This window comes from Thermobia domestica, chromosome 5 (assembly GCF_964235325.1).
Source record: "Thermobia domestica chromosome 5, izTheDome1.hap1.1, whole genome shotgun sequence".
Taxonomy (NCBI): domain Eukaryota; kingdom Metazoa; phylum Arthropoda; class Insecta; order Zygentoma; family Lepismatidae; genus Thermobia; species Thermobia domestica.
Window position 1 is genome coordinate 156,272,381 of NC_137458.1, and position 72,089 is coordinate 156,344,469.

Here is a 72,089-nt window from a genome sequence, read left to right on the forward strand (position 1 = left end):
TCTTCTTTTAATTAAGCAACAATTGAAACCAGCTGAGCGCAAACACGCTAAATATTGTCGGGATAACATTACTCATACTATGGGCAAGTATATTCGCCATACGCAATACAAAATAGCCAAAGCAAAATGAAAGCGTATATATACGCCATCCGCACAGTAGGTGCGTTTTGAAGATACGAGTTAACTCGCCACCCACACTGAAGGAGTTAAATAGATGGAAAGATTTCTTTGACGATTTCTTAAACACATAGCCAAAAACTAATGCGCGTGGAGAAAGTGAAATGCATGCATCATAACCGTAGAACCTAACCAGATAGAAATAGAAATCGCTATTTAAAAAAATAAAATAAAATAAACACACATCTCCGGGTGTAGACGAAATTCTAGTTGACTTAATTTTAGCTGGAGGGGAAAAATTGTAGAGCAAGATACAGTACACAAACTCATTCTCATTATCTGGAACAAAGAGGAATTACCACAAGATTGAAGAGAATAAATCATTGTTCCAGTTCAGAAGAAAAGCAACAAAACAGATTTAATAGTTATCGAGACATTTCTCTTCTGTCAACATCCAATAAATCCTCTTAAACATTATATTAGCAAGATTGACTCCATACGCAGATGAAATTATTGGAGATTATCAGAACGGATTATCAGAACGGATCAACTATCGACCAGATATTTACCATTCGACTAATACTTGAAAAGAAATGAGAGAATACAACATCCTGGCACATCAATTATTGACTTTAGACTCTGGTAGGAGGGAAACATTGTACATCATGCTTACAGAATTTGCAATACCGAAAAAGGTAGATTAATTAAGATATGTTTAAATGAATCCCAAAGTAAGGTTCGAGTAGAGAAATTCTTGTTCACGAGCTTTCACGTTGAGAATGACCTGAAACAAGGAGGCGCGTTGTCGTCATTATTATTTAACTTTGTTCTGGAGAACACGATAAGGAAAATCAAAGACAACAATAAGGTCCTAGAGCTGAATTGTATTTGCCAGATTATGGCCTATGCTGATGATGTAAATTTAATAAGTAATGATAGAATAATAGAAAGGAATGCAGAAATCTTAATTAACGCTTGCAGGGATATAGGCTTAAAAGTAAATGCAGAGAAAACTGAATAAATGGAAGTTTGTCGGGATCATAATACTGCATTTTATTGATTAAAATACCAAATAATATTTTCTTTCGACAAAGTGGATACTTTCAAATATCTAGGATTATTATTAATAGACCAAAATCATAATCACTAAAAAATTTGATGTCAACTGAAAGCAGGGATTTCGTGCTATTATTCAGTTCAAAATCTTTTGTTGTCACTAATTCTGTTGAGTAATTTGTAGCTCAAAATATAAAACGATAATTATACCTGTTGTGCTGTGTGGTTGCGAAACATGGTAACTGACTGAGGGAAAATAGCAGATGAAAGTATTTGAAAACAAAATTCTTAATAAAGTATTCGAACTAAAAAGGGAACGGGAATGGGGAAAGGCGGAAACTTCATAAGCCGGAACTGCATAATTTTATACCGTTTACCAAACATTGTTAGGGTCATCAAGTCTAGGAGGATTAAATGGTCATTATATGTAGCCAGACAGGAAGAAATTAGAAACGCTTTCGAAGTTGTAACTGGAAATCCAAATAGGAAAATGACCGCTAGGAAGACCGAGGCGCAGATGGGAGGACAATATTAAAATGGTTCTAACACAGATTGAAATATAAAATAGAAACTGGGTTCAGTTTTCTAAGGGCAGAAATCAATGGAGAGCTTTTGTAAACGTGACAATGAGCCTCCTGCGTCCATAGGCGTGGTATATTAGGTTGTTGATACATTTAGCTTATTTTTATTTGACAGAAATGTTATTACAGGAACTAAAAAGTTTTTCTGTAGTAAAGAGAATTCCGATTCGAGGTTAGCTATTTACGTTAATATTAAAACAAATTTGGTGGTGATTTTCATATAAAATGGCACCCATACTTTCTTTCAAAGTCTCTCTCTCTTTCTCTCTCTCTCTCTCTCTCTCTCTCTCTCTCTCTATATATATATATATATATATATATATATATATATATATATATATATATATATATATATATATATATATATATATATTCCCGTTTGTATAGGGGCCCTTTTAGTAGACTTGTCCACCGCCCTCATTAGTATCCCAGCACGGCCCTGCCTACTGGAATATTGATTTTAGAGTTAACGCTTTCTAAATACACGCAGAGCAATATTGTACACTTTTTGACGCATTTTATTCATAAAATCTGTCGAGAAGCTGTTTAACATTGTTGTATTTTTTACATTGTGAAGGACGAATCATTCTCATGGTTGTAAAGTGCCATATACGTGCCTCCATAAGCATAAAAACCGGAGCAGTCTTTGTAAAATTAATTCAATAAGATATACCTTAAAGTCGTCCTGGGACTTTATGTTACAGTATGAAGCCAATGTGGCTGACTACATAAAAGTTGCTGAAAATAGCAGGGGCTGAACCAGGGGCGGAAAAAGGAAACTTTCTTATTTTATATATAAATAGAACCCATTACAGATTTTGGAGCTCCTTAAAGAAGCTCTAAGTAACAGTATTACAACCCACCGCCCCCGGAACTCCGTCCTGGATCCACCCCTGGAAAATAGAGTGAATACACAATAATATATAGTCTTTCTTCCAAAAAATTTTGTTGAGGTGGAATAAAAATATGAAGGGACTGCACTCAACCACTTAAAGGATATGTCCTGCAGAAAAATGAAATAAATCATAATTTAAAGTATGTTAGTGCCGGGGAATTCAATGGAAATATACGTACCTGAAAGAAACACTGCATACGCTGTTCTGCAAACAGCTGCCTTTAACACACAACGCAATTGAGCACAATTTCCTACTCAATTAAGACAAAGAAGTGCTTGTTGTCTTGCTGTAATGACTTTACTCCTTTTTGTTCTACTTTGCAAAACCATTCAAATCTGTTCTGACAAATATTCCACATATCAAGGGTTCAAATTGATCTCAATTTACAACGTAGAAGTTACTTCTATTTTTGTAAACTTCTTGTGAAATGTCATCATCATTTGATTCATCATTTGATGAATATATTAACCACCCAAACATTTCCTAAACGATAAAGGCTCTTATTCACTTATTAAAGGAAAGCAAAACTTCTCCTTTTGCAAAATAGGATTCAAGTTTCCAAACTCTTGCTCTGTACTTTCCAATTTTACTGCTGATAGAACATAAAAACGAAATTTCTTCTAAACCTCTGCAAATCTTCGCTTGGTACTTTGCACTTGTCACTTTGCATTTTTTTCTGGATAAGTACGTTACTGCAAATTGCAAACTACACAGTGAAAAGAGTCAAAGAGTAGCGGTGGAATATGCCTAAGATCTAATAATATTGTAGATTTAAAGAGCTATTTGTCCCCATTTCGAAAAGGCGAAATCATTACAGTGGATAATAACATTGATAAAGAAAGATCACGAGATATCTGATATTATTTATTTGTTTTGTGTTCTTTACTTATGTGCTAATGGTTAAAGAAAACAATGCATCTTATAAACTAGGAACTTAAAGTTCCCCTCCCTGCTTTCTTCTGATACCTTGATTAATTTGATTAAAAGTTATTCGAATGTGTTACACAGGAAATTATACGTTATTTGACTGTGTTCAGTAATATTTTTTTCATTCGCAACTAGGATGCTAGTAGAATTTTTCCAAAGAGGGCTAAAGGCTGATTCCAAAGGGTGCCAAAAAACGGATTCCAACTGAGGCAAAATATCGATTACAAAGGGAACAAAAACCGACACGCAAGGACAGTTGCAAATACACACACAAATTTTGATGAATGCTGCACATTATACATTATATAAGACAACAATTATATTCGCACAAGTTCTCATTAACAACATAAAATAAATTAACTTACTACTAACTCTGTGGCTTATGGAACCCGGAGATCCAATGCCGCATACACAAAAGCTTTCTACTAACTTCTATCCTTAGCCAACTGGATCCAGTTTCTACTTTGTATTACTGTTTCTAAGAGATCCATCTTAAAATTGCCCTTCCATCTGCACCCAGGTCTTCATAATGGTCGTTTCCCGATTTGATGTCCAGTTAAAACTGAAAGCGTTTCTACTTTCTTCTGGCTAAATGATCTGCCGACATAAGCCTGCTAGATTTGATGACTCTAACTATATTTGGTAAATGATATAAATTCTGTAGTTAGTCTTTATAAAGTTTCTGCCATCTCCGTTCCTCTTGAGTTCGAATATTTGTTTTAGAATCTTGTTCTCAATTATTTTCAGTTTGCGTTTTTTCCTGAGAATAAGCGACACGTTTTGCAACCATACAGCACAACACGCATGATTATCGTTTATATATATTTAAGCTTTAATTTTTCGACAGAATTCGCGACGACAAAAGATTTTGAACTGAGTAATAACACGTACTCCCTGCTTTTAGTCGGCATTAAATAAACTATAGTACTGTTTAATACAAATATACTAAGTATTACAGTGTCTGAGAGCAAATTAGTATGTTTTAATAAGTATCTTCTCAGAATAGAACAACTATCGACAATTTAGAGGACAACTGCTCTCTTGTACCTCACTGCGTGTGACCAATCGAAATAAATACCATTCCATACCAAAGTTTTAATCTTATAAAACACAACTTTTAGTATTTGGTATCTTGCGACAGCATTTGGTCATTTTTACTGTGGTTGAAAGAAAGCAAAAACACAAAAAGTTCTTTGAAAAGAGAAAGAGAGAAAGATTTGTAAATAAGAAAAAATGAAAACTATCATAAGAAAATGGGTATAGTTTCTTCTCGTGGAAGTTCTTTTCTTTCGACTTTTATCTTCCACGTGTGTCTCAGTTGATTAGAAACTTTTCCATTCGGAAAAAAAGCTACCATATAGAACGGCAGGAGAAAGGGGCAACCAAACATTTACCTTTAACTTGTGACTTTCCTTTACACATTGACATGAGCACTGCTTCAAGATATGGCAGCATACATCGGAAGCTGTATATAGAAGAAAGGATAGAAAAAAATGTTATCGTTTGCTTTTTTTGGAAACAAGAAGTTAGTTTTTAGTTGTTTGACACATTGTCTCACAACTTTATGGACAAACTTGATATAACAAAGACCATGGTTTCCGATTAAAAAGAAAGAAAGATCAGAAACGGAAAGAACACATAACTGCGATATACTTTATTTTGTCTTTTGTTAAAGTGTGTTTGTCATCGGTAAAATGAATATCAACCATTTTTTAAAAATGTTATTTAAGAAAATTCATATAACACAAAGAATATTGTATAATGTTATTAGTGTAAAGCGAAAAGAAATGTGTCTAAAAGTGATACACATACCAATCGATAATTTACATTGATCTGATCAAAGTAGTATTGATGAATGTAAAATCTCATGTGTAGGGGAAAATGGGGTAATGGTACGCTGTGTACAATTGCACGCACCCCTGTTTACAAAAGAACAGAAGAAAAGAAGGCCTGCATGGTGCTCCACCCCACCAAAAATGTGTCCAATTAACCTCCCTTGAGTGAAAGAACGCTGCAGAAAATGTACTGGGGAGTATGACCATATATTGAAAAGTTTTGTTTCTCTTCAAAAAATTTCACCACTTTTCTTTAAAGATAAGTTCAGATTTACTAGCTGGGTACGGTATTTTTGTAGTCGATGTGTATGAATAGCCAATTTAGAATAAATACAGAGTTAGTATTTAGTTATGATATTTACACATGGCAGTCAAGAACAAAAAATCAAGATGGCCTGATTTGGGGTAATAGTTTTTAGCCGGGGCACAAAGACTTTAAGTTTGATAGATTTTGTAAATAAGTGAAAAGAGGTCAATTTTAAAAAAAAAATCTAAATTCGAATTCGGATATGGGGCAAAAGTTACATCATATCGTAGCACTTTACCATGGGAAATTCTAATTCTCTAAAATATTATTTTATCCGGGGCGCAATGGGCTTAAGTTTCATAGATTTTGTAAACAAATACATGTTAATTGGGTATTTATGTAATTATTAGGCAGCTCTCCGCTTGAAGTAGACTTTAATTTAAGGGTGTTAAGATTCATTGTACTGTACAGATGGATTTCTAAAGCTATCGAAGTTCATATTCAATGTTACAGGCTACATCAACCCAGAATTCACCACTAAGAGGTGGCTGCCGTCAAGTTCAATCCCACCCGGCCGCCAACATTAGATTGAATGTTTCATTCACGTCTTCGTGCAAAATACTGCCAGTTTCTCTCGAAAGGAATAATGTATTTTCTCGAGTCAATTTTGGAACGAATAAGGAAATCTCTCTTTCGAACCCCACATACTTAAAGAAGCTTCACTAATTATTTTCATTAATCTTACCACTGCTTGCGTATGGCATGGTAACTCTGGGATATCAACACATGTATTTTCTGAAGAGCAAATTTCTTGCAATTTGTCATATGTCACATGAGTCAGTATTGGTGGTTCTATTGTTACACTGATTTCAGTTTGTCACTTCTGTGTAATTACTACGTAGCCATGAAACTTAATACTGACACTTGGAAGAAACGAATTTCAGAAGGTTTACACTGTTTTCTGGATTGGAGGATTTTATCGGCAGCAAGGATTCGTGTAGCTGATCTGTTATCACCAATCATGGCAATGAGAATATTCTAAGGATTCGCAAAGAATGCATTTCTGAAAATTACTTTATTGACAGAAGTCTTGTATGGTTCTTGCTAACATTCGCGAAAGTCTTGTGTTCAAGAACAAATGTTTAGCTCCGTATTTGACAATAGGTTTCAGTTTGATGTTGAACCACACTGGTGCATATACTTTTACCACGAACTTTGCAAGAGTTTTGAGCTCCTCTGAAGGATTTGGCATTTATATATATACACACAAAAGTCTGTAAGCCATTGTTAACCAGCGGACATGCGCAAGTTTTCCTGGTTTCTTATCTGCTAGGCTTTTATCACAGTTTCATCTTATGACAGATTGTTATACTTCATACAAGTACCTTTGATCATAACTGAAATCACGCAAGAAATTTAGGAATGTAGGAAGTTCTGAAGAAATCTTTCCGAAGCCGCACACTGGATTTGTTTCACAATTCACAAGAGATTTACTAATACGGCCAGAGAAAGTGTAAACACCAGTAGTTGCACCATCGATTTCTTTTAGTAAATGACAAAGTGGTAGTTCAATGAAAGCAATAAGCATATCACCAACTGCAAGGGCCTCCCTAAATGCTTTTCGAGCGTTCTTTATCACTGCTCCTTTTGACTCAACATTAGTATTAGTGCCATCGCAGACGATAGGTACCACATCTGATAGGTTCACATTATTTTCTTGTATTTCGCGGCAGATGGAACTAGCAATATTCTTTGCTGATGCTGATCCGGTCAAAGAGGCATGGCTAGGAAATTTGTTATGTGGTTCTTCAAGAATACAATAATGTTCTTTCATTTTCATATCTATGTGACTTTCGGACATCACGAGTGTTTGATCTTTCTTCCCATCAAAATAGATGGTACGAGGTTTCACGTTACTAACAGCCTTTTTAGTTTTTACACTTTTCGATTTTTCGCAACATCTCTTTGTATTTTACTTCTGTAAATTATGTTTTGCGACTGTTCTGGACTCACAATATTAAACTCTTTCTAAACGGCCGTAGCAATTGCTGCGATTATTCTTCTAGTCACGCAGGTTTTCTCCTTCAATTTTGCTAATTTTGAGAGGAATTTTCTCACTTGCGTACATCCAATCAGTGATTGCTTTCTTGTCTTCTTCAAAGAATACTTTCAACGAAAATCAGGATCTTCTCCAGCTTCAACGTGTTCTTTATTGCCTTCCCTTCTTGTTTCAGAAGATGACGAGGAATCTGAATATTCGATAATGTAACTGGTAGAGTATAAAACTCTTTGGTTGAAAGCTTCACCGTAAGATCGCTTGTTGGCTTTCATTCTCTTTTCTTTAATTTCTTAGTCCAAGTAACATCAATATAATCGAGTATCATTTTTTACTCACCACCCAGCGACGCAACTAGCCTAGTTGTCGCCTAAGGCAAGGCCTCGGTTAGCCCCCCTTCCTCCTGACCAACCGAACTAAACGTTCCCCAACCATAACTGATATCGGCATCGTACAATAGTTTCGCCTTCGAAAGTGTGTGCTGCCGGTGATTTTCCAATTGTTATTACGAGAGCCTGCCAATCAATGATTAGCTGTGATTCGCTTTCAAAGTATTTGGCGTCAAGTTTGTTGGGATCAGCCAATATTTCAGCAAGAATTGTTTTTAAGCCTGAGCGAAGTTGTCCGTTTACTACTGCCAGAGATCAACAACGAACAATTCATGCGCCATAGTGTTGTTAAGGTTGACAGGACGTCCTGTAGCAATGAGTCGCTGCAGAATATTCCTATCAGCTTTCAGTGTTTTTATCTTCCGAGTTTTAGGATTTGAGTGTTTACTTCATACAGAAATGCAAAGGTCAGATACTTGTTTTGAGGCAGCTTGTCCCTAAAACTTATCGTTATTGCTTCAGTTGCCAGAAGCCTCTTATTCACAACAGCATCTGACCGATCTTGTTCTTTCTCCTCTTCTCCCTCTTAAATGACATCTGAAATGTTCACATGTCCAAATTTCCTAAGAACAAGAAGCACATCTCGGTTTGGCACTGCAACAAAGGTATAACAATCTTGTACATAGATTTGAAGCTTTCCCCCGAATGTGGCTCTTCTGCTCTTATATGATGAAAGTACATTAGCATCTGCTTTTACTGCTAAGTCACAGTACCTATTCCACAGTTCATTTAGTTGAATAACGTGGCCCTTCCTTAAAGATTATCTGATCTCACAGATTAACAATTCCTTAGCAATACCTGTTTGACCTGAATTTTGTTTACTCTTTTATGTATATCGCTGAAACTTTTTTGAAATAGTTTAAATGATATTTCCATTCCGCTGTGATAAGATCAGTAACTCCTGTTAGTCGTATACGGACGTAGCGATGATATTGTGACAATGTCAATGTATGGTTACTTATTTTGAATGTGGTCACAAAGCACAACGTTCCTTTAATATTAGAGTTCTGGGAGAAGATACAAAGCTAACAGTTGATTGAGTTGTTGAGCTTTTAGCAGCTTTCGGATCCTGAGCTAGTGGCTTTTTTTTCTAGTCAGTGAATCTTAGTCTTGCTTGTAGAAGATGGAATACATGGCTTATGCCACCACAGTACGTTGACTCCTGGTGATATGATACCGCTGCTTTAATCCAATTGATTGCAGATCTGTTGTCCGTATCAAGCAGTTTATTTCTTGTTTCGGAAGCTTGACTTGTCTTTCGACTTGTCATATATTAATCCCCAACTTCTTCTTTATTGACAGATAAGTCACTCTTCATCATCGGGTTTCTGATTCCTTTTGAGGCTGCAAACAGTTTCAAAGATCTAATCTGAATAATGTCGTCAATTCAGGAACACCAAAATGACGCCAGCACTTATGAATGAAAGAATTGGCAATTAATAGGAAAATGACTGATGCCTTTCGTCATTACAATGTATTTTTGAGGTGATTTAGTTTAAGGAAAATAAAGTCAACGCTGACATTGATAAACAATGACAAAAAGTAAACAAGTATTATAAGTATGGAAGTTCAATACACTACTCTGCAAGGGTTGACAGCAAGGACGTTATAAATAGAGGACCTGCCTATATGTATCTTCATCCTATTAAATCGGTGAAGCCAAAAATCAACTGAGCATCGGCACGTCTGATTGGCTACTCTCGTTTCTACCATCCTCTGATTGGCTACTTTCGTTTCCGCCATGATTGTTGGCTCAAAACATTGCGATCCTATTGGGCTGAGTGGGCAGAGTATTGGTGGCGAAACTGTGACGTATGGCTTCAAGATTTTGTTGCAGGGGCAGAGCCTCTATTTTATGAGATCCTTGGTTGATAGTTATCTTAATTATGAAACAACTTTAACTGAATGAGGATTTCAAAGTTAATTTTATTAAAATTTCTAATTTTTATATCATATTCCGACCCTATTATTATTAAAAAAATTCTTCTGAGTAATGTCAGTTCCAATGAACTTAAGTTCTAATTCTTATACCATTCTATTCTAATTCTTATAGCGATTTTCATATAACTGTATTATGTATCTGTCAATCTCGAAACAAAAAGATTACGTAGTGCCTACATTTGTTCTGGTAAATACTACAAAACAACGAAAATCTAACCTCATTGGCATAAGGTGGATATGTATTATGTATACATTGAACTTTGCGAAAAAGTTGTATGCTAGGTTTTCCTCGAAGATGTTTACTAGGTTAAAGGTTCTTTACTTTTGTGCCCAGAATATACATGCAAACACTTAGAAAGAAATACTTAAACAAAGCCAGGTATTCACAAAATTTCAACATGAAAAATGCGTTATGTGTTCTCAGTTGTTTTACATAATGTTTTAGAAGAAATATGTCAACAGCGAGAGACAACACCACATTATTTTATCACTTCTACACTGCACTGGAGCTTATCAGTCAACACCGGAGACTGTGTTTCAAAAATGGCAGAAAACAAGAAGAAATACGATTAAGGAGCAATCATATTATAAGGATATAGGTAAGAGTTTCCTATCGTTCTTGAACAAGATGGAGAACATTGCGTTTCGCACCATCAAGAAATACATCACAATAAATGACGGGGAGGACGACAAAAACTTTTATGAAGATTTTCTAAATGACGGAGTTTTGTAGTTTAGTATTCTTATTTTGGGGATTATTTAGTTTCTTCCCCAAATCTCTTGGTAGTGACTCTGACACACTTAGTACTGACTACCACGATAGTGCATTACGTACAACAGTCATGTAAAACCGATTAATCTGATGCTCTGACCTTGACTTTTAACACAGGGGTGTTGAATTAACACCAAAACGGTGTTATTTATGTGGTCTTGACCTTGAATTATGACACAGATGGTGTGTTGAAATAATAAGAAAATCATGGTGAAATAACACAGGCACTGTGTTATATTGACACTTGACGTGTTATAATATTAACACAAAATAATTAACACGCTACACTCTGTGTTACTATTTTCATGTTGGTGCAACACCACCACAAAGTAACACTCAGCACTTTTCTCCACACTACCGACCCTGACGTGGGTCGAATCAACACCGAAAATATAACACAGATTCGAATTTAACACCGCTCAACACGGGACGTGTGTTAAAAGCATAACACATACTCTGTGTTAAATGCTAACACCGCGGAGTCTGTGTTGCATAGTGGTAGTCACGCTAAAACCACTGTCCTATGTTAAAATTAAGTTGAATTAACACAACTATTTTTACTGTGTACAGTGCATGGCAACATAATTATATGAAAGCTAAAATAAATTAATAAATTTAATGTATTGACAGAACGAACAAAATAACATAAATTAGGCTATATTTCAGAAAAAAACTGTGAATATATGTGAAGAACCGCAAGCAGAGCGTAATAAGGTAACTGTTACTACGTTCAGATGTTGTATACTTCTTCCCGTTTGAGATTAAATTAAACTTGAATAATTAATCCAAAGACATAAAATGTATAAGTAAAATTAAATGTATAATCATTGAGTAATATTGTTGGAAGATCTTGAACGACATCGTGTCTAATCAATAAAAGTATCAAATACATGTAATTCTTGCAAGATAGTAAAGCTAAACAACTAATGTAAACCGTTTCTTCAATTGTGTAAATTAGGAGTAAGTTTCTTATACTGGCACAGTGTGTATTTTGAGTTAGTTCAATTTCTTTAGAGGGAATGGAGAGAAATTTTGTGCGACAGAGAATACTTCATATGAAGTAGTACATTTAATGTCTTGAAACTTATAGTGCAGTCCTCCTTTTAACTTTTCAATGGATCTAGATCCATCCAACATAATTTTTATTCATTTTTTGAATGAAATTATTATACCATAAAATAATTACTAATGTCAATTCTTCAAGATAAAGGTAACTAGAACCCAAGTCTGCACCTGAAGATATTATAATTGACGTTATGAAAGGAAGCGAAATAAGTTCTTGGTTCTTGATTGAACAAACGTATTTTTAACAGAAACGAATTTTCTTGAACCAAATCCTTGAATTCAATTGATCTTACGTCAGTTTTGAGGAAATCCATCTTGGTAAAAAGTTCAATTTTATAGCTAAAAGCTAACGGAAATAAACTTTCCGTATGTACTAGTGTGAACAATGTACGAGTACTCGTGTATCTAATATACTAATTCCCTAAACGCTAAGTAGTTAGTTATGTACTACGTCCCTCAAGAACCACCACATATTCATCTAATTATTGTGTACAAGATCTCTTTCAATGTAGATGTACGACATAAACGAATAATAGTTAGAACTTTAAAATAGAGATGATCTAAGGAAACAGAAAACTCATTTAAGCGCAAGTGTCCAACATAAGGTCAAATGAAGCTAGTACGAACCAAAGACCCCTTTAACTAAAATGACTCCATAAAAATATTGCAAGAATAAGAAAAAAGGAATTGACATACTTTATATTTGATTTTACATTCAAAATTAATACACTGCATTCTATGAATAAGGTTAAGAAGTCTAAAAGAATGATGTTATGAATTTTTCTTGCGCAGCGAAGCTGAAGTGTTCGTACATTGATATGAATGTCTTCAATTTTGTATGAAAGCAGTAAATCCTATCTACTACTTCCTTTCTTCCAAAAGAAGACATTAATCTTGAAGATGAATTGACGTCAGCTATTGTTTTTAATATCTTCTCGGCGGGTGGTGAATAAGCCCTCCAACTCTGCCACCTTTCATCAGAAAATTACGCCTTCACTCACTCACTAACGCTGGATGCTCATATTATTAAAACGACTAGGAAGGAGAAAGATGAACAGCAGGGACAAATCTGAATTTGCTCAGCCTTTTCTCTGTCTCTGTCTATCCAAAGGCTACGAACTCTGATATATTTTTTAGCTTTACAACGGAAGGGATTAGTACGACTCAAATTCATAATGAAAAATACCAACAAAAGGATGTGTCTTAAGACAGATTTAGCTCTAAATTTTGATTTTCTGGAATGAAGATAACATCATATATGTAGGAATAATATACCGGGTGTTGTCCTATATAGTTAACACGATACTATCAACTAGTTAGTGTGTGATTTACAAGAATAAGTCATAACAGGTTAACAATCAAAGTAAATTCCCTTGTGTTTGACTGCCTACAGAAACGTTCCTGCCAGTTTATGATATTACATCTTGTCCTTAGAGGCACGGAAATCAGTCACTGCCGTTGGTTGGTAAAACATCGTGATTTCACTAAATGTGCCATGGATTGAAACAGATAGTAATATGAAAAGGCAAAGTCATTGTGCTGTATTCTGTGTGCTGACTATAGTATTAATTCGAAATTCAATAATTTAGTGTCACGTTTTTCGAGCTAAGTGTGGTTTTGCGTTATCTTTATACTGCCCCTGCTCTTCTCCAAATCAGGATCATTCAAATTTGACAGGTATTCCGGTAATTCGCTAATATTCTTATTCTCGCATTAGACGACAGACGAAATACTAATTGATGCCGACCGGTCATCAAAAGCAGGTCCCCATTGCTGATCACAATGCCGTTACAATAGTTCAATTTACCGATAGTGTTACCATACTTTCCGCACCTAAGGCAAATGTAATTACAAATTTATCGAGATTACAATAACTTCTCTGTCGTCACCACCGAAGTGTAGCCTCGGAAAGTTACTGATTACTCATCTAACTGCAGTATATTTCTTAAGTTCGCAGAAGAAATGCCATGTTCCACGAGCTTGTAACTGATAACTAAAAACTGAATCTAACTTTATACAGTCTAGGATTTCATAACTTTCAAATATGCACATGAACTTACGAACATCTGAGCAAAGCTGCAATGGAAAGTTATTATTGACAAGGTAAGTGTTAAACATGTCTCCAGTATGACTTTCGTGAGAATAGCACCCAATCATCTTCATCGCTGGAGTTTCCATGTAAGTATGAATGTAAAGTGTAATTGCTTATTACAAGTTGAGTTTTATTCATAATTTCATATTTCATTTCTGTTATAGCTTGCACTCCCTTTCCCCTCTATTCATGCCTCTCCAGGAGGTGCACTCCAGATTGAGAAACACTGCTTTAAAATGATTGCAATAGAAAGAAAGCTGATATATGCACAATTTAATTAATGTGCGCAGTGAAGTTATAAACAAAGTTACTCTCTATTTATTGAAGTAGCGAAACGTCGTAAGAATGTAAATCATGTCATTCAAAATTAAAATAACTTCTACTTGTGTTTATAACTGTTTGGTTGCATTAGAGTTTAGCTTTTATTTTAGCATTGAGACTATATGAGACTCGTATAACACTTCTTTTGAATTAAACGACGAAAGACATCAACTATTAGCCCAAATTTGTTGAAAGCTCCAAATGTCTCCATTTCTCTCCAAAACATAAATTATATCTTCCGTGTTATATTTAAGAAATTTATCTTTTATTAGTCATTGATATTCAATTGATAGGAATAATCCACCCTGTCATACATTTTTGGTGAATGTTGACCTATTATTTCGGTGAGACGCCAGTACATAAAGATGAGTATTGTAAGGATTCATATATACACACCCACTGCAAGCCACATGTTCTCATTATAAACATACACGTGTTTTTACAATCATATACAAAAATTGGAGATGACGGAAGAAGACTACGCCTATAGAAAGAAACGAAGAGGATTCAATACGACGAAGAATGTCTACACGTATTTCATAGGTCCTTCCTCCAAGAAGATGGCTATAAAAGAAAACAACGAGACGAGGAAATTATCAGTTCAATGCGAACGCTTATCTACCAAAACTTTCTCCCGAGGACGCCATGGGTATGAAGATTTCCTCTAACATACTATTTAGGCTGCTACGAGCTCATAATGCTGTTGTAAGCGAAGGAGGTATCCTCTAATACCAACTCCGAGTATTACCAATCCCCGTCTGAGGCTGGGTTGTGAGATAGGACAATCATCCAATTCCGAGGTCACGTTGTGTGCTGAGGAACATCAAACTTATTATACACTAAAAAGGGATATGTGAATGTGTTTGCGGTGCTGTGATTCATTTTTATTTCTAAATAACTATTATTTCTATTTCGCCTTTGAGTTTTGAACCAATGCTCCTTTTTTAGAAATAATTATGAAGTTTAAAAACTTAGTGACGTGCTCTAAAATTACTTGATCCAAGGGATATTACCTACGTGCATCATTTTGGTCCGATTTCTGCATTTGAAGACCTTGGGTAAGTACTAGATCGTTCATTAATTTCTAATTTGTATCTTTACGGTATAAATTGCATTTAATTTATCGTAGCTGGTGTTTGATCACGAGGAAACTGGTATAATGTCGTGTTTCATTTGATTCAGAAAACTACAAGAGATAGCTATTTAAAATGTGCTTAAAACTATTTTCGAAATCATGACTATAATTGAATATGTAAGTTGCATATATTTGCTTTATAATTATCGGTGGATGCGAATGCAGGTGTAGATAGAGATGTTGCGGAAGCGGGTGCGATATTTTGTATCCGCACAGTCCCCTAGATATAATTTATTAAAGTTTATCGTAGAATCTCAGAAAGGTCCAAAATCTTGTTTCAAGAACTCCACCCCATCAAATGACAATCGTTATATATATTAATACTAATCTATATATTTACATTTATCCAAATCCTAGTTTCATTATTTATTAATCAAATATAATCTTCTATTGGATCGAAAGGTCCAAAATATTTCAATCAAACATTTTATTGTACGTCTTATATCTGGAGAACTACATACAGTGTAGGCAAAACCAAACTATCACTTAATTCAGCATGATGTACTTATTCCGTAGAAGATACGAAATCTTGATTTAGGGGCCATTCAAAAATGTTATGGCTTCTGATCCCAAAAACTAATTATTGGTCAAGATCGCAATCTTTTGATGCATTTTTGGACCATTTCTAAAATTGTTGGTCAAGATCGCAAACTTCTGATCCATTTTTTGGATCATTCCTAAAATTCTTCTTTTCTTTATTTATTTCTGCTAATTCTATTTCGTTAAGCAAAATTACATTTGTAATCCATAGATTTCCAAAGTACATCTGAAGAATGAAACATTCTAACACCATTACCTCAAGCATTATTATATTTAAAGTTTCCAATAATTAAAATTTGTATTACTGAAATGTATTTGATGACATAAGCCTTAATAAAGCATGATTGTTAAATATTTTGGTAGTTTAATTCTTTCAGCAACACTAGTTGAAAGTCCCACAACGGTAAAATTAAATTGAACATATGAGTAAAGAAATTTAACCTATTAGATAATTGGACAACTGGACAAGGTATTATTCTTGATTACGATTCTCATATTCAAAGCATTCAAATTTGAAATGAACGATCATATGCCTACGCTGCAGCTAAACAACTTGTTTTTATTAACTGCGCCAATGATTCATAAAATAATTAAACATTTACATAATTAAATGTTTTATCAATTACCGTTATTATTATAGTAATGCTTTATTCATCTACACAAAGATACTATTTTAACAGAGCATTCTCGATTTGATACATAATTAAACTGGAACAGACCACGTCAACCTACACAAACAGCTTTATATTAATACATTACTACACTTTCTAATTGCAATATGGATTGATTTCTATAGAAATATTTGAGATGAGTAACGAAATCCGTTAATAGTGATGAGCCTAAATAAAATGGACGTGTGATAACGTGAACTACTTTTGCCACAATTTAAAACACAAGGTAATACATGCATAGTTACTTGCAATCTTCATTCTACCAGTATCTTGAGGACCGTTCTGATATGCTAAATGATATTTCAAGTAATCTACATGTAACTGCCAACGAAACAATATTACTCTAACGGTAAGTATTAAAATTAATATTTCCAGCAATCAATACAATCATATTTTCCTCTGGTATTTATAACAAAATGCAATTGAATGTTTTTTGATTAAATGCATTATATTTAATTAAACATGAAGAACTTCAAATAGTAAATCAAACATTTTATAAGTTACTATAAACGAAATTCAATGCTTCGTTTCTCCATATCAATATTAGGTCAGGTTATCCTCGCTTATTTGTTAATTGCTCCAAAATGAAGTTGATACTCCAGTATCAAAATCAAAATAGGTTTAGTTAATTTTTAGGTAATGCTGCACTGAGCTAGATTCGACAGCGTCGGCACTAACTTAATTACGCATCTTAGGTTCCATCTTAATTAAATACTTAAGCACATCGACTTACAGCTGAACTCTATGGATTTATCTTCAGATTATGCCGTTGTTTGAATTCGAGACAAATGAAATTCTATTTCATAGTTTCACTGAAGCATACTGGTTCAAAAATCTAACGAAAGAACTAAGTGAAGAATCTCTCATATTTAATAACACAGGCACAAAATCCCACAGAATCCTATTAGCTTTCACTTTATGGGAACACATTTCTACTCTATATTACCTAGAAACGTTACAATTTGGAATAGTATTCGGGCATCATCCCACTTCTTAGTATTAATATGGATTAACTCCTTACTCTAATTATTCTTCCATTTTACCCAAGAAAGAAAACCTTCCTGAGGGAGTGCAAGAGAAGATTTTTATTTATGGAAACGATTTACTAAATGTAATCTTTCATTCCCTACACCACATTTACAAAAATTCGAGATTATCAACATTTCGCTTTTAATACCAGATTAACTCCCAATGCAACTTTAAAGTCCAAAAAAATTAATTAATATTTTTCTGCTTGTGGTTTCTTCCTGTCTCTTTCCAAAGATTTTTATAAACGGAGTACAACCACCTTTCCGTTGCAACAGACTACGTACTTCACTAAAATAGTCCCTTTCCCTCGAAAAATAATTAAATTTATTGTAAATAAAATAACTAATACTTTGTTTCGCATGTTTATAACTATCTAATTATAATCTACAATTTTTAATATTTTAAATATTTATGAAGAAATTCACTTTTTATTTGTAATCTTCCGGACACTTCGCAACCGACACATAACACAAGAAATTTTCTCACTATCTCCATCTCTTACTTACTACCATCAGCGTACAACATTTAACTTTGGAACAAATGAAAATTATAATCCGATGTCTCCAAGGAGCAACTTTTACGCAAACATCACTTCAATACAATATCAAATATTGAACGCAGCCATGAAATAGAATTACTAACATGATTTATTTCTTTTAAAGTAATCTAAAATATGAAATTCCGGCTCAAAATATTAATGCTGTACTTCAGAAATTTCTCAGAATAATGGGATATATGCGTATTAAAAGGTGCATAGGATATTTGACATAGTTGTAAAGCTTGTATAGAAAATATATATGTCATCCTGGGACTTACGTATTGAATTAAGACGTCAGCAATTAAGGAACTGAAGTAAAGTCGATAACAATTTAATTATAGCAATACTAATGACCGTTAAGGAAAATGACGTTGATATCATTACCCTTCCATTTCAAAAAAAAAAAAAGCAAGGCTGAGTAATCTGCCTTGTACCTAGCTGTATTTATTTACTCAATGTAACGGGAAAACCAGACTGTTGCACAGATATTTGCGTTCTATAAGACTTCTCATACTTATGCACAGAATAGTTTTAAAGTACAGGGTAATACTTAATTATGTATATCATGTTTGACACTGTAGTATTTGTAATTCTGGACAAAAGTTTCGGCAACGCTATGTGGCCGGAGAGTTTGGATAACGGTAAAGATTGAGCACCGACACACTATGCCATATCAGTGCGAGAGTGGCTGAACGAAAGATTCCGGAACAGCAGGATGGGTCGACGTTTGTTTGTGGAATGGACAGGTCGATCTGCCAATTTGCATTTCACCAGACTTTTTTCTTATGGAGTGCTTTAAAGGATAAAGATGTATGTCCCTCGGCGAGCATACAATCCGGGGAAAGGGAAGGAAGGAAGCGGCCTGGGACCTATAAGTTAGGTACCACCCCGATCAACATGACATACGCAGTTTGGTTGAACAACGGGAAGCTATCACAGAAAAATTATACAGAATATCAGTAGGGCTCTGTCAAGCTGCTTGCGACAACATAGTTCTTTGTCTCCAGGCATGTATCCATTAGGATTGTGCATTGGTGGACCATGCCATGGAGAACAGGGATAAAAATTCTTGCAAGGAATGGTATGAGGGTAAGAGGCCTTATCATTGCGAAATTAAAATACCGCCAATTTTACAGTAATTCTGTGATATCTTCAAATAGATAAAAGATAATCAAAATATGCAACAAGAGCGCCCTAGACAATATTATTTTGCATGAGGTACCGTTATCACGAGTCACCTAGTCGCTTTCCGTTTGCAGCCATTTAGAAACGCGAAAATAAATGCCGGGTTTCTAAATGGCTTGAAATCGAAACTAGATAAGTGAGTAGTGATAACGGTATCTCATGCAAAATAATATTGTATAGGGAGGCCTTGTTCCACTCTTTGATTATCTTTTAATCTATTTGAAGATATCACAGAATTTTCGCCGTGATGGGGTCCCGTAATGTGTTTATGTTGAAGTTATGTTGCTAGTTTCTTTACCGCAGTCTTTGAAACATCATATAAATAGTTATAATGCCATTTTTAAATGTTTTCTACAGTCATTTATACAATTCCTAATTACAATTTCCACATTTGTATTATATGAATATATTTATTGTGTAGTCTCCCAATCTATATTAGTCCATATGCAGGTTGAATAATTACATTATATTTTGATAAATGCTTTCTTACATCTCCTTTTCTGAGAAGGTCCAAGGTAATGAGTGAGGATAAAATGCCACATAAGAGCCTAAATGATGCCTGAAGGAATGACAATTGAATTTTATGAATACATGGATCAAAGTAAGCTGACAGAGAAATCGTTTATGCTATTTGAGAATCCTAATAACATGGGAGAATATTATTTGTTAGCAAATGTGAAATTTATTATCAACATAAAAATTGAGATAAAAAAGACTTCTTTTTTCTTCTCTACAGAGAGCTTCTGTTTTCATTTCCTTTTCATCAACATTGGAGAAGCTAGGGAAAAATTCATTTCCTGTTGGGATTGTTGAAAACGTCATCATAAATCAGCTTCCTATTTACTTCCCCAACAACAATGGCAGATGTGTGGCCTCCTTTTGAAATTTCAAAGGAAAAAAAGCACAAAAAGAAAAATTGGTGCGTAAAGCAATAAAGCTTATTTTTTTTCCAGAGACATCTGGATTTAGACTCGTGAAAAGAACAAAGATAAAACTTTAAAGGAATTCAATTCTTTCCTGTTCTGCTGTCGTAGTTTGTAATTTCACATCACATGTATTTGCGTTATTTGCTTCATTTTTATTTATTTTCTTCCCTGAATTCCTTTCGAATGTAGTTGATTTAGTGTATTATATAGCTATTTAAAATTTAATTAATATGGAACTTTAATGAATGACAAATTTTTGCCAATCAGTTTAATGCTTTTGCTATCTATCTATCTATCTATCTATCTATCTATCTATATACAGGGGTGGACAAAAAACAAAAAACACTTCATACGGGACACGTAAGTTTGGCCCTCCACTGTACAACACTTGTTGCGGCTGCCGATTGTTTTTTGTTTTCAAAGTGTCATGTGGACCTTCCTCTTCCGTCAGCAGTAACCAGTTCATCTTTGAGTGTCGTGGTGTGAAAGTGATGCGGTAAAATGGGCGACCTGACATACTTCCAAAGAGGCATGATCGTTGGTGCCCGTCTGGTTGGAGCTTCAGTGGCAACAGTGGCGAACGTTGTGGGGTTATCGAAAGACACTGTGTCCAATGTAACTTGGGCAAACACAATTCATGATTAAACATCTGCAAAGCACAACAGTGGTCGAAAGACAATCCTGTCAGATAGGTACCGGGGGGCATTAAAACGGATTGTGGCAGTTAAAAAGAAGACCACTGCAATGAAAATTACGTCTGAACTCAATTCCCGTCTACAGAATCCGGTTTAATGATGAAACTTTCATCGACACCAGTGCGACGAGAACTTCATAAAATGAAAATTCATGGCAGCGCCGCTATTGCCAAACCCCTGGTCACAGCAGTAAATGCTAAGAGGCGTATCCAGTGGTGCAAGGACAACAAGGTGTGGCCTCATGATCAGTGGAAACACGTAATGTGCCAGGGGCGGATCCAGGACCGACTTCTGGGGGGGCGGTACGTTGTCATACTGCTACTTTTAAGGGTTCCAAACTTTAGGATGGGTTTTATTTATATATATATATAAAATAAGAAAGTCTCCCCTTCTGGGGGGGCGATCGCCCCGATCGCCCCCCCTGGATCCGCCCTGATGTGGTCCGATGAATCGACCTTCACCTTGTTTCCAACAATCAGTCGTGTTTACGTATAGAGAATACCGTCGCAGGCCTATGATACAGACTGTCTGCTCCCAACTGTAAAGCATGGGGGTGGTTCTGTTAAAGGATGGGCAGTGATATTGTGTTTTTCTGCAGGTCCCATCATTGCCCTGCATGGAATGATGAATGCTAAGGCGTATGAGGCCATTTTTGGGGACCAGGTTCTAAGCATGACCCAAATATTGTTCCCTGATGGCGAAGGCATACATGATTTGGCACCCTGCCACGCTGTAAAAACGGTGAAATCATGGCTTGAGGAGCATGACCAGGAGCTATCACACCTCCTCTGAGTCCCGCAGTCACCAGATCTGGACATCATTGAGCCATTGTGGTCTGAGTTAGAAAGGTGTGTTCGGTCTCATTACCCTCTACCAGCATCCCTTAAGAAACTGGAGCATGTTTTGGAGGAACAACGGTACAAAATTCCACACACCACGATTCAGGAGCTGTATACGTCCATTCCACGTCGGATCCAAGGTGTTTTGAACGCAAAAGAGACCCCACACCATACCAGTTATGATTTTCATACTTTTGCAAACGTTTTAGATTTTTTTGTCTTTCCCTGTATATATATACAGGGTGGGCCATTTTAATTAATCCACGGAAATATCTGAAAAATGATAAAACATAGAAGAAATGTTTGAAGTACACGTTATATATTGCTAAGGGGGAAAACCAATTCCGCCAAAAGTACCCCTCCTCGCCCCCCGTAAATAGGGGTAACGGGGGGTAACTTTGAAGTGTCAAATGGGAACATGGGTCGAGTAATACCTCGTTCGAAAGGTCTTGGAAAACTAAGTAACGCTGTACCAAAAGATTTTTCATATTGTGCACCAGTTTCAAAATGGCCGCCATGATATGGTTCGAAAACTCCAGTACCCGTAGTATGAAAACCATGGAAGGTAAATGAATGGAACAAAATTGAAATACGTAAATATCATAGGATGATCCCAGTGGCCTCCCTAAAGGGGTCTTGGGGGCTAACTTTAAAATTTCAATGTCCGACCGGACAACGGTTCGGGCGTACGCTTGACCTACCCAATGCTGTTTGGAAGACAGACTTCATGGATAGAGAATTGGTGCACTGAGTTAATGCGGATTGCCACAGTTACATTTTGAGTAACTATTAGCGGCCTTTTGAGAACACTGCCATTTCACCTCAATAGTTTTCTCCTGCAAGATGCTTGATTTTGCAAGATATATCGAACGAGGTACCACTCGACTCATGTTACTATTTGACATTTTGAAGTTAGCTCCCAAGACCCCTTCAGGGAGGCCACTGGGATCACAGGGATCATCCTATGATATTTACGTATTTCAATTTTGTTCCATTCATTTACCTTACATGGTTTTCATACTACGGGTACTGGAGTTTCCGAACCATATCATGGCGGCCATTTTGAAACTGGTGCACAATATGAAACATCTTTTTGTACAGCGTTACTTAGTTTTCCAAGACCTTTCGAACGAGGTATTACTCGACCCATGTTCCCATTTGACATTTCAAATTTACCCCCCGTTACCCCCATTTACGGGGGGCAAGGAGGGGTACTTTTGGCGGAATTGGTTTTCCCCCTTAGCAATATATAACGTGTACTTCAAACATTTCTTCTATGTTTTATCATTTTTCAGATATTTCCGTGGATCAATTAAAATGGCCCACCCTGTATATATATATATATATATATATATATATATATATATATATATATATATATATATATATATCGTAGGGTCTCGGTGAAATGAATGCTTCTTAATTATATATATACTATTTTAGAAGTTCTAATTACCAACATTATGACAATATATCATAAAATTGATACTGAAATGATGTCTGTTACAGATAGGTTACCATACGATGAACTGATAAATGAAAAGAAAAATGTGGATTATAAAGAAAGACTTAGGCCCATATTACTCGATAACTGTCTTAGTAGTGTAGCGAGAAAATATAAGAAATGAAATGAAATGAAATCTTCGAGCTTTAGGTCGCACGCATATACCGGGAAGGCAAAAGAGGACAGTGATGGTGAGAAATGAATGAAATGGTGGAACACAGCAAGTGGGAGGAGACGAGATAACCCTGAAGAAATCCTCGCACAAAATGTTTGTCTACCACAAAGTTCACTTGGCCCGAGCTGAGATCGAACCAGGGACCTATGCACCAGTATCAAACGCTCTACCACTGAGCCATCGCAGCCTGCGAGAAAAATACAATTTATACGCCCAGTGATGTTTATATCTCCCATTTTTCTACAATATACTATGAAGAAAAATGTTCTATGACCATGTACGTTTTAATTTACACTTTATTAAATTTTGTGTAAGCCACTCTATACAGCTAAACAATCACACAATACAAGTTATGGAAATGCGGAAATTAAATTTCTTTCCTTCACATTTATGGCTGGATGAGTAAAATTATCCTTTAGATACAATTTTACATATTAGAAATGAGAACAGAAACTCGCTGGAACATTGGCTGAGAAGAATTATATCATATATCACTTAAAAGAAAAGATGCTGGGAGGAAGGTAGTGAGGGGAAAAGGGCTGTACTTAATGGTTGGGTTTCCAACTATCTCAGTTTGGGAAGGTTTAGCAAAGGATTCCTTGTTTTGTCCCGTAGAATTCTTTTTGTTCTGTAGGACAGTTAAAATCCTGGAATGCAATCTTCCATGTCTTGAATAATTAATATATAATACGCTGGTTAAAAGATAAATAAAATGTGAGTTTGCAACAATGTAGCTATGTGGATAGCATATTGTCTCTAGGATGAGAGACTCAAGTTTAATTCCGAGTAGGATCATTCCGAGCTTAATTCCGAGTAGGACTCGAGTAAGATCTCATATTAAGCTGGTTCATCACTTGGTTCGGATCTCATATTAAGCTGTAGATCACGTATAGCCTTGGTGCTGGAACGGGACACTAAAATCAAATCCAATCAGTACATATCTCATTCGCAAGTCTCAGGAAAATAAAGATTTCAAAATTCAGCTGAGTCGATTACGTCTAATCTTTCCTGCGTAGAGTTTGCAAATAGTAATAATAAAATTAAGTTCCGTGTATGCTTCTTTGCATTGAATATCCTTTAAAAACCGAGACATTCTAAAAAGTTGACTTTAATTCATATTTTTAGCTATACTACTTTTTCTTTGCATTTCATTAATTACTACCCTGAACATTTACAGTGGGATATAACATAACTTAAAGTACTTCTTGTGTGTTTTTAAGATAAAAATGGAAGTAACAAACGTAGGAATTATATATATATATATATATATATATATATATATATATATATATATATATATATATATATATATATATATATATATATATATATATATATATATATATATAGGAATAAAACTAACTATAGTGTTTAGAAATTTAGCTTTGTAATTTAAGTCGTAATATAAGGCTTTTATTTATTTATTGAGCATACTGCTGTACATACTTGTTGTACATACATATTATACTGTCTGCTAAGGGGCATGTTCCTTGACTTTTATGTCATCCTCAGATATGCATGGATACACAGACGGCATAGTAAGCTATTTGCCCCGAAATGAGTCAACTCATATTTTTGGACCCTATTGATCGTCGGAGAATTCTTACGTAAAGACGAAGAGGTTAGCCAAAGACAGTAGTGTACGGAAGTTTTTAGCTTGCGATAAGTGATATGCTAACAGTGGTAGAATACGTATGGTAATAGCTGCCCAAACGTAATATTTATTAACTCTAATGTGCAAGTAATAAAACATCCAACGAAATGATAAAGAAAGCAATTTTCTGTGTTCAAATAAATTAATAACAAATGGTATCATTATAACAACAAATAGTTCGATTGTTTCACAAATTTATTATAATTTGCCAAAGTTGGCAACATATTAAGAGAAGATTAATACTGACCCACATTCCAAATTTAAATACCTTGTTAATCCAGATAAATAGAGGAATATGTTGACTGAATTAACAAAAGTCCGAATTAACTGAAATCGCCCAAAAGAATACTGTGAACTGCATTTAAACTCTTTTTACAACTACATAACATGTTGATTGTGGTGTATTGATCTAAATATGTACATATTACTGTAAATATATACATATTATACTACTGTACTGTATTAGAGTACCAACTACAATATATCCATGTACAGTATTATAGTGTAATTATATTTCCAACAATCGGCAATTACAATACAGGATTCCTAACCGCCACGAAACTATGAGACGAATGCGATTATTAATTCTTAACTCCTACCCACATTGGAAAGCTTGCATTCTTGCATTTATTTAAATTTATTAATTTATTTAACCAATTTATCTGTCTGGATTAAGCGAAATTTGGCTGATTTGGGGTCTTGATCAGGGTGGTTTAACTGTATAGGATAACGCATGTATCAATTACTTTCTTTTCGAAGAAATCTAGACACGTTAACGAATAATGTGTATATGCAAAATTAGAATTTTAGGAATATATGCAAAATTAGTTAATATACGGTAGAAGAAAGCTATCATTTGTAAAGCGGTCCGTTTCATTTTGAGCCAATTTTATCTTTCCAATTATTAATAAATGCTCGCATTATTATCGCTAACTTAACATTGCTTTTAGGAACTATATAAGATCTTTTTTTTTCATTATCTACGTTGTCTCTGTAACGTTAGCAAGGAAAAGGTGAATTAATTATTTTAGTAGCGTGCACGCAATGCTATCCTTTATCCGTTTCATACTCTAAGTTTTAGAGAACAATGGCATGGGGCGTGGCGGGTAATTGAAACAAGTCACCAGGCAAAATAGATTAGACCTGTCACCTGTAAATATATATATACTTTTTTAAAAATCTAAAAAGTCTTTCCATGAAACACACGCGACATCAACAGTCTTCACACTCACATCAACAAGTTGTTTTGTATGCTGGTTACGTTCAGAAGGTTGAAAATTTAATTAAGTTAAATGTGTTCACTACTGAATGTAAGTAAGTCAACTTTAAATGACTGCATGTTGTTGATCGACATGAACGTTGCTGAACGACAAACTGGAATATCATTGTTCTTGTTAGGGGCAGCGGTTCCTGATTGGTTGGAGTTTTACTTCTGATGTATGAGGCCCTGGTTCGATACTAGCCCAAATTTAATAGACTTCATTGTGAAAAAACACTTTATGCCGGAATTTCTCGAGGTTTCTTCACATTCTTCCTTCCACCATTTCACTCACTCGCTCCCTTAGCCTCTGTGCATAATCTTGGGACGTTAAAGTAGATATACGTTTAAAAAAATCTTGTTATTGGTTGGTTTTAGAAAGTAAAAGGAATTGATGGAAATTCATACTTCAAAAGAGGCCATGTCATAATGTCATTTTCAGATATATTATTGAAATATAAGACTATTATGAAATCCGTATAATCTAAAAATGGTGTAATTGGAACTACCAGGAATATGACTGATTCGAACAATATTAGATTTATAATATTGTGCTATCAATACTTATAGCTTGCATGAGAATATTATATTGTTTAAAAAATGTAACTGGCTCATCAAATTGTATTACCATATAAAAGACAATCACAAAATTTAGAGTAGCTGTCCCAACGATTCAAGATTTGATGTTGTAACTAATCGTAACCAGTATCCGGTCAAAACAGCGCATGGGCAAAAACCGCGCAAAGATAAAAAACAGCGCATGCAAATACCGCGTGAACAAAAACAGCGCAAGGACAAAAAAGCGCATGCAAATACCGCATGGACAAAAACAACGTATGAAAAAAACACGCAAGGACGAAAACATCGCATGCAAATTCCGCGTGGACAAAAACAGCGCATGAACAAAAACCGCGCAAGGACAAAAGCAGCGCATGCAAATACCGCGTGAGCGGGAACAGCCCATGGACAAAAATCATAGATGAACATTTTGCACTAGGCTCGCTCGCGCTCGAGCTCATTTTTTTCAACTGGGCTCTCGCTCACAAGAACTCGCGATCACTTCCTCAATTGGGCTCGCGTTTCCGACCACTTCCCTCAACTGTTCTCGCAATCACTCGCGCTCGCGGTCACTTGGGCTCGCACTCACATCTCTCGACTGGGCTCGTAGTTACTCGGTCTGGCACTGACACGAACGGGTCAAGATATGAATTAGGTTGAGAACCACTGCCACAGACTATTTGCAATTTTATAGACACCCTAACGAAAGATGAGTCAGGGAGAATTACGGCAGAAGTCCCTTAAGTTTGACAACCCAAAAGTCTCCCCTGTCTTTCTGGTTGCATAACTGACAGACACTCTTCCCAGTTAAACAGATATAGGGACAAAGACGGCGTATGAACTAAACCGCGCATGGACAAAAATAGAGTATCCAAATACCGCTTGAACGAACACAGCTAATGAATAAAAACCGCGCAAGGACAAAAGCAGCGCATTCAAATACCGTGTCAGCGAAAACAGCCAATCGACAAAAACCATAGATGAACATTTTGCACTAGGCTTGCTCGCGCTTATTTACCTCAATTGGGCTAGTGCTTCCGACCACTTCATTCGACTCTTCTTGCAATCACTGGCGCTAGCGGTAACTTGGGCTCGCACTCGCCTCTCTCGACTGGGCTCGCACTCACACATGCGGGTCAAGATAGGAATTAGGTTTAGAACCACTTTTATTTTATTTATTTAAAGAAAGAAGAAAATGTATGTATTTGATGTATCCAATATATTAAAGAATATACACAAAAATACCTAAACATATTATATTATAAAAAATAACTATATAAAATTATTAATGGAATAAAATTAAAGTATAAAGGAATGATAACTGGTACAGAAATTAACAAGTCAAATTTCCTACTTGTAAGTGCTATTCCTTCTCCAAACGAAATCGCTCTTCCTAGATTTCCTTTATTAATAGAAAAATGAAATTAAATCTTTAACGTCCCACGTTTATGCCGGTTAGGCTAAAGGAGACTGTGATAATGAGAAATGAGTGAAATGGTGGAATGAAGAAAGTGGGAGGAAACGGGAGAACCCCGAGAAAACCCACGAGCACGGTGTTTGTCCACCACAAAATCCACACGGCGCGAGCTGGGATCGAACCAGGGACCCCAAGTACCGGAGGTGAACGCTCTACCACTGAGCCACCGTGCCTTCCTCCTTTATTAATAGAGTTTAACGTACCCGGTATTTATAGATGACAGGACTTCGGACTTTCAGAAGTCATGTCCATCGTCCGGTGTCGGACAGATTAATTCAATGCACTTATTTCTATATTGCGAAATTTTTGTATTTCTTATGCAAAGAATAAAGAAAAATAAGAAATGACTCACAAAAGCAAATCCTTGTGTGTGAGCCTGATTCTCGCGTTTCATTTATTTATTTTCTTACCGTAACATACGAGGTTTATAATTCTAACTTTTAGCTAACAATAGCTTATTAAATACTTTTTGATTCTTTCAACCACTGTAAAATTAAACTTTTACATATTTTGAAATTACTTTCTTCTTTGATTCGGAGTGGGACTTCGTTATAGAACTTCGGAGCTCTGTAATATGTTTGATATTGAGTTATAGATTTGCTCGTTGCTTTAATTTCTAAATTTTTGTTTATCACATTTCTGGTTATACACATATGTTTTATTATGTCCTATTTTTAATATCCTTTGTAACATATATTAATACCTGTGCAAATATAATTTTAAAAGTGGCAACATTAAAAATTGGTCATAGAGTCTATCTAGTCTACTTTCAAGTCCCCTTTTAAACATAGTTTTACAATATTATTTTGCTGAATAATCAAAGGTTTTAAATGAGTAGAGTAAGCAGCACCCCAAATTAATATGTCATATGTAAGTATACTGTTTGCAAGACCATAATATACAGTACGTAGTTTTGTATGCTTCCAATCTTTAGTATCTTAACAAATTTATATAATAATTTTCTTAATATTGTGGCAATACGTGTAATGTGAGAAGACCATTTTAGATACTTATCAATAAATATACCTAAGCATTTTACTTTAGTTTCACTAATAAGAGGACTACACTAACATTTTTCAATATATTGACAATAATGGAATTTTAGTGACATGTTTTCAGGTCGTCCTCTTAAAGTTGGCGAAAACCAGTTATATACCTGTTTTTCAGCATTTAATACTAACTGATGATTATCAAGCCATTGTTTCACTTTCTTCATTTCTGCTTCAGTTTTCTTGAATACATCTGTCCATGTTTTACCATTAAATATAAGGAAGGTGTGATCAGTAAATGATTGTATATGCACGTTCATTTTTAAGTTGGATCTAATACAGTTCCTTGTGGGACTCCTTGTTTTACATATGAATAATTGCGTTAAAAATCACCTAGTTGGACGGCCTGTTTTCTCTTTCAAATAGCTACTAAACACAGATAGCGATATACCCCTTGTTCCACATCTTTCTAGTTTATTTAGGAAAATTTTGTGTAATATTCTTTCGAATGCTTTAGCTAGGTCTAGGAAAACTGCAATTACTTTTTCACCTTTATCAACATTTTTACAAACAATCTCTGTTAAATTGTACGCCGCATCTGATATACTTTTACCTTTTTGAAATCCATGTTGATTTGAAGAAAAGAATTTATTTTGTTCAAGAAAATTAACTAATCTTCTCTTTATACATTTTTCTAACATTTTAGCCCCGTTACTGAGGATTGATTTAGATTTATAGTTATTAGGTTCAGCTTTTGAGCCTTTTTATATATCGGTTTTATTACAGCAGTCTTAAAATCATCAGGGAATACACGTGTTTCTAAACTTAGGTTAAAAATATACTGCAAGGATTTTAATATATTTGATTTCGTATGTTTCAATACACTTGCTGATAATCCATGTATATCAGATATTGTTTTTGGTGAGAATTCATTTATGAAGCGTTCAATTTTCTATCCAGTGATTGGAGTGAAAATTATAGAGTTTACTACTTTAGTTTTGGAATTAAAATTAAAATTTATTTTATCATCAATCTCTTTGTAAACTATTTTTTGCCAACACTGGAAAAATGTTCGTTGAAACTTGCAACTATTAACCTTGAATCACGTTCATACGTTACTAGACAATTTTTAGTGTTTAGTTCATTTATTTCTACACATTTTGTGTCATTTTTATTTTTAATATATGTTATTACCTTCCATAATATAATATCATTTGTATTGTATAATGTAATTTGTTTTCAATAGTAGTCGTTTTAAATTCTTTTATTGATTGTGTATTTCTATACCTTGTGTAATATTCCTTAAATTTTAAATCGTTTTCGTTTTTTTATTACTAAACGACTTAATCTCTTTCTCTTATAGAGTTGACTAATCCTTTTGTTATCCATGGTTTTATTTTGCGATATTTAATACTTACTTTTTTATTTTTATTGTTAATACATGAATTACTTATACAATTTTGCATCATTTGGATGAAACTCGAAATTTGAGTATTAACAAAAATACTCTGTATTACCTGATTCCAGTTACATTTTTTCAATTCTTCATTTAATAAAGTATAATCTATAATTATTGTTTCTTATGCCATCTTTTCCCTCTTTTGGATTGTAATGGGAACATTTATACTAGTGAGAAAGTGGTCAGTCATACTTGTTTATAGCACAGCTGATGTGACTGCTTTAAAAAATATGGTCTATACAAGTCTTACTCTTACTCTGTCTCACAAGTCAACTCCCACAGGCTGTTTACAATTTTTATAGACATCCTTAGGAAAGATGAGTCAGGAACAATTACAGCAGAAGTACCTTAAGTTTGACAACCCAAATGTCTTTACTGTGTTTTAGGTTGCATAATTGGCAGGCACTCTTTCTAGTTAGAGATATTAGGACAAAATAGCGCATGGAAGAAACCGCGCAAGGATAAAAACAGCGCATTTACAAAAAAACCCACAAGGACAAAAATAGCGCATGCAAATGCAGCTTGGACAAAAACCATAGATAAAGATTTTGTCATAGGCTCGCTTGCGCTCCAGCATACTTCTTTCAACTGGGCTCGCGCTTACTGGGGCTCGCGATCAGTAACCTCAATTGGGCTCGCACTTACTCGAACTTGCACACACTTCCCTCAACCGGGATCGAGCTCGCGATCACTTCTCTCAACTGGGCTCGCGATCACTTCCTCAAACTGGACTCGCTCTCATACGGGCTCGCACTCAATTCTCTAGAGTGGGCTGACTAATCCTAAGTGAGCTCGCGCTCACTTGGGCTTGTGCTCACTAATCCTAAGTGGGCTCGAGTTCACTTGGACTCGCGCTCACTTCTCTCAACTGAGCTCGCACTCACTTGGGCTCCCGTTTATTCCGTCAACAGGGCTCGAGGTCGTGATCCCTTCTCTCAACTAGACTCTTGATCATTTGCCAATTGGGCATTTGATCACTCAATTCCCTCGAATGGGCTCGCGCTCACTAATTGTAAGTGGGTTAGCATTCACTCAAAGTCACTTTCACTTCTCTCGACTGAGCTCGTGCTGGTCATCACTTCTCTGAACTGGACTCACGCTCATACGAGCTCGCGATCACTTCTCCAAACTGGGTTCGTGCTCGCACTTAATTCTCTTGATTGGAATCACTCTCACTCGGACTCGCGCTCACTTATATAATTGTGGCTCGGACTGCGCTCAATTGTTGATCACGAGCCCAGCTGAACACGATTGGGTTCGCGAGCCAGAGCTAATGAGTTTGAACACCTGTGACAAAAACAGCCCATGCATGGCCCACAGTGCACATCCTTCCCAAAGCAAACGTTGTACACTTCTCGATATCTCAATAAATGGTGTTGCGTTTATACTTTTTATATTGTGTTCTCTTTATAGGTCAAGTCATCGGTTCGGCTTTGTATATGCATAGCGTATTGGTGTACAACATTTACCTTCATATCTATTCCGTCTATCAAAACGAAACTTGGTACACTCATTTTAAACCCCTGTAGTATTCTTCAATATACTGTACATTTGGATTCTGTGCCTTTATTCAGAGGGGGCCAAATTTGATGGAAGGTATTTTTGAGGGTATTTTTTTTCAATTTCCCGTTTTCAAATACGTTACGGGCGCCAATACATAGGATCTCTAGAGGACTTTTTTCATGCCGAAGAGAATGAACTTTGAAGCAAGACTTTCCAATGAACAGTGTTGTTGCAATATCTTTTTCACTGCGAGACTACATTTTTTTATGCTGACAGGATTAATGTGCTCCAGTGACTTATTCCACTGTCCATGGCACCTAACTTTTAGTCCAAGAAAATATTTCTATGTTTATCGAATGGACTAGGTTTGATTCTCATGTCCGGACGACACGTTCATGTATGTTCCTTGTAAGATTCGCGTATCATTTGAATACGGCAATGCATATACTGGATTTCGCTTCCGTTTAGAGACAATTTTTCATTAAAGGTGTTTATAAATTTACTATTTACACAAAACACGATTTCCAACACCGTTCTCCCCACACACATTCTCTCGATATATCCGGAGTTCATATTCGGTTTACCCGGGAATATAAGTGCAGGCATACAGTTTCTTTCTCGGACACGCGGCATGCCGACGTTCCTGGAGGAGTCCTCCGGCGCAGAAAGATTCACAGCCATTCTTCCATTTATTCAGCTACACTATTGTAAACATCATTCCTATTTCGGTGTTTCCCCGCTTCGTTTACAATTTAAACAATTGTAGTAGTATATTGTCCTCTTATTACTTCTGATTAGTTATTTGTTATGTTCCTTAATATCCTATAGTCCTCCTCATTAGCTATAATTTCGTTTATTTTTGTCCTTTTTATTTGATCTCTTCCCTCTAGCAGTTCTTCCAGTAATGGACACCGTATTACATGATGTTCTGGTGTGCTTATTTCTTTGCATTGACATCTTGGATGTTCTATTACGTAACGCGTGACTAACAAATAACACTTCCCAAGTGTAACACTCCGATTTTGACAAACCTTTGGCAGGTACATACTACAAATGAATAGGTATAAACGAAAACGAATATAAACGAATAGATATTTTTTTTTTAATTTCTGCGGAAAAACTGTTTTAGGAGGAAAAGCTCCCACCAAATGTTTTGGAAGTTAACCCTGAAAGGCGGAAACAAGTTGGCGAAGGGAACGAAATTGTGCATAGATATTCTAGACGTAAATTGAGGGAATAGGTGTTTCGTATTTTCCTGGAAGAAACGGTTTTGTGGGGCATCGACCCCTCGAAACCTTTGATCACGAAATATCAAAAAAGCTAATAACAGAATGTCAGAAATGACTAAAGGACATGAAGAATTGGGACAAAGCTTTGTGTAGGGACAATAAGCAAAAGATAAACGAATAGAAGTTTTTTATTGTCTGCGGAAAAAAGGTTTTAGGGGCAAAAGCCGCACCCAAAATATTGAAATTTCACATCCAAAAGGCAAGAAGAAGTGAACCGAAGTGAATGAAATTGTGCACAAATATTATAGAAGGAAGATAATGGAATGCATGTTTGTATTTTCAGAAAAGAGAAATCACCGTTCGGTGGACCGAGGGGTTGGTTGGAAGAAGGATTGCACCGAAGCAAACAAAATTGTGTTTAAAAATTGTATATGTAAAATAAGGTCTTTCGTGTTTCACAAGTGTCTCCATCCGATTTCTTCAAATTTGGCAGATGAACACTAAGCACAAACAGTATGGCGTACTTTGTAGTATTTCAGAAGGCGCCTTTAACCCTTACAATGTTGTTCCGCATAAAGATAAACACGTGTAGATTTATTTCCTCCTTGCTGTTGATGTGTCAAATTTGAATCAGATCGGATAGGTACATTTGAAAAAAACGAAAGGCCTTATATTACATATATAATAGCGGGACCCCAAGTTATGCCCGCTAGTCGTTTCAGTATGTTCAGGCGGTTGCAAGCTTTAGTTTTATCATTATGTATAAGCTTATTCGGTTTATAAAACATGAATCTTTCGATACTTTCGATTCCAATGGATAAAAAACAGTTTGTAGGAAGAAATTGTAAGTTGCTAAAAGGAGAAATAGGAGTAATTGTGGAGCTTCTTGGATATTTCGGTAAAAAAAAAGTTATTAATTTCAGATGCTGTATTCTTTTTTTCTTTACTGTAGTTTGAAGTTCAGCACAAGTGATATATACAGTAAGAGGAGGCTCCGGATCAATGACATGCTCTGTGAAAGGTTGCAAAGTTGGGGGGCAAGAGAGATTTATCATTTTTGAACGTGTGAAAGCGGCAGGGGGAGTAAATACTCTTTGTAACAAGTAGCAAAGGTGTTCACTTTGTCTTGATCTGGGAAGAGAGGAATGCCGTTGTCAATGAGATCATATGTAGTTTTGATGTTCTTGTCAGCAACTTGATTAATTCATTTCCAATATTGAGAAGGGTGTGCGTCCTCGGAAAAAAATGCTACAGGTATTTATCAAATTCCTGCTTATATACACAACAAGATAGTTCTTAACTGTGTGCTGGCATGGGTGATAGTGCCTAAGCGATTCACAGTTCCGAGTTCGATAATAGTCGCGAAGATATTATCGCGTTTTCTGTAGAATAGGTTGGAAGTAATTTCGGTTTGTGAGAATATACTTGATCGGTCGTAATGTGATGCTGAGAGCTGTGTTGTATTACATTAGTGATAATAATAAAACAAGAAGCGAGGTCGGCGTCAGTATTAGATATTACACTATAAAGACTATATTCAAGCTCTTGCCTGAACTCAGGTCAATGAGTCCTATTACAACGATTAAACTTTTCCTTCCTTCCCGGGTTCCGGTACCATATACAACGATTAAATTACTAGTTCCTTTTAAGCTTAAATTTGAGCCATTAAATAATACACACTCTGTCCTCTTTCTGATTCCATTTATTTATAAATGGTTGTCCTGAAAACGACGTTCCAAAGACTTAGTAATTTTTTGAAATATTTTGAATATCTTTATACATTGGCAATCATATTATTTTAAAACATTTCTTTCTCTTCTTTTGATAGTAAAAATCAGCCAGTCTAGTACACATTTGCAATATCTTATGGCCCAAAATCACAAATATACAATGTACTGTTGTATATTATGGCGCCCGACGGACTTTTCTTTTTATTCATTAACTTCATAAAAAGAAAAAGAATTCTGGACCGTCTACATATACATGTTAATCATTCCAATTTTCGAATGCACCTCGTATACTTAGAAATTACAATTCATATAATTATACATATATATCATATTTAATTTTATCACAATATTATTATCATATTAATTATCATATTTATTTTGAACTTTATCATCATCTTCATTTATTTATACATTTCAACGACGATAAGGCACATTCGAGATTTGATTTACAAGTTATTTGATTCCCTTTCGGGACCATTACATACTTGTTACAATTTAATAATTATTTACTTAAGCATCATGAAGAAGGTTTTGAAAAAGATAAATATGATATTCATATAGTTGTTCTTTGAACGTAAAATGATCGAATATAAGATGTAGTTAAACAAAATATAGATTAAGATTGAAATATCGATAATAATCAGGACGTAGCATAAGAACTAATGTCTTAATAACATCATAGAACTCAAATAAGATACGAATAACAAACGAAATCATAATGAAAGCAAAATCAATTGAATATGATCTTCTCGGACATCGAAAGTCCATCCTAAGTTACATGGCAAACAAATTCCTCATAGAAAACAAAACTTATTAACTTCAATATATACCCGAACATTACAAAGATGTTTTTAAATATACTCCAATAACATGGAACACAAATAATGTGATTGATAATACAAATATCAAAGAAAACACATAACATTAAGGCATTTGGCCTTATTAAGAATCAATTTAATATGTCCCTTCAGACGCCCCTACATTACGTTAAGTTACATGACCAATGAATTTGTTTGGGTTGCATCGAAAGTCACGAACCGGAATAGAGTGTTGCGCGTTATTTACATCTACAGTTGTTAGTTTCTTACGTTGAGAATTTTCGTCATCTATGGGATTTCTATGAAATCTCCATCGAACGTGATTAGATCTAATGTTTACATGCTTCTTCGGCGAACGTAATCGTACTACACTAGGATTAGGTCGAGTCACACAATCACATTTACTGTCACTATTAAGGTTAGGCTCGGTTGTCTTACCGGTAACACTAGGTTCAGTTCTCCTTCGTTTCACTGGAAGTGAAATATCGTGTCTTCTAATGGATCTGTATTTGTCCTTTAAGTGATATCTACGGTATTCTGTCCTGCCATGATTTCTGCTTCTTCTATAATTAGACTCGGTTACATTACCGGTACATATGGATTTAACATAACCTTTTACATTGGGATCACACTTTAATTTCACATGAATGTATCGAAGTTGGTCTCTACTAACGTTAGTTTGGTTCAAGTTGTCACTATATTGTACCATTGAAGGATTTTCAAAATTTTGCAACGTCACACCTGGATGACTGAAATTAACACACTGCATTACATTCTTCGAAGACACCATCGGACCGTTCACCAACATCATTCTGGTCTTTTTGTTGAATACACAATTCAACACCTCCAACTCAGTCGAACAATCACTACAAGCTTTGATGGGAACGCACGCTTTCTTTCTGAATTTCACAAATATTGGAATCAACTTTCTTCCTGCTACATGAACTCCAGCATGAATATCATATAGAATATATCGTGAATACAAACGATCAATAGCGTTCATGAGACGAAAATGATCATAACTTCTCGCACATTGATACATACCAAAATCTTCATTATACACAACATCAGTAGGACAATTAAAAACATTTGAACGAAGAGAAAAGTTAGGATAATCTGATCCAATCAGTACGGCAGTACGCTTATACGAACATTCATCTAATTTCATCCAAATATTCAAATCAATAATATATTTCTTCACCGATACAAAATTAGGATTTGTAGAATGTTCAGGTTCATTTAACGCGTTCCTGCTGACAGATGATGAGGTTTCTTCAGTAATTGTTTGTTTCAATTCTTGCCTCCGTACTGTTCGTTGATCCATTCGTTTTATCCATCGGTTTATTCTTTCCATTCATTGATCCATCGTTGGATCTAGTTTTTCCAGTTGTTGGTTCACTCTTTCAAATTGTTCGTCATTATGTCGAACTTGCTCCTGAGCTTGATGAGATTGATCCTTGATTTGTTGAGATACCTCTTGAACTTCATGGGCTTGATCCTTGATCTGTTGAGATATCTCCCTTAATACGTCCAACATGTGTTTCGAAGAATTCGTTATTGGATTGTCGACCGTTCCATTATCTGTAGTAGTCATATTGTTTCTATAAATGATCCGGCCACTCCTCAACAGAGTATAATTGATATTTGGCTCAATGTTTGTTCGCTTCTACTCAACTTCGAAACGATACAATCACTCAGTCCCGGGTTTCGGCACCATATACAACGATTAAACTTTTCCTTCCTTCCCGGACCTTCCTTTCCGGGTTCCGGCACCATATACAACGATTAAATCACTGGTTCCTTTTAAGCTTAAATTTGAGCCATTAAATAATACACACTCCTTCCTCTTTTTGATTACATTTATTTATACCTGGTTGTCCTGACAACGACGTTTCAAAGACTTATTATTTTTTTTGAAACATTTTGAATATCTTTATACATTGACAATCATATTATTTTAAAAGATTTCTTTCTCTTCTTCTGATAGTAAAAATCAGCCAGTCTAGTACACATTTGGAATATTTTATGGCCCAAAATTACAAATATACAATGTACTGTTATACTATCATATCTCAAGACAGAACGAGGTATACATACAAGACAAGTTGGAAATTTAGTGTTTAAGTTAGTTTCACTGGGTGGTGGTCATTACCAATAGAACAACGTACAAGCTGGTATTTATTGATGAGATTGAGAGATGTAACAATTGTGCTATTTTTAAGTACAGTTTCATTCCCTACAGTACTGTGCTATTTTAAGTACAGTACAGTTTCAGGTGAGCAGGCAACAGAAGGTTACGCCTTCTCTTCGGCTTTGCGCTATTGTAATAACCTTGTATCCATATCAGAAATATCTTGTGGCTAACAACGATAATTTATGTATGGTCTCTCTTTTTGCTATAAGCAAAGCTTTACGCGAGACATTTTATATTTGTATCAAGTAAAGTACAGTACAATGTATTATATTTTCTGCAATCCTTCGTGAAATTAATGCTATGAGCATATGGATTTTCTATTTCTCTATTGGTGTATGTAGAGTCTATGTTTTAATAGATATTTACCATTCCTCTGGATATATTCACAATAGTTAATGCTATTCTTTGTTAAAATTACAAATAGCGGCATTGCTGTTTGTGTTTCCAATACGCTGTCGATCGCATGTATAGCAGGATATTATATATGCAACTTTTCATATTGTTCCCTCAACTATGTGTTATGCATGCAACTAGAAAAAACAAAAATTAAATAAATGATTTATATAACACATGATAATTTCTTGATATGTTTCTAGTAATAAAGGAGGCAATTTTAATATGGTTTATGTAACAAGAAATGTTTCTCATTGCCATGCCAATTTTAACTATTTTTATAGTTGTGATTACTCGCTTAAAAGATGGACACTGAATACAAATTTGGAGAGAATTGGTTTGCAATTTAGTACAAGAGAAAACAGGAGAACCGTGAAGGAAGCACGAATATAATATTGACCACCACAAGAACTCTGCTACTGAACTACTGTGGCCTCCACATAACAGAAGAAAAATGTACTAAACCAATTGCATAATAATGACAATTATTTCATTATTGCCCTGAAATACATTATTACTGTAGGAACAATTGCTTAAGTTAGACCCTTCAAAGCGCAGGTTGGAACGATGTTTCGGGTGTCATAGAGAAACCTCCCTTCCTATCTAGCAAAATACAATCAAAGAAGCAGCACCGTAACTTAGATTTTTTCTTGGAGGGTGGGGGCAAGCATTAATACGCATATTTGGGCCCCCTAGAGAAAGCTGTTTTTCTAATTCTTGGGTCCCCTCTTTCCATCTTTCTCTTTATGTCCCCCTGAAGCCTGTGGGCCCTCTCGCACGGCAAGGTCTACGGAGCCGTTACTGACGACCCTGGGCCCGTTCCATACATGACAAATTAATTAAGAGAACAATATTGACAAATCTCAGAGCCATACGAATAAATATTATTTCTATGGCCCCTAATGTTAAAAATTTTTTACTGAAATGGGCTCACGACTCATTTACTTTTTTTATGCTCTTTTGTTTATGTAATGTAGTGAACCCGCTTGATGTTTCATTTATAATTTCATGTTCGTATCGTATATGGAGTAGTGGGCGCCTCGAACGGCGAAGAGCGTTCCTGGGAGGCATTTGCTCCCTGCTCCCCACAAGTTACGGCCCTGTATACTGTTATGTCTCCTCGAGTCTCAATCCGTAAGAGTTAGTGTTTACGCAACACAGAACTTGCGTTTCTGTTATACTGTAATAGTTCTGTAATAATTGCTTTCTGCATTTTTTTTTCCGAAGTCCGATACGTAATGAGAGCCTTGGTCTGATCAGGAGCATTATTAAAATAGTGAAAATTGTATGTTTTTGTTGATACTCATAAAGAAATTGTCAAATGGTTTGTACAATCAACTGTACTTATTATAATCACGCACAAGAAATTATAAGATTTTACCGTTAGTACGTCCGACTGTCCGATAATATAGTCAATACGAAAACATTTCCATCAGTATTTCTTACATTAACAGTGGATATTCTATCCTGTTTAAAATCTACAACATTATCTAGCTTCTATGCAACTTGCACAAAAGGAAAGAAATGTTGGTTACCTATAATAAAGGTATATGGAATATGGTGGACAATTTTGAAAAATAAAATTACAAGGACATGCTCATAATACTCAAGAAAGACGAAAAATTATTGTTTTAAACGAAAATGTGTCTAGTTAAGGATGACAAAAATACAGGTCAGCTAGTAAAATACAGGTTAGTTAACAACTGTTGAATCGCTGATCTTTACTGCTTTTAGCAGAGTTTAATATTCCTCTGGAGACTACCAGAGCAGTGAACAATGTTGTCAGCGTGTCGATCAGCTGTGTCCTTCTTCCTATTCCTCGCTTCCCTTCCATTTTTCCTTCTATGGCGGTGTGAAGAAGACAATTTCTTCGCAAGATGTGTCCAATCCAATTGGCCTTTCTACGAAGGATGGTGGCCATAAGTGTCCTCTTCTGTCCTGTCCGTTTTAAAACATCTTCGTTTGTTGCTCTCTCTGTCTATTTTATCTTCTCCATCTTCCTCCAACACCATATTTCGAAGCTCTCCAAATATTTATTCTCTAACTTCCGTAATGTCCAAGTATCTGAACCATACAGTCCAATGCTCCATATATAGCATTTGACCAACTACTTCTTAAGTCCAATATTGAGCCTGCTAGTTAAGAGTGATCTTTTCTTGTTGGATGCTTATTTAGCTATGGCAATTCTTGACCTGATCTCTTTGGTGCAGTAATCTTTTCTCGTCAAAATACTTCCCAGATACTTGAAATTATCGACCTCCTCAAGTTCTCCTTGTTCCACTCTGATCCGTACGAGCATGTTTCTACGGGATATTCTCATGGCTTTCGACTTTTTGATGTTAATTTTCATTCCATACAGTTTTCCAGTGTCAACTACTTTGTCAATCATCTCCTGTAGTCCTGTTACAGTTTTTGCTATTATAACCGTATCATCTGCATACCCGATCATGTTAATGATCTGCTCTCCAATTTTGAAATCTCCAATTCCCATTATAGCTTCCTTCATTAAACATTCACTGTAAATGTTGAAAAATTGGGGCGACAAACTACATCCTTGTCTGACTCCTCTTCCAATCTCCATACTATTGGTTTTTCCTTCATTCAAGCGCAGCTTCACTCGTTGTCCTGTGTACAGGTTTTGAATGAGTCGTCGATCTCTCCAGCTGACTCCGATTTCTTTAAATATTTTCAGAAGTTTCGTCCCATTGACTCGGTCGAAAGCTTTTCACCAGTCGATGAAGCACAAACACAACGCTTGCTTTACATCAAGAATTCTTTCTGAAATAATTATCATCAATCAAATAGCATCCCTGCCTGGTGCCTTTTCCTTTCTGGAATCCAAATTGATCTTCTTCTAACCTCTCATCTATCTTACTTTAGAGGAACGAGATTAACTCTTTGTATATTTTTCTTTGCACTAAATTTCTTTTTTTTTAAAAAAAACTAGCTGTTTCCTTTCTTCCTTTCTTTTCTCGTTAGAATAATAATTATGATAGGAAGTACTTAAAATATACCTCTCAGCCTTCTTAATCTGGGAACCAATTGACAAGAGTTTGAATTTACTATCATTCTCCATAATCGTAAGTTCTTCCCGAAATCAAGAGATTCAAACAAACGAAAAGAAAACGTCGCTCTCTTATTCAGGTGAGATAGTTCAATTGTACACAACTCAAGTTAAAGGGGTTCATATGTCTCTACAAGAAATAGGCGTCCTCAATCATTTTGCTCTCCTTGGTCTCCTTCATTTGAATAAATAAGGGCGGATGAGGGTTACTAAGAGTCTCCACTTCTAATGTCTACACCTGTATAATATCCTACTTATAAACCACTTTGAAACGTATTTGTACGTTTAAGTGCTCTTTACTACCTACTACAAAATATTAAACATCTTGTCCTTTCCTCGTGATATTTCCCCTAAGAACGAAGTGTTTAATTAGCTAACAATTTCTCTAAGTCAAACTTATTATTGGACATGTACGTCCTACAAATAAGTTCTGCTCAACCGCAGATAGACAAACTTTTACTTTATTATTTCCCGCATAATAGAGTGGCAACCAAAGGTCATAATACCCTATCATCTTCCCCTAGTTTCTGTATCAAAATATATGTCTTATGGATGAGAGGATACATGTTATCTGAAGAACTTATGTTCGATGCCTTTTAAATATGACTACATGATACGGTTCAACAAGATCAATACCTATATCTGTTTAGTAAGGTTGGGTATTTGTAACTAAATAAATGTTTTCTGCGTGACGAGTAAAATATATAAAGTGTGTAAAAAACAAGTATACAAATTAAAATGAAACAATTTTCGCGCTGGAAACAATTCGATTTACCATACAAAAAAAAACTTTAAAATATTCCTTCCGAACTTGTATGGGCTGTCGCTGAATATACGAAATTAATAAACTGCAATATCAACTTCGTAAAGAATCCTTCCCTGTATAAATAAATATTACGATTTCCGCGGATAATTATGTTTTGAAAAACATTTTTAATATTTTATATATAAATTTCCTGCGGTCGACAAACATTTTAAGCCAAAGAAGCCACGATAAAATGAGGGACGATTGTACAATACAATAACAATCCATGCTTTTGATATCCATGTATCTTTGCGGTCTGATGGCTTTGTGCACTCACCAAAACCCCCTCCACTTCAGACGTGTTGTTGGCTTTTCTGTTGGTTTGAGATTTGAATGTTTTATCCGCTCATCAGCCTGCAACGAGGGAAAAACAATAAGAAATGTTAGCCACACGCTATACATGTTCTTTTCCACAGTCTCTGTTATTAATATAAAACTCTGCAAATTTAGATAATATTTCAGTTGATGTAAATTGCCAGAAATTATATTGTGTGTTCTAGCATTGACTGTGTTCTGCTTTTAAATGGTCTCTCTCTGTATTTTTTTTAAAAAACAGCTTTTTGTATAGTTGTATATAAAACAGATTTCTACGTGAGATAAATCACCAATAAATTACGTGTAATTTATGTATACAATATAATGAGTAAATTACCTTGCTAGCTCTGATGCTTAAAAATTGTAAAAATGTACATTGCAATAGATTTTGTCATTCTTTAAATATCACATTCACGTATATATTAATTAGCGCACACCCTAGCAATCTGTTAGAAACCTTTGTTAGTATTGGAAGACTACCTTCTATTACATTCTAAACTAGGGTGACCAGATTCTGTAAAGCGAAATGTAGGACAAAAATAAATGGAATCTTTGAATTTTACGTCTCACGCTTATGACGGCTAGGCTAAAGGAGACGGTGATGATGAGAAATGAATGAAATGGTGGTGTGAAGAAAGCGTGAGGAAACGGGAGTATCCCGAGGAAGCCCACGCACACGGTGTTTGTCCACCACAAAGTTCATTTTTCGCAAGCTGGGATCGAACCAGGGACCCCATGTGCCAAAGGTGAACGCTCTACCACTGAGCCACAGCGTCTCCGAAAACTAGGACACAAATATTATAGTATATGATAGTTTACTGCGTCGGCAATACACATATTCGTATTTCATTTAGCGTTAACTTTTAAGTTATTGATTTTTTAAGTACTTAACAAAACTATTGAAGGAATCCAACACAACTCCAAATACTTTCATGAATAATAAATACAAGATTAATGAAACAATTTAAAATGATTTGATAGAGTAACATGAAGGAGTCACTTTCATGAAAATGAAAACTTAAATAAGTTGAAACATAAAATGTTAATGAAACATAAAAATGTAGATCGTCTTAACAGTTATTCATCAATTACCTTGCAAACTTTTTCCAAAAAAGTTTAACATTTTTTTTTCATTAATATGTGACATCTGTTTCCCAATTAAACATCAGTACATTGCTTGGTGACGTATTTTTCATTTGAATGTACAGCGCGCAGTTACTTGCTGTTCTGTAAAATCATGCCATGGAAGACACTACAAGTAAAACTATAGTAACATTTGGTTATTATTAGCTGTTTAAGAGTTTCAGTTTTTAACGGAGATTTCTGATCAGTCACGAATCATTCATTATAGAACATACCCTCTCAGTTGGAGCATTTGTAGCATGGAAGCACATACTGAACTCTTCAATATCATATACTTGGGAATATAATTTTCTTCAAAATGCTTGAGTAATTCACTCCATTTGAAATCTATTCTCATTTGAACAGTGTTCTATTCTTTAATTTCTTTCAAAAGTAGCATGTTCTTTACATTTGTGATCTCATCAAACAGCCAATAATAGTTTGCTTTTTTCCTGACTATTTATTAATGTACTTCAAGCTGATGTGAACGTTATCCCATTCAATTACTTAGTTAAGTCTCGTACCTGTCTTACTGATATCTCAACAAGACCTTCTCTGTGAAAACAGTGTATTCCCTTCGTTCATGTAGTGTTCTCCTTTTGAGAAGCGTTGAAAAACACAGAGGTTCCTCATTCAGAAAAAAGTGCCTGTTGTTCAAAACGTTGTAAATAAAGAATGAGACATTAAAATATTGCAAATAAATTAATGCAGGTAATTTCGCAGGACATTTAAGAAAAGGACATTTCTCGATTTAATAGGCGTCTTCGTAACAAGCAGAACAGCCCTTTTAAAAATAGTACTGTACTACGAAAATCAGTACGTCTGGTCACCCTATTCTAAACGTATTCAAAGAATCTAACTTTTGTGAACAATCAGCCCAAAATGTAACGCTTATACCAAATTGAGCTCTCTGAGTTTCCTTGGTAGTATGGAAAAGACATTTATCCTGCTCGAAGACGGGAACAATCATGATGGATCCGGAAGAGAAGCACGTTGTTTCTGATTATACTAATGGTCATCATTGAGTCAACTAGAGCGACATAAACAATCTTTCAGTCTCGATGCTCACTTGTAAGGGCACTGGTGGAGCACTATGTTGTGGAGACCCTCTATCTCCCGTCCTATCTTGTATACCACTGATAGATTATAACATTTCAGGAAATGTGTGCAGAACGAACACTCGACCCTCTCATCCTGATAATACGGATATGCTCGAAGTCACTTAATTTCACAATAGGCGTTCGCGGGCATAATTCTAGTGTTGTAGACGTACACTTTGATCATTACACAACTATATTCGTTGTGTAGTTAAAGCATCTTTAAACTACCGAGGTGCATGTCGTCTACTGCGTACGCATGATATCGAGTTTTAAACCTCCTTAAGAAAGATATGGAAAAATATAAAAATTACTATATATATAGGCTATTTAAAATGATCTCATTCATTTCTTTATTAAACAAAAAAGAAACTAACTCTATGGCCTATGAAGCCGGGAGGTTCAATGCCACGTTCACAAAAGCTCTCCACTGACTTCTGTCCTTTGCTAAACTGAATCCAGTTTTTAGGTTGTATTCCTATTTCTGCGAGATCCGTCTTAATATTGTCCTCCCATCCGCGCCTAGATCTTTCTAATGGTCGTTTTCCGATTGATCTTCCAGTTAAGACTTTGAAAGCGTTCCTCCTTTAGTCCATCCTGCATACATGACCTGCCCACCTGAGCCTTCTAGACTTGACAATAACAATGTTTGGAAAACCATATAAATTATGTAATTCCTGGTTATGAAGTTTCCGCCATTCCCCATTCCTGTTCCTCTTGGGTCCGAATATTTGTTTCAGTATCTTGTTCTCAAATATTTTCAGTCTACGTTCTTCCCTCAGAGTAAGTGACCATGTTTTCCAACCATACAGAACAACATTCGTGATTATGGTATTATATATTTTAAGTTCAAATACCTAGGCAGAATTAGCGATGACAAGAGATTTTGAACTGAATAACAACACTAATTCGCTGCTTTTAGTCGGCATTTAATTTCTTAGTGAATATGGTTTCGTCTCTTAATATTGACCCTAGATATTTGAAAGTATCCACTTTATTAAAGGATTATTTGATATTTTAACGCATCCATAATTTGCAGAATTACAATCCCGACGAACCTCCATGTATTTAGTTTCCTCTGCATTTACTTCTAAAACAATGTCCCTGCAAGCTCTTAATAAGACCTCTGCATTTCTTTCTACTGTCCTCAGATCATTCTTTACTAAATTTACATCAGCATATGCCATAACCTGATAAATACCATTCAACGTTGCCTCGTTGCTATCTTTGATTTTCCTTATAGTGTATTCAAGGACAAAGTTGAATAATAATAACGACAACGCATCTCCTTGTTTCAGGCCTTTCTCGACATAAAAGCTCATGGAGAAAAATAGTTTTTTACCCGGACTTTATTTTGGGATTCATTTAAACATACCTTAATTAATCTAATTAGATTTTGGGGTATTCCAAATTATATAAGAATGTTTAACAATGTTTCTCTCCAAACCAAATCGTAAGCTTTCCTAAAATTAACAAATAGTTGATGAACCGGGATATTCTATTCCCACTTCTTTTCGCGTATTTGTCGAATGGTTTATCTGGTCGATAGTTGATCGATTTCGTCTAAATGCGCACTGATAATCTCCAATAATTTCAACTACGTGTGGGGTCAATCTTGTTAATAGAAAGTTTGAAAGGATTTTATAGGATATTAACAGAAGAGAAATGCCTCGATAATTATTACAGTGAGTTTTGTGAATTGAAAAATGTTTGATTCTTTCCATTCTTGTGATGATTCTTCTTTGTTCCAGATAGGAAGAATGAGTTTGTGTATCTTGTTCCACAATTTTTCTCCTCCAGCTAAAACTAACTCAGCCGAAATACCGCCTATGTCCAGAGATTTGTGTTTCTTTAATTACTTTATAGTGATTTCTACTTCTGTTCAGTTAGGTTCTGGAATATATGGTTCTGCGGTGCGTATTTCCCTTTCTCCACTCACTTTAATTTTTGGCTGCTTGTTAAGAAAATCGTTAAAGAAATCTTTCCACCTTCTAAGATGCTATCTATATCAGTGAAAACTCTTCCGACAGCTTTCTTTAATATATAAGCACGAAGTTGATAGCCCCTCTTAAATTCGTTGATCTCCTTATAAATGTCCCAAATGTTTTATTTTTATTACTAGAATCAATTACTCGCTTCACTGGATTAAATTACGAAAAAAGTAGTAATATGTTCCCTTAATCAGTCTCTTTTTACATTACTAAAGTGCTCTCTGCTACCGGGCATTTTCGATGATCAATTACAGGTTTCGCTGGGTTAAACTAATAAAAAAACACAAATATGTTCCGTTAGTTAGTAACTTTTTACTATTACTAAAGCCCGCTCTCTGATATCGGTAATTTCGATAATTTTTATGTTTCCCCCCTCTTCCCCAGGTGGCATGGTTGAATTTAGATTTAAACGGCATCGAAAATGTCACTGTTCTTTACAGCGAGCCCGAAAACAATGGATTCGACGCTGATATTGGTAATTTTGATCATTTTTATGCCATCTCCCCTCCCCGAAGTTGCAGGTCCGAATTTGGTTTTAAATGGCATCAGAAGTGTTACTATTCATCTCACGACCCTAAAACTTATGGATTTGGAACTAATATAGAACATTTTCGATGATTTTATATACCTGTCCCAACCTTTCCCCCATGTAGCAAGGCACGGCATCGGAAGTGTCACTGTTCATCTCAGCGACCCAGAAACCGTTGATTCGACACTGGTATTGGAAATTTTTGATCATTTTTATGTATCTTCTTTTTCCCCTCCCTAAGTTACGGTGCTGAATTTGGATTTGATCAGCATCAAAGTGTCACTGTGCATCTCAGCGACCCCGAAAACTATAGATTCGACACTAATATCGGTCATTTTCGATCATTTGTAAATTTTCCTCCCCCACCTAAGTTGCACCTTCAAAGTAAAATAATAAAAATAATCCCAAGTCTGAGCATCATATATATTGAAAATGTAATCGAGATCGGTCGGGTGGCTCAAGAGTAATGAAGTCAATGAGGCAGTCAAATTCATATTTTTCACACACTCTCACACACACACACACACACACACACACATATATATATATATATATATATATATATATATATATATATATATATATATATATATATATATATATATATATATATATATATATATATATATATATATATATATATATATATATATATATATTCCCTTCTCCCTCCTCTTATAGGGAAAAATAGGCTTTTATAATATCGTAATAGGAGTATTTCCTCAAAAGTCCCTAACCCTCCCCCTCTTGCTACCCCCGAAGGTCATAACATTGAAATGTCAATAACTCGATTTCGCCAATTCTTATCAATATAACTTTTAACAATATAACTGAAATTAGTTTCTTTACATTCCGTTCTTTAAATTATGTCCTTATGTATTTTTAGCTAAAGTAAGTATATATGCGCTATTAAAATAAATTGCTGAAAAAGTAAACTTTTAGTAAGTATATATGCGCTATTGGAATAAATTGCTGAAAAAGTAAAATTTTCAATATAATGTTCGACATTTATTTCATTATTGCTGAGAACCTGATAACGCTGTAACAAAATGTTTCAAATAAAACTTTTATCTTGTTTATTAGCTTTAAAATGATATACTGTAACTACCCGGGTATTTGGTCGCTGTTTGTGGTTCGTTGTCCTACCAATAAGTATTCTCCTAAGACCTGAACTTACCTGGATAGGACGATGAAGGACCTCTCCGAGAAAGGATTAGAAATTGTTTCCGAATCGCTCGTCGATCTCAATAATGAGATGAGCATTAGGCGCCGAGAGGCTCGTCCCGAAAACCTCACGGACGGTCAGACGGTCATCCAGACCATAACGCACACAAACATCACTCACACAAACAACGAAAACACAATGGATTAAATAACACTATACTTATTTATTAAAATACTAATTAAAAAAAGCGAAGAGGAATGAACACAACACTTAACACAGAATATTTATAATATTCTTCATCACTAAAATCACACTTTGCCTTTTTAATGCACTGTATCCATTTATATACATATGAGATTATGTCTGAAATTTCACTATAAATGCTTCTCTCGCACCATTGACGCACTTGGAGGATTAGCACTGAAGGAACAGTTGCCGGGATAATCCCACATAGAAATCCAGTGGCTGCGCCAAACAATCCTGAAGCGTTAAGATGAGTCTTTAGCAAATAAAAGAAGTTTCCAAAGTAGAATGCTAATGTTGGAGGGCGATTTTATATCTTATAGGTACGCACACTGTATTTGAACCTGGGACTTCACTAGTTGGGGGCTATCCGTAAGAAAACGTCCTTCGCCGGCTAATAGCTTGTGCCCCTTGGCACAGAGTCAGATTTAACGTGCTTGGTGGCTGCACACAATTCCGGAGTTAAACTCCCTGAGCGCAAAAGTTCTAGATACGAGCTGCAGTGGTTGACTGAAGAGCGTTGGCTAGTTCATTCCAAAAATCACTCAGTTAACTCACCTGTATGCACATACAAACAGAATGCGGAAAATAATTTATGTTAATTTTAGTCTACTGGCCACGATGCACGAGACATTGTGATAACTCGGGCGTGTGAAAGTACAGATAAGGAACTGCAAAACCAATGTGACTCGAACATCTGGTCAGCTAGTATTTCCATAAATGATTACAGAAAGCACTTAATTCAGTTCCAAAATCTGCAGAATATATACTGTACATAATAATAAGTCAGGGAGAAATACTGAAAAGGTTCGTAGCTCACTGAAATGTTCTCACTAAAAAGCAATGTTTTAAATATATATATGAAAAAACAATGAAAGACTTCTTTGTCCAGTTACGTGGGAAAGAAGCAATTCGCACCGAGGAAAAAACTGATTTGCGTCGCAGAATAAAGTATAAATTGAAAATAATAATCACTGTCTTTACGAAGTATACAGAGGGTCCACAAAAAATACTCCTACACCTGGTGGCGGTTATAGATTGAGGCTCGGCAAGTGGACCAATCTGTTAAGTACACACGTAGATAGGTTGAGAACTCCTGGCCGTTTAACGAGATTTGAGTTAAATTAGGTTTTTCACCAAAAATTTAAAATCAGTTAGTTGGCAACACTGTGATATGCTGTGAGACTTACGTGCATAAACGATGAATAGATTTTCACCTGTAAAAGGGCTATTAAAATAGTTAAATAATTTGTTCACTCACTACAACATGATGAGGTTCCTGCATGAGGAGTATCCAATCCAAGTGTCCCATAAAATAATAAGATCCTCTTGAACGATTGGTTCAGTTCGATTTCCTTATCTCCGTTTCTTCACATGTTGAAACCATGCTACAATCCTGTGTTGAGTATCCTCCATGATTCTCCAACGATGAGTTGATGAGGAAAGAAGGGGAGATTTTTTAACACTGGTCTAAGAAACGAGGTATGGTTTAAACACCAGAATGATAACTTATTTTTTTCAAAGTTCCAGAAAGCGTTTATAGGGCTATTGAAATTGTTATTTTTTCTCTTTCCCTTTTTTAAAAATACTTTTCGTAAAATGTTTTAAGTGTTCCGTTTCGATCACTTTACTTGATATTACATGATGTAAATATATACACTCAATAACCATTCGTTAAAATATCGACTTAGAGAATTATCAAACATCTCAATAAAATTAGTAAATGTCTTCTTTTAAAATATACTGATATCTGTATTTAAAACATTAAAAAATGAATGAATATGCAAATAGCAAAGATGTTAAAGGTTGTTGTTGATTTTAGTTTAGCGTCCCTTTCAGCAGCGAGGCTATATGAGACGTGGACCTACTGATTAACGTGGAATCCAAACCACATGAGCTCCCGCCGGGAAAACATGTTAAAGGTATTAAAATATTAAAATTATTGTCAAAATTTCGATATTACTATAACATACTTGACAATTCTGATAATCATTGAAAACGTAAAATGAATGAAGATGTAAACACATTATAAACTGACAATATGTAAACAAAAAAAGTTTTTCACCTGCATGTCCTTTTCTTTAATCGTGCCTTGTGTTGTTTGGCAGAAAACAACGAAAAATCGTTTTTCCAAAAAAAAAAAAAATAAATAAATAAATAAATAAACTTAAGTGTCAAAATTGACGTTCATAGTAATTCCAACAAATAAGCATGATTCTATATATCAAGAAAATCAGAATGTGATTTCGTTGACATGTATGAAGAAAACTCGGTACGCCATAAGATCAAAATGACATTTGCTCGCCATGTGGAAATCGAGACTTTAATTCAATAATGCTCAATACAACAAATGATTTCATTCTGAAACAAAGTTATTATTAGCTTAGGCCTAGAATAATTGTTGTTAACTCCAAAAACGTAAACATTGTAGGGTTACCAGAACATGTGGGTATTATCTGCAAGAGAACTTATTAATAAAGCGTTGAAAACTATAAGGTGTTGAACCAAGTTTCTCAAAGTTCTGAATCAAGTAAGTTGACTAACAAGTCCAAACATCCCAGAAAATAAACGATCATTACGTCATGAATTGACCAAAACCATATTTGGGAAAAATGTGTAATACTTAGACACAAAATATGCGATCGTTTCCTATGATGCAAAACTAGAAACATGAAAAGGCCTGCAACCATAGGCACTTACAAAAATATTTCTATACGTAACTGAAATATAAATACTTTAATATTCAGTAAATACACGTATGTTTCCTGAAACATAACGTACGTCTTCCACCTAGAAAAAGACGTGTAAATACACAAAAATTTTCTTGTAGCATTGTAAAGATATGTCTCTATGAAACAAAATACGTGAGACCTATGAAAAGAAAAACATGGGATACAAACACAAAAATATAGTCAACGACATTACAACTTTCTGGTCGGCCTGAAACATCAAAATTAAATTCCCTACTAAACAGTTATGTCATTCCACGACAGTTAAACTTTCTTAGGCATCTTCGCTACAAAATATTCAAAACGGTTTTATTGACACATTAAAATTCAGTCATTGAGCATATGCAATAATTGACAAAGTAATTTCCATAAATCGTTATGACTTCATGCTGTTGGAAAGAAAGAAAATAAGTTTATTTTTCGGGATCTATATCGAATTCAAATAGTTTCTAGGACATACTGTAACTAAAATACAATTTTCTCAAAATTAATATGAAAAACATTACAACGTATTACCATACCAATACACATCATATAATTACGATTCATAAACATTAAAATATTCACTGAAATGTTATAAACCAATAAAATATACTGAAAAAATCTAACCTAAGAATACACATGCTTAGTTACGGGTTACTATAAAGGAAGAAAAGAAAAGAAAAACTACATTTTGCGATTGATGTCGAAATTACAGTTAGCTATGGAATATCCAATGGACTAGCCACATCCATTTTGCAAGAAATCTGCAATTCCAGGAAATATTGCCTCCCTGAAATAATAGGTTTATAGGAATGGGTACGATGTCCATAACTGCAGGTGCGGGAAAGTAATTCTGCCGGGCCGGCTAGGCGCACGCCGTACCCCAGCTTTGAAATGTCTACCTTCAAGCGTCAGTTTCAGTGAGAGATTTATGAAGTTTGTATGTGTTAAGTGAGTTTGTGCAGTGGAAGTAAGAAGTATTTAGTGAGAGTCAAGTTGGTTCTTTTCTTTCTGTACAATTTTTGTATTATAATATGAAATGTAGGCATATAGTTAGTATTATGATTTGTTATCTTTAACTAGAACGTAGCATTTTATTTACTTGCTTGTAATCAACTTAGATTTTTTTACTTTTTTAAAAAAATCTACAAACAAGTTTACGTTAGATTTAACTGCTAAATAGCAATTATCAAGTGCAAGGCAAGCATTGAAATGTTTAATCACTACATGATCATTCACAGTAAATTTTTAGAAACGTATAAAATATGTTATGTAATATGCTTGGGAAAAATCCAAATGTGTTTCATTTCAAAAACTGAACTTCAATTTAAAATACATAACTCTTTATAACGTTTCGTGATTATACAATACTAGCATCAATTACTCGCTTCGCTATGGTAAATTAAGAAAAAAATGGTAATATGTTTCGTTAGTTAGTAACGTTTTACTATTACTAATGCGCTCCTTGATAATAGTCATTTTCGATGATTTTTATATATCGGAAGTGTCATTGTTCATCTTAGCGATCCCTAAAAGTATGAATTCGACACTGATATTGGTAATTTTGATTATATATATCCCTCCCTCTCACAATTTTTGCGGGGCTGAATTTGGATTTAAATGACATCAGAAGTGTTACTGTTCATCTCAGCGACCTCAAAACCTATAGATTCGACAATAATATCGGTCATTTTTGATAATTTGTTAATGTCTTTCCTCTCCTTTAAGTTACATCGTCAAATTGATATGACAAAAATCATTTCGTGTTCGAGAGTTATTACGTTTCCTTTATTTATATATATATATATATGTCTCCCCCTTCTACCTCCTCCTCTAAGTTCTATCGTCAAAGTGAAAAGATAAATAAAATCCCACGCCTGAACCTCATCTATGTTGAAACTGATCGAGATCGGTCAGGTGGTTCATGACTGATGTCACATAGACAGTCACTTTCATTTTTATTTTTTTTACATACATATCTCCCTCTCTCCCTCTTCTACGTTGCACTGTCAAAGTTAAATGATAAAAATTATCCCAATCCCGAACGTCATCTATGTTGAAAATTTGATCGAGGTCGGTTGGGTGGTTCAAGATTTATTAAGTTTTATTTATTTTTATATATGTGTCCCCTCCCCTTCCCTTCCCCTAAGGTCTACCCTCAAAGTGATATGATAAAAAAAAAACAGGTCCGAACTTCATACACATAAGTATGATCAGACTGTCCTGTGATTAAAGCGTGATGAAGTCACAAAGACGATCATTTTAATTTTTATTCTTTTTACATATATCTCCCCCTCCCCCTCCCCTAGGTTCCATTGTAAAAGTGAAATAACAAAAACATCTCAGGCCTGAACCTTATCTATGTTGAAAGTTTGATCAAGATAGGTCTGGTAATTCAAGAGTTATTAAGTTTCATTTATTTTTATAGATTTCTCCCATCCCTTCCCCTCTTCTAAGTTCTAAAGTGATATGATAAAAACCACCTCAGGTCCGAATCTCATGTAGAAAATAAATATGTTGAATTTTTTACAAGATCGGTCGGGTGGTTCCCTAACAGCACAAGTACATAGCAGGCATATGCCTATCATGTTTCCTCAGATACATAGGAATGTGCCGAGTATGTTTCTTATGTACTTATGAGAGAAAAATCACATGGATGGCCAGTGATAGTCACAGTCTATGTCCGCCCCTAGGCACATGCCTGACATGTACCTGCGGAACGTGCCTAGTATGTTCTAGGTAAGTTCCCCATGCCATAAGCGTCAATGAACCACAAACTTACTCCTCCAAAATATGTTAAATCGCATATATGCGTAATGTGTTTGCATTAAGGTGAGTCTAAAAAAAACTTTAAATAAGCGAAAAAGATTTACCCCAAGATAGGGTGGGCGCGAACCACTAACTTTTGGATTACTAGCCGCATGCTCTTCCGACGTGTCCACGGAGGTGATGAAGAGAAAGTCGCTTGTAGAGGGAAAAGTTATTGAGGTCTTTTGAATTTGACTAATCAGAGTGCTCCTTTAACCGCGTATATTCGACTATAACCGTTTGGGATCAGATAAAATCTGCTCGCCATGTAATTTTATAACACACTGTCGAGCGTCTATTTACTTTATTTCATGGTTCTTACATATTCACTTTCATATGATGGGCTACAGTTGCCATCTAATAAAGTTGATGCGTTTGTTGCTTCTAGTACAAAATCGCTTAGAAAAAGAAGCAACAAATGCATCAAATGTATTAGCTGAATTTAGAACACCTAAATGTAGCATGCCTAGCACATCTTGTGCTGTTAGGGTATCTGAAACGGCATGTACCTAAAGTACGTACCAAGAACATGACAGATATATGTCCCAAGTGACGACACTAAAACAAATGACTATACGCGAACCTGAGCCAGGTATATGAATGCTATATTTGTGGTACATAGTTGCAAATATCACCTAGGTGTAACAAGTACCTAAAACTGTATGTAGCTGAAGTACATACTTAGCACATGAATATCTTATGAGCTAAGTGTCGGGTACCTAAAAAGTAGCTGGAACACCTAAATGGCACATGCCTAGCACGTCTTGTGCTGTTTGGGTTTAAGCTTGACGAAGTCAGAAAGACAGTCACTTTTATTTTTACTTTTTTGACATATACTACCCCCTTCTCCTTCGTTGCATTGTAAAAGTAAAACGAAGAAAACATCAGAAGCCCAAACTTTATCTATGTTGAAAGTTTGATCAAGATCGGTCGGATGGTTCAAGAGTTATTAAATTTTATTTATTTTCATATATTTCCCTTCCTCATCTCCCCCTCCCTAAGATCTAATGTCAAAATGAAATGATAAAAAAAACTTCCCAGGCTTGAACTTCATATATGTTGAAAATTTGATTGAGATCGATCGGGTGGTGCAAAAGTAATTAATTCACGAACATAGTCACTTTTATTTTTATATTTATTGACTTATATATATATATTTGTATATCTCCCCCTCCATCCCCTTCTCTACGTTGCTCCGTCAAAGCGAAATGACAAAAATCCCAGTCCCGAACCTCACCCACACTGAGAATTTGATCAAGATCGGTCAGGTAGTTCAAGAGTTATTAAGTTTTATTTATTTTTTGTATGCCTCCCTCTTCCCCCTTTCCTAAGTTGTACCGTCAAAGTAAATAGCTAGAAACACTCCCAGGCCAGAACCGCGTCTACGTTGAAAATATGGTGGAGATCCGTCGAGCGGTTCAACAGATTAATGGTCGTAAACATAGTCACTTTCAATTTTATAATATAGATTTTGTGATTATATGGTACATTTTCGAGCTGGCAGTATTACTATTTATTTTTATCAACATCACTTACCGTAATTAATAACAGAAAGCAGAAAGTAATGTTCCTAATTTTAAACTTGAATTTCCATTTCATTTTGATTGATGAAACTTAGCTCAGTATAATATTCATTGACAAGAGTAGTAATTTCATATTGTTCCACACTGAGAAAAAAAATGTATGTCGTAAAATCGTACGTAAAATCGTGTTACATTTGTAAATCCTGTAGTTTTTGGACTTAACATACAGAAAACGTATAACTGATAACGCATATTTTATAATACTTTCTGTATAAGCGTTTTATCTGTACGTACTTTCCGTATGAAACAATAGAGGATCTTACATACAAATGGACGTATATAACATTTAGCTGACGAAGGTAACATACGTACGTATATGTATGTAATATAAGGAAAACTGTTAGATGTCAGACGTCCTGCAACGGCATGATGTGGCTATGTAGGGGTACGTGATTCTCTAACACCTAGACGTACACAACGCATGTCTCGCTCTAGTGCACGCATACTAACGGTCCCAGTCCATGCCAACAGAAGCTTTCCCCAAAACATACAGTCACCCGAATCTGCTTGTACAGTACGCACTATGCACAAGGGATCCATAGCTTCTTGCTGTTGGCGCCACACATGGACACGCCCGCCCGAGAGAAGTAACACAAACCGTGATTTATCGGACCAACATACCCTCTTCCAATTATCCATGATTCAATTAGTGTGTTCCTATGCCCGAGCGCAACGAAGTCTGCAGTGACGAGTCGTAAGAAGTGGGTGACAAGTGTGTAGTCTGCTGTGGAATCGCATGCGTGTCAGTGTACGCTGTATAGTTTCGTGGGATATGGGTGTTGTGCATCCACCATTGTGTTGGTCACGTAATTCCCAGACACTGATGGTTCGTTGGCTGTCACGAGCTGTTTGACGCGAAGTTCGCCCCACGTTTTGAACTCCCGTACGCCTCCGTAGTTCCTCTTCTTGGAGACCGTTACTCCATTTTCTTCGAACTCCTTGTACACCTTCACTACACAGAAGCGGGCGCATCCGACAAGTATTGCTGTCTGGGTTATTGACGCACCTATGTCTCGGGTACACACAATCGTGGATAAACCCTGCCCACCTCCCATTATAACAATGTGCTGTCTGCCAACATGTAACTTCGAGTGTGTTCTTTCTCTGCAATACTACCAGTCGGGATGGTCATATAGTCTGCTCGGCTGCTGTCCACACTTCCTTGTTTGGAGGTGTTGTCACAACTCAGTGAGCACTCAATGTACATTGTAAGCACACATGGAAGAAATGTCACTGTCGTTTCTGAGGTTTATCGTCAAGAAAGAATGATTTGATACCAGTACCAAGCTCTAAGTCCTTTGCACCTGGTGATCTTCGTCGCGTTTCTCACAGCTGTTAATAACCTTGCACCAACTACGTATAGAAATGTAGGGTTAGATTTTTCCTACATGTGTGAACACTGTAATCGACTTTCCTGTGATAATTCTCCTGCCTAGATAATGTTATCGACTTTAATAGTGACGAATGTGCATAGTATAGCATTTTATTTCAACTAGATTGGATTGAGAGTGGAATTGCCTTTTATCAGTCAACATGTAAATATCGATTGTATAAAATGTGTAGTAATACTGTAGAAAGGAGAATATTTGGTTCTACTTTCTACATTCAGTGTGTTTTGGGTGGATGGTATTTGATGATGTTATTACAGTACAAAGTACATTAATTTGCATTGTTAAGCACCTACTGGTTGTTGCCAGTCCAGAACATGGCGGGTCCATAGGTAGTGGATAATGGAACGGCCCTGATCTAAGTTAGGAATAATTCCCTGAACCAAGATTGGCGTTATTAATTAGCAATAATGCAAGTAAGAAAATATAATAACCAAAATTTGTAATAACCATTATAAATAAAATATTAACCCTAGAACGGTCGGGCTGGGTCTGTGAGACCCATCAACTAATATTTTAAATAAAATTTTCAACTTAAAGTTAGCGGTTTGAATTATAACTTCCTATACCTTCCTAAAACGACCGATAAGAGATGCTAGTGCTGCAAACCAGTTGGCTTTATTGTTAGTTTGCTTTTAACCCCTTCAGTGCGTAATTTTCAGATGCGAACCGCTTTAAAAAGTGTAGTTTTTTTTTTTTTTTTGGAGAACTTTGGATGTTGATTCTAAATCTGTTTCAAAATCACTTACATCAGAATCACTAATTAATAACTCTCTCGATGTCAGCATCGTTTAAATATCGTTTTGAAGCCATTACTGTACTGTCTGCTCTCAAACAAAACAAAGAATGAAAACTATTTGACGAAGCCCAAACTCTATTTTAATATCTTTCTTTTTCTTCTTCTTCTCGTAATTAAGCAACAATTGAAACCAGCTGAGCGCAAGCTTGCTAAATATTGTCGGGATAACATTACTCATACTATGGGCAAGTATATTCGCCATACGCAATACAAAATAGCCAAAGCAAAATGAAAGCGTATACATACACCATCCGCACAGCAGGTGCGTTTTGAAGACACGAGTTAACTCGCCACCCACACTGAAGGAGTTAATAGAGCTCCGAATCTCGCGTGGGTCTGTCAGACCCAGCCCGACCGTTCACGTAACTTTTTCTTGGCAGTGTCAAAAATTTTGTAGGAAGTTTACTTTTTTATTGTGACTACCTATTCGACAATTTTTGAGTGTGTATATACGAACAACATTTGGTTAGTATTTTGAGCCACTTTAGAACATAATCGAACGTAAAACAGTTTCTATGACTGAAATTAATAGAATTTTATATGTTGTTGTAAGTGAACTGGATGATTCCGATGCAGATCCTTATTTTGAATTATTTAGGGGCCATGATAGTAACAGTGAGTGTAGTGAAGATGATAAGAGTGAAGAATTTGTATCTGCTGCCACTGCTGAAAAAACTCCACCCATTCTGCTGTTAGATAACAATCTTGCCAACAATGAAAACTAAAATATTAACCCCCTGACATTCAGTACATTTCAACATAGGTGCCTTAGGTTATGTTAAATATACTTATAAGTTTTCTTTACAATACTACTTATCTATAACAACGTGTAAGCAAGTAATCTTTTTTTCATAATTTTTTAGAAAAGCTCATATAATTTACTAACAAAAATATGTAAATAACTAGATATCGCAATAAAACTTGGAACACACATTACATATAGACCATAGTATTTTGCAAGGTAGTTTATATTCAGGTATCTGTGGCCAGGGTTGCTCCAAATTTCAAAAAAGGGATTTTTGGAGGGAAAGTTCTCTATTTTACCCTGAATTTCCTTTCCCTCGTATTTCATGTAAACATGCATATAATACCATTTGAAAGCACGTTTCATTCTGAAGAGAATGACATAACCCGTGATACTCGGATTAATAGTACTGAAGTAGTAGCTACTTAACTGAAAGTCAACATTTTCCTGAAAAAATGCAAGTCTAAAAGGTTTAAGGGGGCTAGAGGGGAGGGTAGGGGACTTTTCAGATAATACTCCTTATATTGTGGTCTAACGATCCTGAAAAAATCAGTTTGTTACTAATTAGTTCCGACATAAAACCTTTATTGACTGGACTAAAAATGGTGCCATGAAAATAAAATGATAAAAATCATCCCAGGCCCAAACATCATCTATGTTAAGAATTTAATAGAGATCAGTCGAGTGTTTCAAGAGTTATTAAATTATATATATACAGGTGAAAGCGGGGTATTCGCGAACACTGGGGTAATGCCGAACACCCAAGTTTACGTCCAAGACGAGTTTGCTGCACGCTAGCGAAAAGATATGGAAAAGTGTAGCATAAATTTGGTGACAGTCAGTTGAGTGGATTACCAGGAAGGGGACATTTTGTTATTTTTACCGATTCACTTATAATGTTGATTCAAAAATCTGGGCAAGGTAAATTGGATCTTCTCTTATCTATATTCTTATAGATAAGGCTATATGTTCTCCTGTATTTGAGCATTAGTTCTTTGTAATCTTACTAGCTTGTATGCAGTCAATAATTAATTTCAACTTTAACAATTAAATGGTGTATCATGGGGAAATTCTGAACAGAATGTTTGCCATTACCCCGGAGTGTCCGGGATTGCCCCATGGTGTGAAATAAATTATCAAAAATTTCTAAATAGTTTTTTTTATTGAAAAGTAAATAATAAATTAATGAAATTCGTTTGGGAAATAGTAGATTATGTCTTGGTAATATGCGTTATTAGCTTTATTAATTAGAATAGTTTGCTACATTTATTATTTTAGGCCATTAGTAGCCTACTTCATTATTCTATAATGAGTAACCCTATTTTAGATATCAGATCTTTCATCATAGGCTGCATTTTTTCTGTGTGTGATTCACAGAGTGTTTTACAAATATATTCAACCTAGTAGCGTTCATTACCAGTTAGCTAATTTTGTTCAGCCTATTAACCGCATTTGAACAATCGACTAATAAAGAATATTGTCTTTGGGAGTAAAACATTAATGCGTATATCTGTGATTTCTACAATTCCAAATAATGTTTTCATTTTAATGAATGTTTTACTTAATGTGCCATAATTTCTAAATTAGTTTCGTAAGACATAAATTAGTTTCATAATACATTTTGTTTAGCCTAGTCTCAAAGGTGATAAAGTCTGGTCATGTTTCTCAATAACTTGAGTTATGTTTGTAATTATAATTCTTATTAAAGATTTAAATACTAAATTACTGTATATTTTAAATGTATCTGAATGCATTTCGTTTCTTTCGTAAAGGAAAGTTTAAAGTAAACAGTATGTTCGGGATTATCCCGACCACGGGATCAATTCGGAACATAGGTACATTTTTAAAACATCTCACTGATTTGTTGAAAAATGTTACTTTTGACTTTCCTATGCACAATAGTAAACAACAAAAACTCCAAGCTTTCCATACCCAAGAAATTTTAATTTTATCTCTAAAAGCAAAAGATTATCAAAGCTTAAGTCTTCGTGAATACTCCGCCCTCCCCTACCCATCGCTAGGTTCTACCGTCAAAGAGAAAATATTAAAAACTTTCCAGTCGTGAATTTCATCTATTTTGAAAATTCAATTGTGTTTGCGATCAGTAGGGTGGTTCAAGAGTTATTAGGTTTTATTTATTTTTATATATCCCCCACTCCTACAGTATGGCGTCAAAGTAAAATGGGAAAATCGACCCAGGTCCGAACCTCATCTACTTTGAAAATTTGATCGAAATCGGTTGAGTTACTCAAATGTTATTTATTTTCATATATATATATATATATATATATATATATATATATATATATATATATATATATATATATATATATATGTATATATATATATCCCCTACTTTCTATATCTATATCTATATCTATATATATCCCCTCCCCTCCCCTACTTTCTACCATGAAGGTGAAATTATAAAAAAGAGCTTTCCAATCACGAACCTCATCTGTGTTGAAAATTTGATTGAGATCGGTCGAGTGGTTCAATAGTTATTAATTCACAAACCTAGTCGTTTCTATTTTTATTTATATTGATTTATATATATATATATATATATATATATATATATATATATATATATATATCCCTCTCCTCCCCTCCCCTACGTTGCTCCTTCAAAGTGAAATGATTAAATCCATCCCAGTCTTGAACCTCATCTATGTTGAAAATTTGATCGAGATCAGTCTGGATTTTCAAGAGTTATTAAGTTTTATTTTGTTTTGCTATCTCCCCCTCCCCTAAGCTCTGCGAAAGTGAGTAGCTAAAAGCCCTCCCAGGACAGAACCGCATATACGTAAAAAGAGAAAATAATGATAGAGATCGGTCGGGCGGTTCTAAAGATTAAGAGTCACAAACATTGTCACTTTCAATTTTATAATATAGACTGGCTTTTGGCCATTAAGACCCTGTTTGTAATTGGTGATTTTCATTTCCTTTCCCGTAAAAGAAATTAAAATTTCCGGAATTGGCAGTTCTATTTCCTTCTCACCTAACTTTGTGAACTCCTACTAGGTTCATCCTGTATTTCTCTAACTCACTCGTTAGGGACTTTAACTCACTTGTCCTACAAAGACTTCTAATATCCAATGTTCCAAATCTCATATCCATTTTCGTTTGCTGAGGTCGTCCTAAGTTATCAGTCCTGGTCTGAGGCTTCTGTGAATGTTTCTGAACAAGTGCCTTTTGTATAGGATGAGGTTGTTCGTCTCACCCAAACCCCCGAACTGAAGGACCACTCCTTGTCGTCTGTCCACGACTTGCTTATTCAGTACATTCGCAGCTACCCTCTATATCTAGAGGTCTTCTTGATCCGCAACCTGAGAATGTGCCATGCCGTGGTGGCAGAAACTCCCATTACAGGGATTTCTTTAGTAATTAAATTAAGTAATACTTAGATATTTATTTATGCTTGGTTGTTGTAAACTTGTTCCGTACCATGCTGATGTTAGAGTGAAGTATTTTTGCTTACACATCTGTTTGATATTTGGTTTGTTTCCTCATGTATGTTGAAGCGAACATTTAGGAAATGTTTGTTTATATATGTATCTTTACGAAATGGCGGATATTTTGTGTTCCCGGCGGACCTTTTATGTTATGTATACATCTCATGATAACAGGATAGATTTATGTTAACAGATTATTATGTTAATATCATTCTTTTCTTCAGCATGAATTTCTGAGATTTGATTGAAAAAATGTTTAAATGTTTTCTTCGTTTTTCACGAATTTAATTCAAAGATGAAAAAGAATACTGTAAGAGGTAGATCTATTCTACGTGATCGTCATAGAAAGTTTAGAAATTAAGTTAGGATTGAGTATAGCCCGCTCCCCCCAGTGATTTTTAACGAATCATAGTGATTCTAACGATCCATACTAGTTCATAATGAATCGGAATCGCATGTTATAAAGATTTAAGATGCAAATCTTGCGGTAAGGAAGTTTTAGGATAAGTAGTAGTAGTAGTAGTAGTAGCGGTAGTAATAGTAGCAGTAGGAGTAGTAGTAGTAGTGGTAGTTAGTAGCAATAGTAGTAGTAGTAGTAGGAACGGGTTAGAAGCCCCGCAGGGGTTGGTTGGGTTCCGTTCTCGATATAAGTACTGGTAGTGACTCTTCCAGTTCCGGTGACAAAGAACTGGGGGGAGCGGGCTATACACAAGCCTTAAGTTATTATTTTGCAATACTCTATTAACAAATGTAGTAAAATTATAGTTTTCTATTTTCAAGGTATGAAATTTCTTAACTTATAAGTTTATTTATTCAGTTTTTACGGTTCGAATAGCATAATTTCTATTATGGAATAAAACTTAACTTATATCTTTCGTGGATCCTTGAATATGCCACATCGATCAGCATTCTTCAATGTTATGACAACTCAGAGAAGTTATATCCACACTAACTTTGTTCCTTACATATGCAGTAAATTTGTTGTATTCACGTGATGAAAAATTGTCAAGTTTACATTTTTATCTTTGCTTCTGTTACAGGACTGTATTAATAAGACATGTTGCTGTGTAACTACAGCGTATGGTATGCGTAATATTCACTTATGTACTGTATTTAATAATACTCATATATGCAACTTTGGGGAGTACCGGAGTTTCAGTTATTTTATATTATTATTATTAGTGTATAAGGATTATAATTGTCAATGTGTACATACTGTTGATACTATTCTTAGAGATAAGATACTCGTTGATATTGTTCTCATATGTAACGAGGCTATCGACATTCTCATCGGATATACAGGGTTATTCAAAAAAGAAAGAACAGATTTCAAACATTTATTTCTTCCAAACTACAAAAGATAGAAACAAGATTCGAACGTTACTTGATTAAGAAAAGTTTACAATTTATCGTTAGTAATTATGGTGTACATTCAATATGAGCACCGTGTGTTACACGACAAATGTCTCAACGGTGGCTCATTTCTTGCCACACACGAATCAGCTGGTCTTTAGTTATCGAGCTTCAACAATTCGATGTCGTAGACCTTCAAGAGTGTCAGACATAGGAGGGATAAAAATACGGTCTTTTACGTAACCCCATAGATAAAAATCACATGGAGTGAGATCTGAAGACCTGTTAGGCCACCGGCAATAAAGTTGATCTTCTGCTCCTCCTCTTCCAATCCAACGTCCTGGAATGGTGTCATTGAAGTAACGTCGAACGTGATTAGAGAAATGAGGCGGCGCACCATCTTGCATAAAGATGAAGCCATCTGAATCATCTTCAAGTTGGGAAAATAACCAGTTTTGAAGCATGTATAGATAGGTTAATCCTGCCACAGTTTTCTCCATGAAGAAGAAAGGCCCATAAACTTTGGTTACAGATATCGCACAGAAGACGTTCATCATTGGTGAATCTCTTTCATGTTGAATACCTGCCGCAGGATTTTCATTTGCCCAAATTCTAACGTTATGGCGATTAACTTTACCAGAAAGATGAAAAGTGGATTCATCGGAAAAATTAATCGTTGAGTAAAATTGTCTTCTTCCATATCATCTAACATGCTAATGCAAAATTCGTACCTTTTGTTGTGGTCGTCAGGATGCAATGCTTGCAATAACTGCAGTTTGTATGGCTTCATGTGCAGACAATGTTTTAGAACTCGCCATACCGTTGGTTGAGGAATGTTAAGTTCTTTGCTTGCTCGTGATGTGGATTTTTTGGGCTCCTTTCATAAAGTGTACGAATACGCTCGACATTCTCGTTCGATGTGCGTGGATGTCCCGTGCTTTCCTCTTTGCAGATGCAACCATCTTCTACGAATTTTCGATGCCACTCGTAAACTTGCTTATGATGTGGCGGTTGTTTATTAAATTGAGGGCGAAATGCTCGCTGAACTGCAACAATGGACTCAAGTTTTGTCAATTGTAGCACACAAAAAGACTTTTCCTGTGGTGACACCGCAATTTCACTACAGACAAACAACAACAAACAACAGCGCCAATGCAGCCGTGATTGGAACTTCCATCCGGGCTGTTTAAATTGTAAACTTTTCTTAATCAAGTAACGTTCGAATATGTTTCTATCTTTTCTAGTTTGAAAGAAATAAATGTTTGAAATTTTTTCTTTCTTTTTGAATAACCCTGTATTGATCCTTGATATGAGTGTAACATGTTAGCATTACATATATCTTTGAACTCGGAACTGTGCAATAAGGTATCGTCCGTTCTTGTAGTCCGACGTAACATAAGCAAAAGTAAGAAGTTGTGGATTTAGAACAGAGAAGTCCATCACATGATTTTGTAAAATAACATGTTTAGAGCAGTGACCTAGGCTCCGTGACCTCGGTCGCTTAACAAAGAAATTGAATACTATCAATTGGAAACAGAGTTTGATGTGGGAGGTTGGAAAAAGGGTAAAAGAGAAACAGAATGAACTTAGGATGGATAAAATTCTACACAGGATTTGCCTGAAACATTCTGCAGTCCTCCGTCGATGATTCTTGCGATGTACTGTTGTCTTCTTTCAGGAACATGGAGTGTGGGATGTGGACGGCAAGACTACTCGAACCTCGGCATGGGGGCAGCGAAATTAGAACAAACTAATAATGTTAAATAACAGGGAGAATGGACGCTTCCTAACAACAACGTCATTCTCGTCGTTGGTTCAAGAATACGCAATTGTATATGTTACCCTTACGAATGTGGGTAATGTTTAGACTTCAAAATCAAGAATTGTGGAACGTTTGTCTCTACATCATCATCGTTGGATAAGTTCGTCTACTCTCTTCCCCTACGTGTCTTCTCCTCTGGTTTGGTCATTGAATTCTCAGTTCAATAAATTGAAGGTAGGATGATAAAATTCAAACCGTGTAGACTGACTCAGATAAGGTAAGCTTTATGAATTTAGACAAAGAAATAATCTGTATGTTGTAGTGCCCTTTCTTCCGCCGTTCTGGTACGGCGCAGGCAATCCCACAATATGTGTTGCTTATTGTACGATCAGCTAGAAATATCGCTCGATTAACATTAGAACATCGGACTTCCGAGAGCTGGTTCGTTGCCAACGTTGTGAGTAGGTAACAAGAAGAGAAACATGAGAGGATACATACCTGAGAAGATGACCAGATGCGGATGAATCACTGGATTTTGGACAATATGAAAATGATGGAAGTAAATTGTGAGAAGGAAGACTTAGGCAAGGATTGGCAATATGCCTGCTGTATAAAAAGAAATGTATCACCTAAGGGAGGACGCAAAATAGTGGCTTCAATTATTTGCGAAAAATGTAAATTCTACTATCACTTTAGGTGTATTAACATGACATTTGAAAGCTATGTACAAATGAGTTTTACTGGAGAAATTTGGATTTGCGACCGTTGCCGAAGTAAACAGAAGAAGGTATCTAGCTTGCGAGAAGAGGCATCATGCCAGAATATAGAAGCCACAAGAAAAGAACCACAACCACCAAATACTAACTAGAGAGCTGTGCATGTTAACGCTTTGGATGAAACCAAAGACAGCATCAAAACTGAAACGAGTTCTCAACTGAGCGTGATGAAGTGTCTTCGCGAAGAGAATAATCGTTTACAACAGAAGTTTCAAGACTGTTTACTCTCTCTGGATGAACAGAAAACAAAGTCTGAAGAGATGAAGAAAAGAATGAGTGATATGGAAGCAGACCAATATTCTGTCATGAACAGGTTGAAACAAAAGGACAAAGAAATAGCTGAAAACGTGAAAACTATTAAAGCTCTTGAAGAAGGAACTCAAGCGTGTAAGTGTCCCACTCCTAATAGTAAAGTGACAGAGCTGGAATCAAAATTAACAAAAGTAACAAATGCACAACAATCTTTGTTGAATCAAATCAAATCTTATGAGGAGCGTGTAGTGGATTATAAAAGTATTATTGGTGCTAAAGACAGTGAACTCGGTGTGATTAGTAAACAATTATGTGAACAGCAGCGACTTCTCGAAGTCGAATATGCAGAATACAATAAACTAAAACGTAAAACAGAAATATGTACAGATAGAGTGAATGAGTTATTGTCGTCAGTGAATAATTATGAAAAAAAGATTGAAACATTATGTGCACATAAAATCATTCTGGAAAAAAGGAGTAAAGCTCTCGAAGAAACTAACTACAACATGGACTTACGGCACAAGTGTGAGACTGAATCTTTGCTAACACGAATGAAAAAGTTGGAATCCCTTGTGCAAGAAAAGGATAAAAAGATTCAGAGCCTTGAAAATAATTTAGAAGAACAGAGAAAACAGTTTGAAAAGAATCAGCAGCTTCAAGAAAATTTGCATGCGGAAGTTGAGGAGCTACGAAATACTCTACATGAAAAGGAGAATACGATACATAAAGGAATGTCTGAGAAGGAAAAGGAGATAATTTCATTACAACATGCACTGAAGGAAATGCTTTCTCAAAAATCGAAAGAAAAAGAAGAAAGGAATGCAGAGAATAATATGTATTCTGAAAAATTGAATCGTGCCGAAGTTGTTATACGTGATAATTTTATTGCTATAAGGGAAAAAGATGCTGAAATTGAGAAGCTGCAAATACAGCTTAAAGCTTATGAGAAGAATGAAAGGTACGTAAAGACTATAAGTCTCAAAACGGAAATAGACAGCCTGAAGGAGGCTTTAGATTTGAAGGAAACGGAAATGGTTTCATTCAGGACAAATCGTGGCCAGTTGTTGTCAAAGTTTGAAGTGAGTTTCAAACAAAAACAAGAGGAACTAGACCGAAAGAAGCGGGAAGTTCAAGCTCTTAGGGATGTTCTTTCCAAGAGTACACCAAAGAAAGTCGATATTGAGACTTTGAAAGCAGAGAACTCCAAGCTACAAGAACAGAATAAAAAGCTTTCAGAATCCATTCAAAAGTGTAGTAGGGAACATAAGTATCGGAGGCTTAAGAAAGAACCATCAAACTCTGATTATTCGCCAGAATCTGACAAGAATGATGATGAGAGTAATAAACGGTGGGAGCGAACTAAGACCCTGCAAGAGAAAATAGTACTCGGAGAAAATAAAGAAAATAAATGCGTGTCAAATAGTGTAAGAAGAGTACGAAAGCTATGGAAAGGGTCACAGGATGGAGACTTCGATTACCTTAAGGCTGAAAGCGAAATTAAAAAAGGATTGAAACACAGGCCTACTTCAAATAATTCTATGAATTACAAAACTAGGAAGAAGAACAACGGAAAGAAAGTGAAAGAAATGATCCTAAATGTGCATCGAAAGAAGAGAAGAAAAGTATATGAAATTCGAATAGGGATCCGTAAACTGAGGAGAAACTTGAATAGCGATATCTTGACTTGGAAATACAAAAGGAACCCGAACACATGGAAACGGAAGCTCGGAGAAGAAAAGAAGAACCATCATAGAAAGAAAAAACGAAAGAAAATCAGGAGAGTAACTGTGATAGTATGGTTTAAGATGAAGTGGAAGATTGACCAACGGCAACAGAAGAAAGGAAAAGAAGAAATGAATTGGAAATTCCGAAAGAAAGTTAAGAGTAGTGAATGAAGCCTAGTTCATGTAAATTTTGCTCACTCGTTCCTTGTTTCTCTATTATTGTTTATTGTGTATTTGTCCTGTGTTGTGATTTTAGTGTGCCCGGTTATTTAAGTACCTTGCACTAGACAATCAGAAAAAAATATATGTATATATATATATATATATATATATATATATATATATATATATATATATATATATATATATTTTATTTGAAGACGGGGCAAACTGTAATGGGCCCGTCTGGTCTCCATTACAGTATAAGATTATTTTTCTTTGTATACGCCCTTATTGTTTACCTTTACTATTTGCAAGGGCATCTTAGTTATTGTTAATATTGCATTCGTGCCATTATTTCTGTTATTTTGTTATATAAGAATGTTGGGTTATATTTAATCTGCGCCACCGGTGTACTGGCGTTAATGACTGAGAAATTATAGCCAGTTATCTTCTTTTTTCTCTGTTAAATTAATATTTTCTGCTGTTTATATTATTAGTGATTGAAGTAGAAATAGTAGTGTTGATCAAGAGAAGAAAACATGAATTTGTTGTAGTAGTTTAAATAGTCTGGAATCCGTGAGGATTCCGTAACTGGAATGTCTTATCTCCTGTTTACAAATAATATCTTTCACACCAGGATGAATAGAACATCTTAGAAGTTAATTACAAATAACAATTTGGATGCCTGTACAAATACGTTAGTGTAGTCGTTTTATTATTATTGTGTATACCATGTCCAATGATTTAGTTTGCTTCCAGTGATTAAATGATCATCCTTCTGCTATTGCAAAACTGAGTCACTAAAAGTAATATAAATGTTATTGATATACATATATATGATTAAACACGACGACTTAAAGCACTAAATATGCATTGGAATACGAAGATATTAGTAAATAAATGTTAATTATGTGTATTGGTGGATGAAACAGGACTGCTATTACGTACATAACTCACATGTTAATGCGGATGAATTTGGATATATGGATGTGTACACTATCATAATCACACTGGCATAACCGTCTTGATTCTAATCGATATGATGAGACGACAACTGTTTGTTTGCTATATACAGTAACAGTAACAAAACAAGTGAACACTCTACAGTTGTATTTAATTTCTATTCTCATCTTATGGAACGCATTGTCTTCTTTGTTTCTGATGTGCTTTATTCAATTCTTATGTCCTGTTTCTTTCCTTGTAAGCCTGTCCTACGTTGGCAACGAATCAGCACTCGGAAGTCCGATTCTTTAATGTTAACCGTAACACTTATTGTAGGATTGCCTGCGCCGTACCAGAACGGTGTAAGAAAGGGCACTACAATGTTTTCTCACACAATTTTTTTTATATATATTTGAATGTGTAAATGACTGCTGAAAGAAATGGAAATTAAATATAATGTTAACATTAACCTTATAAGGAAAATTGACTGTCCATAATTTCCAATAAATAATGTTTCTCGTTTTCACAGAATTGTAGTCCAATGTTTATTATTATTATTATTATTATTATTATTATTATTATTATTATTATTATTATTATTATTATTATTATTATTATTATTATTATTATTATTATAAATCACATCATCCATCGTGCTGGACATGATATTTTCAGAGAACTACAGTGTTCACAAATAAAATTAATTAAGGAATTATTTGTATAGTCCTTGCTGCTTGTTTTCGCTGACTCTTGCTTTCCCAATCCGGACTTGTGAAGACAAGGCCCTTAGTTTGTATTACTTTGAGACCATCGCTTGCATCTTCTAATCCTCAAGTTTAAGGCGCAAGTTGAACGCGGTTCATTATATTGTAAGTTCTGAAATTTAATTTTATATTTTGTCGACTAAATATTATAAAATTCTGGCCACCAAGTAAAAATTGAATGGTATTTAGTCTACAAAATATTTTACGCATGTTTGAAACATCTAAAGCAATAATTGCAGTATATTTAGCAAATACACGAGAACAGTCTGAATCAAATACGAAGCAGACAATATAAACAATAAATAAAAACAAATTTGAGAATATTGATATTTTACTCTATGAATGAATAAATTGAGGTAGAAGGTGATACAAAACCGATAGGGATGGTACCAAGACCGAGACGGACTTTGAAATACCGAGACGAGACCGAGACAGACCTCTATAAATCGAGACGAGACTTGTGTCAGTCTCGAAAGTCTCGGTCTCGTCTCGAATATTAATATTAATAGATACTAAAATTGCTTTCACTCAAAATTTCTTTCGTTGCTGTGTTACATAATATGAGAACGGTTGACTGATGTACAGTGGCGTATTTAGGGGGTGGTTATCGGGCTCAAACCCTTCCCGAAATAAATTTGTGATCATTTTTTGCATTGCACGTACAACGCAAATGTTTCTTACTCGTTCCTCAAGCCTCTCCCGAAACAAAATCCACTGCTGATGCAAATAGAACTCTCTCTCTCTCTCTCTCTCTATATATATATATATATATATATATATATATATATATATATATATATATATATATATATATATATATGTTCATATGGGTCACCGTTTTCAAAATTACCACCAAGACATGGTACCTGCATCAGATAAAACGTCCAGTATCACTAATATGAAAACACCAGAACAAATATTCGAATAGAAAATCACAGAGGGTATTTATCTTTCTATAGCTCGGGAATGTTGCAACAGTCGAAAAGATTATTAGAGTGAAAGTGCCATAATGGAAAGGAAGAAATCTAACTCCTAGAAAATTATCACTCCAACCTCACTCCGTAAGTGAGTGAAGCGGGAAGGATCGGTGAAATTGCAAATAACAGCCTTAGTTTTTGCAAATTGTATCTACGAAACAAAGTTATTTGAAATGTGTTTTTATAAGGGATAAATGTCTCTGTAATGGGATAAAGTCAATGAAGAGCTAAGAATAGAAGTCAATGGAGAGCTTTTGTGAACGTGGCATTGAACCTCCAGGTTCCATAGGCCATAGAGTTAGTTAGTTAATGGGATAAAGTATGTAAAATTCTTGTTAAATGGTATCTTCCATTTTGATTGCAGGCAATGGTTTGATGCAAAAATGAATCAACTGAAATGCGAAACAAATTTGTCGAACAATGAAATTTTAGAACAATGTTTACAAACGTTGGTTTTGTTCAACAGTCGTCTGCATGATATTGGTTCGCTTCTTTTCCTTCTATGTCTTCTTGCATGTGATAGAATATGAGTCTCACTGAGATGTCCACAGTTACATTCCGAATAACTTTCAACGGTAATTTCAGTTGTGATCCTTTGTAACGAAACGGTGCATACTGATGCAGATATGTCCCAAAAATCTTGCACGTATTGCGTTAAATTATCAGGGGCGGGCAAAATGTTAAACTTGCATTTCACCTTATTTGTATTCACCTTATTTCACTTTATTGTTATTCATTATAGTACCAGTCATTTGTACACACA